At 37.9% G+C, this 63,330-nt stretch overlaps 2 protein-coding genes across 8 annotated transcripts in view; one reads left to right on the top strand and one right to left on the bottom strand.

Moving 5' to 3' along the window:
* The window catches only part of PTPN21 (protein tyrosine phosphatase, non-receptor type 21), a 41,854-nt gene extending 28,965 nt beyond the window's left edge, over positions 1-12,889 (top strand). The window contains 7 exon segments of the mRNA XM_027673194.1: positions 1-982; positions 3,262-3,399; positions 5,796-6,017; positions 7,160-7,288; positions 7,603-7,837; positions 8,367-8,527; positions 9,355-12,889. The exon segment at positions 1-982 is cut by the window's left edge and continues 4 nt beyond it. Coding sequence (XP_027528995.1) covers positions 1-982; positions 3,262-3,399; positions 5,796-6,017; positions 7,160-7,288; positions 7,603-7,837; positions 8,367-8,527; positions 9,355-9,483 — 1,996 coding nt within the window. The 3' untranslated portion in view covers positions 9,484-12,889.
* A 10,996-nt stretch (positions 12,890-23,885) lies between these two features.
* Positions 23,886-58,698, bottom strand: SPATA7 (spermatogenesis associated 7). 7 transcript variants are annotated; one of them, XM_027673162.1, is made up of 14 exons: positions 58,585-58,687; positions 51,001-51,061; positions 50,033-50,198; positions 48,646-48,726; positions 47,890-47,982; positions 46,849-46,896; positions 35,635-35,765; positions 30,172-30,644; positions 29,096-29,162; positions 28,567-28,637; positions 27,607-27,660; positions 26,188-26,265; positions 24,772-24,829; positions 23,886-24,437 (listed from the first exon to the last, which is right to left on the bottom strand). In XM_027673162.1, exons 5-14 carry the CDS (start codon positions 47,924-47,926, stop codon positions 23,946-23,948), a joined length of 1,509 nt encoding a protein of 502 aa, XP_027528963.1. In that variant the 5' UTR covers positions 47,927-47,982; positions 48,646-48,726; positions 50,033-50,198; positions 51,001-51,061; positions 58,585-58,687; the 3' UTR covers positions 23,886-23,945. The 7 variants fall into 7 exon arrangements, with proteins under 7 accessions (XP_027528963.1, XP_027528973.1, XP_027528966.1 ...); XM_027673172.1 differs by lacking the exon at positions 50,033-50,198; XM_027673165.1 differs by lacking the exon at positions 51,001-51,061 and having other exon boundaries at positions 58,585-58,680.
* Positions 58,699-63,330: the final 4,632 nt, after the last annotated feature.

Genomic DNA, 63,330 nt, shown 5'->3' with positions numbered 1-63,330 from the left:
ATCCCCCTACCCATATCCTGCTGAAAAGCGCCCAGTTGTTGGGGCAGTCAGTGTGCCTGAGTTGACAAATGTGCAGCTCCAGGCTCAGGATTATCCAGCACCAAATATAATGAAGACTCAAGTCTATCGACCACCTCCTCCATACCCGTACCCAAGGCCTGCAAACAGTACTCCAGACCTTTCCCGGCATATCTACATCAGCAGCAGCAATCCAGATCTTATCACAAGGCGAGTGCACCATTCTGTCCAGACATTTCAGGAAGACAGCCTGCCTGTGGCACATTCTCTTCAGGAAGTCAGTGAGCCTCTGACATCGGCACGCCATGCGCAGCTGCAGAAAAGGAACAGTATTGAAATAGCAGGCTTGGCTCCCAGCTTTGAAGGAATAAGGATTAAAGAGAGGACCATGTCAGCTTCTGCAGCAGATGTGGCTCTTCCAAGAGTTATCTCAGAAGGGTCACAGCCCAACATTCTGATGGAGAGAGCAAAGCAAAAAGAAGGTGAGCAAGAAGAATGTGTGAACTGTGATCATAAGAAAACCCTTTCAGATGCCACTATGCTGATTCACAGTAGTGAGGAAGAAGAAGAATTTGAAGAAGAAAACAAGGCTAATACAAGTCTTTCTCCTCTGCCCGAAGATCAAACCCAACTTTCATCTGTTATGGGAGGTTATTCTCATGATTCAGTACTGAACTACCCTTATAGCTCTGTTGCTTCATCTGCTGGCCCTTTGCATATTCTTGAGCCTAAATTACATATTACAGAGGCAGAGAAGAGAATGAAAGATATGAGCCCTGTTCATTTACTAGTAGAAAGCCAGGTCCAGAGAAGAGGGGAAGGACTGCTTACTCCATCCATGTCAGAATCTGATCTTACAACATCAGGGAGATACAGAGTAAGGAAAGATTCAGTAAAGAAGAGACCTGTGTCCGATCTTTTGTCTGGGAAGAAGAATATTGTGGAAGGCCTTCCCCCGCTAGGTGTAAGTGGATACCATTCATCTTGTTTTGGGTTGGATGTAGCAGAAGTTGTTTGGGTTTTTTTTGGAGGTTTGGGGTTCTTTTAATCAATCTGAGATGCTTTTAAAACATGTGAATTGACAGCTACCTTAAGCTTGACCTTTATTTTTCTGTTTCCCTGATTAACTTTGCTTAGCTGTCTTTTATCCCCTTCTCTGCCATGTCTGAGTTCTGTTTGTATAGTCCTCCCACACAAATCCAGCTGTGCAACCTCCATCTCTCTGATACACCTAACCTGGCCAGAAACTTTAGAATGAGCTATTCTAAAGTCAGCTCTAGGTCCTAATTCTGTCCTATCTGTCCTTATCTAGAACAGAAGCAACTCTTTCCATTCAACTACCAGCTTTCTAATCTTCCTCTCATGGAAAAGTCATATGTAACTGAATGTTTACTTTTTAAAAAATTAGCTTTCTTCTTCTGACCTAAGAGGGGACCTGACACATTAAACAATAAATTCATTCCTTGCATTCTCTTCTTTACTCCATGCCTTTCCCTTTTCAAATCCTTTCCCTTTTGCCTTCTCTTCAAGATGTTTTATCCCACTAAAGATATTTCTTGCTTGCCATGCCTCTTTCTCCTACTCCAATCTTATGAAGCCATGAATAGTAAAAACCTACAAGTTTCACCTTTCCTGTAATTCCCACATCACAGAAGTGTCAAGGTCTCTGTGGACTGTACAATTTCACTGGTACGCGTTACCACCCATTTTGTTTTCAACTTTTGTCCAGTTTTATGTAGTCTGTGGCAGATTTCAGGTACTAATAGAGGAAGATCATTTTTATTATTATTTTGGCTTTTAAAATTGATTGCTGTTAATTTTGCATGTCTGATTTAGTGTCAGATTGTTTTCTGCACAAATTGGACTGCAGTGGAACTACTAGGTATAACCTACTGCTGTGGTAACTTACAGCTGATGCTGCAAAAACTAATATATGCAAAAGCTATGCATTGAAATAGTTACTGCTGTCACAATGTTTTGTCTGTCAGACATGCTATACATGGAGCTGAACACGATGAAATGAACCTTAATCAGCTTCAATTCATTTTATAATTATGTATGCTTTTCTACACCTCCTTCCTCCTGAGTTTTTATGTGGATATAGGAAAAAGAAGTGATACCTTTCTCCCTGTGTTCACATTTAGATAGTCACTTAGTATGTTCTCCAAAAGATACATTTTCAGACAGTAATGGGTCTATCAAAATCATACCCTGCTTTTCCTTCAGACAGTTATGTAAACGTTCCAGTCAACCTTTGAAATTAAATTGATATTAGAACTTTTTCATTGGAAGTGTTCAGTAACATAGTTTCTAGTGCAGTAACATTTAAGAGTGCCACTGTGTAATACAGAATATTACCTTTTTATATTCATAACTGAGACGAATATCCTAGTTACAAAGCTGGCCCCTACCAATGTTTGCATGTTTTGCTTTTCAATGAACTTTTACTGTTGTGTTTGTTTTCACTTTTAAATGTGGTCTCATCCTCTTAGCTTTGTCTTCCTATTTCTTACCAGCATTTAACTTTTGAAAGCATTGATTATCATTCAAGCAGCATATGCACTCCTGTTTTTAATGTACTTTGCAATTGCAGGAATGATGAAGTTTTCTCTTACACTTTTTAAAAGAAATTTTAATTTATTCTTTCATAGAAATCCCCCTTGGATATTTTTCTCAAATAATGAATGGTTACTTCCATAATTTAGATTCATGGCCTGGCCCAGAACTCAAATCTGTCTGCTGTTCTGTGTTCATGTTTTGTATGTACAGTTTGTTGCAAATGTAATAAAGCATTTAACTATATCCAAATATCTGCTATGTATATGCTCATTTTTATGCCTTCTTGTGGGGAAGAAAAGTGCCTGCAAACTGGATAGTTTAGTAAAGAATAATTTTTATGCATTTTTGGGGTTGGGAAGTGATTTCAGTTCTGTCCAAGAATGTTAATTATCCAGAGTTGTCACCTCACACCCTCAGTTGTGAGCTTTGTAGGAACAATATTTGTCATTCTCATGCAGTTTCATTAGCCTGTCTGGAATGAAGACAGACTTGTGTTGTGTCCTTGGAGTAATGTAGTCCCACCACCCTAATCTCTCACTGCAGTGCTTATCAAAAAAAAAAGGTCAGATATGTTTGCAGAAGGGGTCAAAGATGTATCCTTTGCTTAGTTGAACTCAGCTGTTTTCTGTTTGTAACTTCATCAGGAATTTAAGAATATTTACAAGTTTATATTTTCTTTTGCAGGGTATGAAAAAGAATAAAAATGATGCAAAAAAAATGGGGCCTCTAAAGCTAGCTGCCCTAAATGGACTGGCATTGACTAGAATGCCTCTGCCAGATGAGGGGAAGGAAGAATCAACAAGAGCAACAAATGATGAAAGGGTATGTTGAAGTTTTTTAGTGCTTGATTTACAATAGTAATTTTTCAAAATGAAGTGCATATGAATGGTGCTTTTTGTTGACTTTAAATGCTTCAGAATCAAATCAAATGCTGAGAATAAAACAATGAAAAATGAGATTTCTGATTGACAAATTATTGCTAGAAGTATTGGGTGTAGCTCAGATTTTTAAGACAGTGATTCAGTTATAGTTTACCCTTTGAACATTTAGGAAGAAATTATTAGTACTTACTGATATATTTTTATGCAACCCTTTTTATTTTATTTCTTAATTTTGAGTTTTCCAGACCAAAACTTAAGTGTGAGATTGAACTTAGTTGTAATTTTTAGTAATTCATACAGAGTTTAGAATAAGTTTCACAGCTAAATTGCATCCCCAGAGTACAGTTTGCACAGATTGTATTTATCTGTTTTCCTCAGATGAATCCCATAAAAGATAGATGGAACTTGTTCTATTTGCAGAAATTTTAAATAAGTAAAAGGTCTCAGATCAATGAGAGGACATCACGTTCTAGAATTTGAGGATCTTTGAGAAATACAAGACTCCATCTGCTTGTGTCAGGATAAAAAAACCTCAGTAAATATGCTTCAGCCTGTCTCATGTATCATTAAACAAGTGCAGGAAAGTGAAATACAGTCAATATTCAGCCTTTGATGGGCAATGTGGAACCCAGCTGTCATCACACATCTGACCAGGGAGAAACTAGATACACCAAGGTCTATGGTGATTATTGTCCCTTCTGTGACCAGTGGTCTGTTTAGAATCCAGTTCTGAGCATGGCTGGGGATCCTCAGCTGCAGATTCCCTCTAGCTGAGTTTGTTCTCTGTCACTGGTCAGGGATTAGAGCCTGAAGGAATAGTCATGCTCTCACCAGCTACAGTTTTAAGAAACAGGCCAAGAAAATTCATTGCAAATCATTTAGAGTTTGAAGGCTTGGAGTGAGATCCATAGGAGGGACATCTGACTGTTCCATTTCAACACAGTTTATGTTCTTTTGAACTACATATATTTTGCTTAAAGATGCTAAGGGACAAAAATTAATGTTGTCTTATTGAGATACAGTTCTACATTTACTACCTGTGTTGGTTATTCCCTCTTACTTACAGCCATCATTTCTTTCTAGATTGATCTTTACTAAATTCAGCCATATTATTATTCAGCTAGCTCTGCCCAAAAGTGTTGAGGTAAAGAAGCAGCCATGAAGTCAAGTTATGAAAGAGACATGTCACTACACTTTCTCTTCAGGCAGTCATGTAGAGGCAGAATAGATACCATGAAATGGGACTAGTGCCTAAAACAGTTGAGAAGAGGCAATGCGAAGTAGACACGTGACATGAAGTCCAGAGTGCAGATATTTTGGAAGATGAATTTAGTATTGATTCAGTGCCTGTTTCATTGGTCAGCTTCATGTTATTATCAGTTTAAATAAGGGAATTTAGCCTAAAGGTAATAAAGGAGTTCATACAGTTGATGTATTGGTGTGCAAATTGCATATGATTGAGGTTTTACACCTTCCTCTGCAACATTTGGCATACTTACTTGATACAAGATACTTTTATGACCTGATACCACAGAGCAGTTGCTGTGAGAATCTGGGGGCATGTGACATAGATGAAATTTTCTGGCTGAAATCTCACATATTATTCCTCTAATTATTGTTGGCAAAGAGATGCTGAAATTCCAGAAGTGTCTTATGATTTAGAAAGAACTTGGTTTCAAAAGAATAAAGGGAGGGGTGGGAAGGGGAGCAGCTTATTAAATAAAACAGATTGAATTATACTATTAGAAAAAATTCTGAGTTTATAACTCAGCTGGAGCAAGAGATTCTAAGGCGGGTTTGCTGCTGTATGAAAAGTTTAGTTTTTCTCCATCCAAACAATAAAGTTTGGATGGTTTGTTTATTATTTTTGTTTTTTGTTTGTTTGTTTTATTACAAGGTTAAAGGAGACCTTTCAAATGATGGCATCTAACATGCTAAATTGAGCAGGTGGGTTAATAAGTATTCCTTGTTCAAAGGTATTTGAGGCAGTATGCAGTATAGCATAGCTATCTGGTTGGCCAGTTTTCCCCCCCCCCCAACTGGGCTGTCTTTATAGAAACTATGAAATAATTCTTCCTTCACAAGCAGTACTCACATAGATCTTTGTGACCTAATGAAGTATAACAGGCTTATTAGTTTTCACTTGAACAAAATTCCTGCTGGTTAGGGTTGCTTCTAATTTATTCTGGTATATTTGTGAAAACATTAATAGCTGGAAAAGCATTGAAGAAGTATGTAGGAGACAAAAATACATACATTTTATCCTTCATGAATTCTCTGTTAAAACTGACTCACCTTAGAATGACTTTGTATCATTATCCATGTTCTGTCTTTCAGTGTAAAATTCTGGAACAACGGTTAGAGCAGGGGATGGTGTTCACTGAATATGAGCGCATTCAGAAAAAAAGGCTTATGGATGGTGAGTGCTCAATAGCTCGGCTTCCTGAAAATGCTGAAAGAAACCGGTTCCAGGACGTCCTTCCTTATGATGATACCAGAGTAGAGCTAGTCCCAACCAAAGAAAATAACACGGGTTACATCAATGCATCTCATATCAAGGTGAGAGGAATACTGTTGGAGAAATATTTTGCGGTTCATGTGGTATCTAAAAATGAATTTGGCTATCAATTTTGGTTTGGTAAGATGAGTGAGAATCTCTCCATCTCTCTCTTCCACTTCTTCTCCAGAAGTTTCTTTGGGGAAAAGAGGAACCTGTTTTCCTCATTACTTAGGAGGGTTAATTATTGGAGGGATCTTTTGTATTTCACTTCTGTATTGATCTACTGTCTCCTTTCTATCTCTGTCTCATCTCTCTGGAGATTGGTGCTAACAGAAGGCATGTGTATTCTTCCCAGAGTTAAAAAGGCAAAAAGCTTTAAAACAAACTTGGATCCTCTGGAATGGTTATGGTGTTTTTGAACTGCAGAGATAATAATTTTTTCTTCTTTTTCTGTACTCTCAGGGTGTAAGCTAGCTCCCATCTTAAGCTTCTTTGGGTGATTAGAGGAATTGATGGAGCCAGGGGGAAATATGCTTTTTCAAAATCTTCAGTTGTCCCCTTTCCCATCCTTAATTCTTTAAACTGTTTAAAAAATTGAAGAATTTGCAGGGTGACCTCAAGGACCTTCAAGGCAGCTCATTCATTTTTCAATACATTTACCTGCTTAAAGTGCAACCACACTTGGCTTCATGCTTTCTCTGAAAAGAGATAAGATCATCAAAACAGCAGTTGTACATGTGTTGCTGTCTTTTTTTAATCAATCTGTTTGTACCATTGTTTCTGTGCTTCATTCACAAATGTTGAGTGAATCTTCTGACCCTTCTCAAGCAAGATAATATTTTTTGAGGAAACAGAAATTTTTGAATTTTTATTACTTGTAATAGCATTTACAGCACCAGGGTATGCAAGCTTCTCTAAACCTGAATTTGCTACAATACCTTAAATTCACAAAAGAAAAATACAATTTTATTTTCTCAGTTTTACATTATGCTTATGATGTAAAGTACATTTATTTAGTCATGTGCCTATACAATTCTGTCTCTTCTGCATCTAATGTGACAAGACATAGCTAAAAATTGGGGCAGATATAACTCACAAGGGGCTCCTACTTCTGCAGTGTCGTTGTCTTATTTCATTTTGTGCATCTTCAGAATTGGGGAAAGGGTTTTGCATAATTACTAATACGTGTTTCTTTTTACAGATCTCTGTTGGGGGCATAGAGTGGGATTACATTGCTACGCAGGGCCCTTTGCAGAACACATGTCAGGACTTCTGGCAGATGATCTGGGAACAAGGGATTGCCATCATAGCTATGGTGACGGCAGAGGAGGTGAGTATAAATTGAGTCTGGTTTCTCCCAAATATTCCACAATGTTTTTTTTAATAATCTTTTAAGGTAAGGGGATCTTTGCTCTAACAAGACCAATCAAAGACAAATTTCTAGTGACTCCTTTGCTATTCTGTCTTCCTTTCTTTGGTAGAAAGATGAATTTGCAAACTCCTTCTGCTGGAAGGCTGGTTTACTCAGTAAGAAACAATAACACTAGCAGTATTTAATAGAGGAGAGATACAGTTGTTACTACAGTAGAATTAGTTGTATGAATGTTCTTGTGTTTTTTGTTAAGCAAATGTTTTACTTTTAAGGAAAGTGGGCGAGAAAAAAGCTTCAGATACTGGCCACGTCTTGGTTCACGACACAACACTGTAACCTATGGAAGATTTAAGATTACCACGCGATTCCGTACTGACTCAGGCTGCTATGCAACTACAGGTTTGAAGATTAAACATCTTCTCACAGGACAGGAGAGAACGGTTTGGCATTTGCAGTACACTGACTGGCCAGAGCATGGCTGTCCAGAAGATTTAAAGGGATTTTTATGTGAGTTATATTTAATAGCTTTGTTTTGGTGTGTGGTTTGTGTTGGTTTTTTTAATACCTTCTAAAGTGGCTGCTATATACGAATTAGCTTTTGATAAGTATGTCAAGCATTCTGCTGTAAAAGGTTTCTTCACACAAGCAAGATATACTGAATTATACTTTTTGCAGGAATATACCTGACAGTTTATTAAAGGGACTGTTTATGTCTAAAGCCAATAATTTACTAAAAGTTCATATAGATTAAAACATAATTGCGTCACTGAGTATGTTGCAGCAGTAGCAAGATGGCCGTGAGCCACCTTTAGGGGGGAATAGGGGAAGAAGACGTGGAAATCCTTACAAAAGTTAGATGACCTTTGTAGATCTATATTGCTTTGGTTGGGGTATGACTTGTGATTTATATAATCTATTTTTCTGTGGGATGTCACTTGTTAAATTACTACTTTTCTGATGGTCATACAGCATAATAGCATGGCTTACGGGGCTTCATCTCCTAAATGAATTATTCTCATCTTGTTGAACTTAATAGCATACTTGGAAGAGATACAGTCTGTGCGGCGCCACACGAACAGCACTGCGGATCCTAAAAGCTCTAATCCCCCTGTACTGGTGCACTGCAGTGCAGGTGTGGGGCGAACAGGGGTGGTCATACTGTCAGAGATCATGATCGCTTGCTTGGAACACAATGAGGTGATCTCTTTTTCTTTCTCATGCTCTAAATAATGTTAGGTAGTAGAACAGAAAATAACCTGCCTAAAATATTTTATGGCTGTTCATCTGAGCAGTCTTTGGAAGAGCCCTTACAACTATGCTTGAAAGAGCTCTTGGAAATTCAACAGAAGTTAATAATCTTCTAGAGTTGTCCACATACACACCAGGTACTGGAATGCTCATTTGGATTCTTGACTCTGTAAGATGTCGAGTCACTGAGTGGAACAAGGTATGCCCTAGGCTACTGAGCATATTTCAGGATTTCATCCTGACTTTACCACTTCTTGCCTTAATTAGAATGGATAATATTCAAGAACATGCTTTGTAGGCAACCTCTGTGCTTGCTATTAATTATTTTGTTCTGAAGTGTAGTGTACCTGCAGTATCAGTCTCAGCAGAGGACAAAGTGCTAGTTTAATAGTATAAAATAAAGTCCTATCAACTTTTAGCCAGAAGTGAACAGCTGCAAAGCGTTCCTTAATAATATAATATGCCACCTGAGACTCAACAAACTTACTGTTTCATTGTGCATCCCTGTCTTAACACTGTGACAGACTTTTGCAGCCATTATATTTGTAAAGACCAATATCCCATGAGATAGGTATCTTTACCATTATGCATATTTCACAGATGGTCAATGGTGTAGTGCAATCTATACTGCAGACATGGGCAGCAAATTGTGAGAGATGAAATTAGAACTGCTGTCCTTAGATCACTTAGGTACTGCTCTGAACCTCCAGCTGAGAAAGTGCAACCCAGTTTCCTTGCTCACTAGTCACTTGTAATGGTTTGTTCTCTTCTTTCAGATGCTGGACATCCCACGAGTGCTGGACATGTTGAGGCAGCAGAGAATGATGATGGTGCAGACTCTTTCGCAGTACACTTTTGTCTATGGAGTTCTCATTCAGTTTCTCAAAAGTTCTAGACTTATCTAATCCCTGCCACTTCCTAAGGGGCACTGCAAGAGTTTACAGAAAGGAAATCACAGTTGTCCAGATAGACCTGGTGTTTTCTTTATATGATGAATCACACAGTTACCTTTTAGGGCTGCTGTGTGCCTGTTAAACGTAAGTCAGTGTAACAGTCCCTACAAAGTAGGATCTTCGCTGCAGTAAATTCTTCTTATGTTCAGCTGCAGTCATATTAAGGAAGAATTTCACTTGTACTGGTCTGTAGTACTTACATGTTCTCTAGAGTGGTGTTACTCTGGGCAAAATAAGTATCATGGAATGGAAGTACACAGCACAATTTTACTAACATTATGTTTTGAAACATAATTTTTGACTGTGTGAAAGCTAAAATCTGTAGGTGCACGTGGGGTGAGAAACCCGCTCCTTGGGAATGTCAAGGTCTTATGCAATTTCATTCTGCTTTCAATTTTATATTTAGAACAATACATCTATATTTTTAAAAATGAACTTTTGGTTTCCTCTGGTTTACTTAGAAAAATTAGCAGCTCTTAGATATTTCAAGCTGTTGCTTTAATGACAGTTATTTTTATATTCATAATTTTTAAATTAAAAAACCCAAAACACCACAACACAAAACTTTTTAAACAGAACAATATTTTCAGAGGAGAGGACTGACAATGTTTGAACAAACTTTTCAAAAATCATGCAGAAAGTCCTAGGGGAAGCTATTGGTAATTAGTTGTAATGCCATGTAATAGAATTGACAAATGAAAGATAGTGGCAACTGTTGATAACTTCCATTTGAATGGAGGCAGTTTGACCTGAAACAAGCAGGGGAAAAATATTTTAAGTATCTATGAGGTTATTGGAAACACATGGATGAGAGAAAGTACATATTCAGTATTATTCATATGTTTAGAGGACAGTTTGATTTTACTGGCTGAAATCAAAGTGGATGCAACTGTTTTAAGCACTTTTTTTTTCTCTGTTATTTATGTAGTTAAATATAGATAATATAATCATGCATTGTTTCATATGGTAATATACCATTACTAACCTGATATTTTAGGAAGAGCCTTTTAAGTTGATTAAATGAGAGAACCAAAATGGGAGTAAGAAGGTGCACAGTGGTGAAGCAGAGATGGTCATATGAAGCATAACGGAGGAGGTGTGGCAGCTGTGATTGCTGGTTTACACAGTGCAAAGATGACTATTAAAAATGTTAGTGTTCCCAGCCAAGAAAGCCGTTAAAGCATGGGAAGTTTCTGTAGAATCCTCCGGATTATTTTGTCAGTACTAGAACAGATTTTGCTAATGCTGTGCAGCATTGCAATGAAGAGTATTTGAGAACACTTGTAGAATGCAAGAGCTGTTAAAGGTAACATTGGAGATGTGGGTATTTTAGTAGCTGTGTAGGTGGCTGAGTCAATGGTTGTGGCATGGACCTGAAGATGTCATACCTTTGGTAGTTTCTATTTTGTCCCATGGGGGCTGATCTAATGACAGTATCCCTAAATAATCCTCTGTCTGTGGTTTTCAGATGGGGACAGTGTGGTTTTAGCTGCCTTTCTGTGTTTTGAGATGCTGAGTTGAAAACCTATTCAAAAGTGAGCTATAGCTTTTAGATATCTGGTTTAATTTCAAAAAACCCTATAGTAGATCAGTCTGCTGGAATGTTTGTGTCCATTTCCCTTGATACCTGCTTAGTGAAATGAAATGAAACTAAAAGTAATTTTGATCAGTGCTGAAATTATATTATTTTTCTGAGCTCTAACAAGGGTTTGGAAACTATTAAAACCCTTTCAAAATAATAATTGTGTCCCAAAACATTAATTAAGAATGAAAGATAGATTGCCTTAATTTCCTCTACAATAAGCTACTTCCACAAAGAAAACACACAGTCCAAATGATATTGTGCTAATATATCATTCTGTACAAAATCTTTTACTTTAAGGCACAGTGTATTGATCTGGTGCTTTCAGGTCTGCTTGGAGGCAGTCTGAATTTTTGTACTCTCAGTATAAGTTAGATTGAATATTTCAGACTAGGGAAAATTTCCTAGGAATTATTAATTGCCAAATGTAAAACTGGAAGTCCAGAGGAAACCAGTACTGAAGACTGATTCTTTACATATAAATCTTGCAAACAAATGAATCTGACATTTCTGTGTTGAAAGAAGTATTGAAAGAAACAAACATTCTTAGCTATTTGTATCATGCTGTGTTTTACAAACGTTTAATTTTTGCCACAGTTCACTTCTATCTGCAGAAATCTTTTTGAATGGAAGGGCAGGCTCTAAAATGTAGTTTGTACCTGTTCCATGTCTAAATTTTGGACTGTGATCTTCATAACCTCAAAAATGCAGTTTTAATGACATGATGGACAACTAGAACATCAAGCAACAGCTTTTAGCTGATCAGCAGTTACTGGGGCAGAACATCAGCTGCTAGGCATTAGAAGGAGCAGTTAAACAATTTAATCCAATACTTATGGGATTATCTGACGTGGGTGAGGAAACGTGTGTCTTCTGGCTTATTTTTCTGTTTCTGTTTCGCTGAAAGAATTTGTGTTCACTTTTAGAGGCAGTTGCTTTCCAATCTGATAGTCACAGTTGTAATTTTTATTTTTAAGCATAACACTGCTACCTCCTCCCCTTCAGCTTGCAGTTCTGTCCATCAGCAGTCTGTTTGTGCCTTAATAGACTTGACTTCATGTGAACTTTTCTACTGAAGATTGCAGGATTGTGTTTGTATGTAAGCATATGGCTCTGAGTGAGCATTGAAAACAAGCAGTTTCTCTTCTAAAGATACCAAATGAAATTAAACTTCACAATCCTCTGTAACAACATGATTTTTAAAACCATTGTTTAGATTTTCAGTTAAGTTATAAAAGACAATTCAGTTTTTAGCACTTTGTTCTAAGCCTTGGAAAGGGATGCATTTTTACTTGTAGTTGTGCTGGGTGCTTCATGAAGTCTTGGATGTTAGAAGAACATTCACTGTCCAAATCTAGTCACAGTGAGTCAGAGGTGGATTTATTTGTCAAAAGCTTAAAATTTCACTATAAGCCTGTCCATTTTGCCAAATGTGTTTCTGTTTTTATGGGGATGAAACCAGATTATTATGCAAGATTTGAACGCATTTTGTTTAGTAAGAAAAGTTGTATGAAGACATTCTTGCAGTAAATGGCAAAAATGATGCTGATCTCTAGGGATGTCAGAGCTCTCAGGGACAAATAAAGGTGCTATATACTGTCAAGAGACAAATTTGACTGTCTTTTGTTGGGTAGGTGGAAGATGCTTTTTAGGATCAAATTCTACAAAGAGTCAGAAGAAGAACTCGCAAATTATAGCAAGGACTTCTGCACATTTCATTTCTTTCTTGGTTGCTCTGATTGGAGATTTTTGGCCAGTGAATCTTTGTAGTTTTGAGCTAGAAACTCTTCTCTAAGAAGCTATGTCAGAGCCCTGTCCATTGCAAAGATGTCACTGACTTAGCTGGATTATCTGTAGGCTGCAGCTCCCTCCTGGCCCTGTTGGGTGAGGGAGAAGACTTGTGCCACACAGGGGGGTTTTGCACAGCCTCTGCAGCCTGCACAGCAGTGCTCTCCTCCTCTGCTGTACCCTGGGAAGAGCAGGAAAAGTTTTATGCCTTAGTATTGCACTCAGTGCAATATCTTTTGCGCAAGTGAACAATAAACACTACAAGTGCAGGGTGCTATGGTTTATATGTAGAAATACGTTTAAATCAAAGCAGGTGAGCAAGGCAGGGTCCCTGTATTTCTGTGGATGAAGAGCTGCTCTAAGTTATCATCAACATTTAGGGGAAAAAAGTAAAATAAAGTAATAACAAATAAAAGTAAAATAAATTTGTACTAAAATGGAAAAGATTCTTGACATTTTGAGAAATTTTTTTTCTGGTTTCTCATATAATCCTGTGTGTATCTGTTTGAAGTGGACAACACTTGGAGCAATTTTCTCCAAAATAGCTCCTTTAATTTTAATAAGTAAGACTACCTGAGGCTGCTGCTACATATTTTCTGTTGGAGCAGCTGTTAAAGTTGAGTGGCTCATAGATTTCAATGGCCTCCGGACCAAACTTGGGAGCTGCAGGGTTGTTTATCATACAAGCTAGCTGCGTAAGGAGACCTCAGTTTTAATATCAGTAGCATTACTAAATCCCTGGACTTAAAAATAGTGAACCCATTATTATATTTCAATAGCTAGTTCAAATTATTAATTTAAAATAATCAGTGCTTCAGTTGCTAAGAACTCAGTGCTTTACAATTTAGTTGGTTTTTTTTTTTTTAATACTGCAAAGTCATGCAAAGCCAGAGTCTAGTCCTGCAAGATGCAAAATTCCTGCAGTTCTTCTGTGGGAATTAAAATGGGCTTATTGCCAACAAAAGCTTGAGCCCTTAAGGCATGAATACTCACATGTCTGCTTTAAATTTAAATACAGATTACAAGAATTAACCAAAAGAATGCAGCAGGAATGTGGATACAAGAAGGTACAGCATTCAAAGGAAAAGCAGCTGAGAATTCAGAAGAAATTCTCTTGTTTTGGACAAGAGAATTCAAAGTTTTGGACATAGACAGTGGGGATTTGAGGAGTGGCAGAAGGCATTTGGAGGAGGATTTGGAATGTTTTGTATCCACAGTAGAGCTGCTAGAAGGGTTTGAGTCATATGGTATGTTTTTCATGGCATGGTAGGGTAAGTGAATATGTAGTCATAGGTGTTATTTTTACTGGCTTTTTAAAATGTGATTTTTAAAAATCCAAATATTTTTTCAGAGGCTCTGTTATTTTTATGTATCTTTCTTTCCAATTGTATTGAATAAAATCTGTCAGCTCAATTTCTGTTTAATTATTAAAGGTCAGATTTTTCAAACCACATTCTCTGGTTTTACAGATGCAAAATGCAGGGGGAATAGGCATTTTTTGTAATTTGGCAGTGATGACTTCTAATGGATGCAGGTGAGATGATTTGAAAGTCTGAATATGTTATGAACGAAGCCAGGTGTTTACAGTTGGTGTGAGTTGCACCAAGTTAAGGCTGGGCTGACAGAGAGACTCTTGAAATACGGAATTAACATGTGCTTAGAAGTTCTGTTGCAGTCCAGCATTTGCAGTGCAGGGACATTAAAATAACGTAATACTGTGCTAAGGTAAGGGAAAAAATCTTAATTAACTGCTGTAGCAAACATGTCTGTAAAAACAAGTTAAAGAATAACATTTCTTAATAAGATCTTGCTGGGGACCAGCTAACTTGGTGCATTCTGTTGGAATCATATATGTTACTTTAAGGTCTAACTGGGCTGAAAAAAAAAGGATTTGTTAACTTCAATGAGCAGTTCAAAAACCTTTTGCTAAATAGCCTTTGGTTCTATTCTTTGCTGTTTTCCACATGATGCTGTGTTCAGTGGTGAGGAATAACTTCCAGGGTATTTGCTTTGTAGAAGTCTATTCTTCAGCTCTACTTAGAGGATGAAGATAGAAATCAAATTTAAAGAATCGGATTAATAGAGTTTACAACAGATCCAGCCTGTGGCAAGTCAGAGAGCAAGTCTGTAGATATTGTAACATTCTTTTGGTTCAGATATGCAGCAATCAGAACTACCAAATTATTAGTTTTATGAGTACAGTTTCAGAAGGTGCCTAACTTTTATAAAGGGAATTTAAATGCTGTTTTTCCATTTGGAAATATTTAGGTAAAATTAAGAGACTTCAATACTTTAAAGACATTGCAAATGGTAGGAAACTTGATGGGGATAACCCCTGAAAAATCCTCCAGTATGTCACCTTGCTAATCCTGGATAATTCTGACAGACAAGGTGTGTATGCTCTTTACAAAGATACTTGCTTAAATTGCTTTGAAATACCCAACGTCTGTCCTCTTTATGGCTGATCTGAGAGGACTTGGATGGAAATTTTAGAGGCTTTATTTGGCAAATCGATAAGCATGTATGCTCCTGCACACTGCTGAAATCTCTCCATTCAGTTAAAGCAAATGGGTGTTTGAAGTCCCATCAGCACTTTTGTAGGATTGAATTCTTAATGTCAGAGGAACATGGGATCTGGCTCCATTTTCTTCGATTTTCATTTGAGGCAGTATGCAAGGATTTAAATGGGACGTTGTTTAAACAGTAGCAAACATGAAGTATTATTTTCTAGTACCAAGCTAGTGGTTTATGTCTATTTTTGCTGTCTTGTCACCAATATTGTAAAAATGTATAATCAAACCAGCTTTAATTCTTGTAAAACTGAAATTGGTTTGTAAAACAATGTATAAATTGTGTTGCATAGACAAAAAAGCTTGTATTACTGAATGTAATATATGTGAAATGAATATATTATAGTCTATTTTTGCCATGGAAATAAATATTTGAAACAGCTGTGAGTTTTTATTGTTCCATTATAAAAAGAAAAATCTGAGAACTTAGTGTTCATGTGTAGTCCTAAGCTGGGACTTTGTCTTCAGTACACAAAGGTGTGATCCCTCTTCTAAAGTGCTGCAAGTCCTGGATATAAAATTTAGGCTGTCAAATACTAGAGCTGTCTTCTTTGTGGCAGGAAAGTCTTGTGCCTGCTGCCCTGTCATTATTGTTCACAATGTTCTGCATCTTCTAAAGCCATTTTTGGTACTGAGCTTTCAATTTCCCTGTAACCTTTAAGTGTAGGAGGGATTAAAAAGTTTAATCACATCCAAAAGGATGTGAGAGGAAACAGTTGATGGTATGCTTACTATTATTGGACCTGCTACCAACAACTAGCACTGAAGTTTTTCTTCATTTTATAATTGGCATTTAGTTAAAAAGGTAGGTGGTACAAAGGCTTGCTCTACACACCTGGTGCAGCCTGAGACTTTATAACGCCATGATACATGAATTGAATACTGGACATTACAGTTTTCCATTGGACAGTTGCATTTCTTTGTCTTTGCTAAATGCCTAGTGCATTGTCCACCTAACTATATTTGAAATAATCAGGCTTGCTTTTAACTAAAATTTTGTTTTCTAGGTGCACTAAATTTGATGGCATTAATTAGCTGAAGGTAAGACAGTAACATACCAGCTGTCTCTGTACTTGTCTGATCAGTTCCCAAGTCCTGGGGAATGTGTTGTGTGACAGTGTGAGCAAAGCTCTCTTATTTTACATAGTTTCAAAATGAGAAGAGGGAAATGGGACTTCCTGGGTTCCTAGGCTCCTGATAAAAACACCCAGCAGTTCTGATCACTTATTATTTATATTGGTTTTAGACCTGAGGCAAAGGTCCCTTCAGAAATCTAAATTTCCTCTAAATCCAAATTGTTTTAAACTGTAGCTGTAGACACTGTAAAATCCCCATTAGAGCCTCCTGTTGGCCAGAGCTGGCTGACAGGGAAGCGACTTGATCCCTGGATTTGGCACAGCCAGCCAGCAGCTTTCTTAGGCAAGAGCTCCTGGATATGGTACACAAGAAACTTAGGGGAGCTGATGAGAGAGGTTTCTAGCCTGGGGCCTTGACTAGCCCCTAAAGTAGCTCCTGCTCAGCTGTTAGGGCTGTTTAAATCGTGAATGACCGTGGATACATGAAGGTTACATGAAACTCAGCAATGCCTACCTAGTACCTAGCGGGAAGTTTTGCATGTACACATTGCTCTGTTTAGGATATGATGGGAGATTTCCTTACACCCACTCCTTTTCCCTGAGGGGTCAATGACAGCATATAAATGTCCCTCTCCACCATTTTTATGAGCATCCCCTGGATGCTGGACTCTGTATGAAGACAAGCTGCTCAGTGCCACAGAAACATTGTCAGTTTGCTTCTTGCAGCCTGAGAACTGCTTGTGGAGGATCACAATTTGTGAGTATGATGGGAATGTCACTAACACAGGTACTGATGGGAGAATGGTGGTGCAGGAGAACTGGAGCTGAGTGAGGACTGGGGGACAGGTGGGTGCTCACGAGTTCTGAACTAAGGAGGTTATCTCGTATCACTATATGTCCCATTGGCTCAGTCTGGCTCTTTCAAGTTGAACCTTCTGCCACCAGATCTTGTGTTTGAGGGATGGCAATTCTGTGGCTCCAGTGGAACACAATGCTTAGGGAAGTGGTGGTTCTGATACTTAAATTCTAGTGCTGTTGTTATTACAATTTAAATTAGCCTAATTAATTAAAACCAAGTGTAAGTGGAATACAGATGAGCTTGGGACTATTTTGTCACAAAACTTCTTTACCATTAAGAGTTGCACAGGGTTGAAGACGTTGCAACATTTGACCTCATGGCATTCTTTGGGAGCTTTTCTAAAGCATGGACTTTGGGGCACATGTGTGTTCTTGGGCTCTCCACTTGTAAAACAGCACAACATAGATGTGGGAGCTAGAAGGGGCAGAGCTTACAAAAATGCTGCCCCTTTTCTGATCAGTCACATCTCCCAAACTGATCTGTATGACAGTCTTTCACATGGACACATAAATTTAAACCAAATGTCTGCCATTCCCAACATACCAGATTGTTTTCTGCCCTGCTTATTTTATGGATTTAAAATATCGGCTGTAATAAACAAAACAACCAGAAAATACTTGGAGGGCTTGCAGATGAGTTTCAGGTAGTTATTATTAGCCATTTCTAAAATGACAATCATGTGCCTTACATAAGAAGAACATCAAATCCTTCCAAGAACAGTCTCTGAATTATCATACCCAGAGGTGAATGAATAATTTTCACTGGTGTTAAGTAACAATGAAGAAAGGCTCTGTCAAGCCTGACTAATACTGATAATCAGTGATTGAAGGAACTACATACTTTGTGTGTGTGTATGTAGATCTGATTTCTTCTGTCTGCATGCTGTGCTCTTTGCAACTGATTGATGCTGCAAATGTCTTTCCATTGACAAAATCTTTAGCAAAAGACTTGATGCAATCAGAAGATAGTTTGTTTTTAGTTCAGTAATGTGGAAGACACTATTTTAGCAGGTTTATCAGGGTTGAATTTCCCGTATCATAGCAGTACAGAAATAAATTCAATGGTTCTGAAGTGACTGTCTCTGAGCCTCCAGAGTGAGCAAGTGCTCACTCTGTATTTGAAAAATTTGTCTCCTGAAGACCAGAAGGTGTAGATCTCCATCACTTTAAATTCCATTGTTTGCCAAATGTTTACTTCTTTCCCAAAATTAGGAAAAGCAATTTAAGTTGAAACTATAATCTTAGAAATTGTTCTGCCTCAATTTTTAAACCTATGCTATCTGTGTCATCTCTGGTCTCACTTGTGTCAAACGCTGGGAAAAAGCAGGGTGCCAAATGCCTCTGAGCTGAATTTCTGGTTGGAAAGGCTACACCTCTTAGTTCTTACAAGGAATTCTCAGGCTGACAGGAGAGCTGATGGCCTTTGATATGTTGCTTCACTTTTTTGGCATGTGAGCATGCTTATGAGTGAGAGAAACAGATACTGGCAAGAGCTGGGGTCATCTCATAGTTCTGTTACTCATCTGGACTCTGGCTCTGGCTGCTAAGAGATGTAAGGTATGCTGCAGTCCTCATGCAGATACTGTAAGGGGAGTCCTACGGGCTTGCTGAATTCTTGGGATAACTGCAGAGAGCTCTGCACCTCGTGCTACAGATCACGCTGTCTGTCCTCTGAGAATGGGACAGCATAGCTTTGTGGCCTGCCAGGCTGAGGCTGTGTTCGAGTTTCTCGAGTTTCATAGGCCTCCCTACTCCATTTATGTAGCCTTTCCTTGCCCTTCTCAAGGTATAATTTCATTCTCCCGATGTGGTAGGGATGGAAGGATTGCAGGGGAGACTGTGTGTGCTGAAGCCTGGGAACAAGAGCAGCAAGGGCACAGCAGCAGCAGCCTGTGCCTGTGCCCTGTGGGGATGGGTTTTTGGCATCTCGGGCATTCCTCCAGCCCAAAACGTGGTGCTGGGTTGAGAGTCATCTTTTACAGGCCAGTGTCACGTTTTAAAAGAATGAAAGTGATGTTTTGTGTGTTGTCACCTGGGTGTCAGGCACAGCTCCTGCCCTTTGCTGTCTGCTGGAATTAGCTAGGTGGTGAGCTAAATGATTGGTCCCATTAGGAGCCCAACTGCTCTGGAGGCTTTCGACAGAGATGGTCCCATGCACAGCAGACACTTCATCTTAATTTTGGTTCTCTTCACTTGAATTAACACTTCTTGTTGCTATTCATCAACTGACTGACATCCTGGAGTCCTCCTGGGCTTTCTTTAACATGGCTGAAATGGAGATGATGTATGGGTGCTCTATGGCTCAGCTGATGACTTGTCATGCCAGTGATAACTGCTGATTCTTTTCCCTTCCCAGTGATGCTTTACCCCTGTGACACGCTCAGCTTCCGCTGGCCCACAACCTGCTACAGGTGTTGAAACTGGATCTCTTTACTGGCTGTGACCCATGCTGGGGCAATGGCTGGTGCAGCAGATCAATTTTCTGCTCACCTGTTTGTATATCACTCACTTGGCTATCTGGAATAGAAACTGAAGGTGGTTGTTCCTGAATGAAGCAGATTTCACTATTAATAAAGAAAACAGGAAGATTGGACTGCTCGTGAGTATCTGGTCTGGTGGCTTTGGAGAGTGAGAAATGATTTTTTTTAAAATCACTGGTTGCTGTTCTGTTCATTGTAATCTGTGCCTGGAAAGTGCCAGAAAGAAAAGGTTGATTTCTCTAGAGACATCATGCACCTGCAGTGCCCTGCACTTGCTTAGCAGTGTATGCTCCTGCCTTGAGTGGTCAAAAACTAAAGTGGGATGCTGGAGTTTTCCATAGTTCTCTGAAGTACAGCCTAAGTTCCAATATTGTAGGTTTTTCCTTTTCACAGATTTTTAAGTCTCAAATACTCAAACACAAATGCTATGATACACAGGTAGAAAAACTAAGGGAGCTCTAAAACATGTTTGCAGACCAATGTTAACCAGTCTCTACTCTGCACTTGTGTTCTACCCAATAATAGGTCTCACCATTTTTTAAAAGATGGAATAAGTAACAATTTCCCTTTTCCCAGTCCCTTTTCCCTATAATCTCTTTAACACTCATTTTCCATGAGGCTATGGAAAATAGCCTTCCCTCAGGCTATGGCCTAGGGCTGCTGCCTTTCCCTAGTGCTTGGGCACACAGGAACAGTAGCTGTGCACTGAAGGGCATTACTGGGATATCTTGGTTAGAAGCTGTGCCTTTGCTGCAGTGGAACAGCCTGCATTAGGAGCTATAAATGAACTCCTGGGCTTAATTTTTATTTATGCTGATGTTCCATTTGTCTTGCTCATAATCCTTGCACGAATCATTGCTGAGAAAAAAAGTAGCCCTTTTTTCCCCACTGTCTGATGGAGCCATTTGTACTTGAATTATGAAACATTGTCAATTGAGCTGCATCATTCTTACAACTACTGATGCATAGCTATAATGATGTAAAAGTGTACAGAAATGCAGAGAAACAGGACTCCGAAGTCATTCTGCAGCTAAGCCTAAATGAAAACTGTGTAGGAGCCTTACACATGGGCTGCATCAGGGATTAAATGATAGCTTGGGGTTTGCTTGAAGGTTTTTGTTTTCTGGTCAGCCCTAAGACATCTAAGCATCTTTTTCTTTGATCCCATTAATCTTTACTTCAAATAACCAAAAGCCCCACTTTGCTTTGTATATAAACAGAATCATACCTTTTAAAAAGAACAGTGATGACAAAACCGTACCTTTAAAGATAAGAGGCTGTTTTGCTACAGAGCAAAGTAATATTAGCAGCTTTTGTCCATTTGAAGAAAACATTGATGTTATGATACATATGCTCATTGCCCACATGAATATGGGCAGAAACAGGTCTTTATGTTGCAGATCACAGCTGCCAACTGCTCCTGAGTTTGTTACTTCTGAAGGATTCAGATTGGTAGTGGTGTCGTGACTGCCTTGTTCTGCTACTGCTTGTGCCAAGAACTGAGTATATCACCAAGTAAAAAGTGATGAAATAAAAAACCTCACAACCAACAAACCAAAAACCCTCAGAAAAAAATCCAAAGCTTGCACTGTTGATTGATCTTATGTGATGAGAGTCAGGCTTGCACATCAAGCTCCTTAAACAACTTATAGTTTAAGCACCACCTTAAACGTGAACAGAAGGGAGAAAGTCTTAAGTGCAGGGCAGCCTGGATTTACTTTTGATTTGTAGATAAACTGATCTTCTACAGATAACATTTATCTAGAATGTTTTTTCCCCACTATCTGATGAGAATGGCTGTACAATGAGAAACCAATTCTGCAGACTGTGCTGACTGCTCCAGCTACTGCATACTGGGGTATGCGATTTTCTGGTTCTTTACCAGAAACTTCACTATGGATCCAATAAATGTTCATAGTTACAGTTCAGGCAGACAGATACTTCCTTTGTGAAAGGTCTGCTTTAATGAATTTATTTCCTCTTTTAAGTTTCATCTACCCAGAAAAAAATGTAATTGATGTTCATACAGCTCATCAACAGGAAATATGGTCAAGGAAGTGTTTTTATTTGGCTTTGTGTTACTCATACAACAGGAAATGAGTATGTCAATGAGTTCACTGTGGTGTTTTGTTTGTTTTTTCATTTATAGAATTTAAATGTGAAATTCTTATTAATCTTTAATCAGACTCCTGTTGACAACAAGCCAAAGTTTGCTGAGCGATGTTTTTTTATGATGTGCAAGTCACAGTGTATTAATAGGTAGGAAAGAAACCCCCTTAATTTCATTACTGACCAAGAACGGAGAACTCGGAATGGAGGGCCCCAAGAGTGGGGAGGAGGAGCAAGGAGGCTTTATACTTGCATACATCTAACCAAAGTCTTTAGTTTTCTAGCCAGTCCTTTGTATCAGAATTCTTCATACAACAGAAACAATAGTTTCCTAGGGGCATCCTGCCCTTCAGCTCTCTGGGGTAAGAAATAGGGAGTTTCCTTGTGAATGGGAGAAGGGCTGTGATCACTTGTGATTGAGGAAAAACCCATCCCTGCACTGTACTGACTCAGCCCTGTGGCCACATCTTTTCAACAAGACAGGCTCTGATACTGGGATGCAAAAATCCTCACTTTATCTTACCTGCCTTTCAGTGAGCCAGAGCACTCATGCTGCAGGCCAGATTAAGACGACAGCCAGCTGAGAGCCCATCTGCCCAGCCATGTGTACAAGGCTAAAATAGACCCTGGTCTGCTGTCATTGTCAACAAGTGCAATTTATTACTGTGGACAAGGCACCCAGGAAAGTGGCTTTTGCATTTTTGGGGAATTATGTTCTGCACTGCAGTGCTGATGATTGTGCCAGAAATGTTTGGCTTTTCCTAGACTTTTTTTGAGATTGCTTTTTTTTGCCCAAAGTTTATGCTTCACAAGTAAAGCAGTGGTCTGTGTTTTCAGAGTTACTTCCAGCTGTAATTGGTCATCCCGCTTACAGAATCAAGTCTGTGGTAGATGCTCACGAGGCACAGGGGAGGCAGGTGGTGCCTGTTGTGTACGAACTGGTACAACTTGGGCTTGTCCCTGGAGGAAGAAGGTTAAAACCAATCCTAAAAGATACTAGCGAACAAGCTTTATCCAGTTCCTAAGGCTTCTTATAGTTCCTCACCTAGAGCGAGACAATATAACTTGCCAGCTTCTCCTCAGAACCTGTTAAGCTCATTCTGCAGTAACATGAATGCCAGGAAATGGCTGTACTCTCTTTAATCAAACAATGAAATTTGGGCTGATTTTGTGCAATGCATGTTATAACTTCAAGTTTAACCATAAAATACACCACCTTTTCTCCACTTGCTGTACAAAGTGCCTGACGTATCTTCTACTAGACTAATAGTCATCAAACAGTACCCAACTCAATCTTTTTCCAAAACCAAAGCTTGATGCAGAATGCTATGCTGTGGCTGTCATCAATGCAAGAAATCAAACTGTCTTAGTGGTCCCCTTCAGCTAAGAAATAAAATAAAAAACTATGGTCAGTTATTTATGTAGCTCTGTTAAAGTTGGTTTTCTTCCTGTGAAATAATTTGATTTTTCATTTGTAGTGTTCTGTGAGTGCCAACATAGTGTACTACATAATGGAATTGTCTGTCCATTCTGGAAGAGGACATTGTTTGATGTTAAATTGATGTTAAGTTGCTGAATTCTTGCAGACTACAAAATCCTGGATCTTTATAGCAGGAGTACAACTGCACTAGCAATTAATTTATTTAAAACAATAAATATTTCATAACTTATTATTACAGCTTTTAAAAATATAAATCTAATTTTAGTATTCTCAAAAGTTTGTTCTGAGTTATACAATTATAGCCAAAATATACAAAATTCTTCTGGTAACTGACCCTTTAGAGTCTACATTGACACAGAGATTAATTAATGCCCAATTAATAGTATCCTGCTAGAGAGATCTTAGCAATATTTAAACAGAAATAAATTGAAAATAAATAATTTACTATTATTTGACAAATGGCAGTTTACCACAGAAGTAGCTTTATTCCTGTTTAAGTTTTGGCTACTATTACGAATAATCATGTGAGATCTGAAGGGCCTCTGCAAAGCTTTCCTCAAGATCATCAAGTTCCTTACTGACTTCCAAATCACTGTCACAAGCAATCAAGTTTAAAGTTGCCTCACATGTGGGTGAAGTGTCTGTGTGTTCTTCAGATTTCACACAAGAATCAGACTCTGTCCCAGCATCCATAATTCCTGCCATGTCTTCTGAAAAGTCCTCCATGCTCTCTGTCTCCTTTGACATTTCCCTGCATAATGGTGATTCACATTTGTTTGGTTCCTTTAATGATAAATCCATGGTCTCAAAGAACTCTTCACTTTTTGTTGCTTCTCTTACCCTGTGACCTTTACTGGTAAACTCGAGCTCTTCCACACTATCAAACTCTTGCAGATCCAGGGAGTCAAAGCCTTCACAGCCTTCACGGATTTGCTCTGCCTCGCTGTCTGGGCCGTATCCGAGGTCTGCTTTCAGCACATCCAACATGTGGCGCATTTTGGCCTGGGGGTAAGGAAAGAACAGAGTGACATTTCTCCAGCCCCACAGCACCTGAGCACTGCTCAAACTCATGGCTTAATTCTGACAGAAGGAAACAGAGGCTGCTCGCAATCAAGTGACTAAATTACAGAGTGGGTGTCAGCAAACTGAGTTTTTTGTCACTGTGCCTGTGACTCCTGATCTGCCATGATCCATGAATCTGAAAATCTCATTTATGGAGAGAGAGGCTTCCCACTGAGAATTCTGGTTACCTTTATCCTCAAAACTACCACTACACTTTGGAAATGTCACCTAAGTCATATGCAGAGAGAGAGACTATTACAGGGTCAACACCTACCTCATCCAAACGGTGCTTATTTTCTTCTATATGGCACTCAAACAGTTGTTCCAGAACCCTACAAATGAAAAATCAAATTATTGCACAGCAATAAAACCAACTTTCAACAGATCTACATAAATTAATGACTATAGTTTTTTTTATTTTCATTTCTTAGCTGAATGGGACCACTAAGGCTGTTTCAACTGTGCTCTGTCACAAATCTGTGGCTGGTAACCCACTGGACACGTGCTTAGCAGGCAGACCCAGTTTTGTGCAGCAGGTGGCAACCACAGGGTGATTTGTAGCACAATTCTGTTCGTGTTTGGTCTAGTGGGTCGATATGGTGGGAGATGCTAACAATCCAGTGGTGGTTCTACTGGCATGCTAAAGAATCCAAAATCTCTAAATTCCACCACAGTGGCTTACATACACAAGAGTAAATAGAAGGAAAGAGTAAAATCCAGCTTCAGTAAAAAAAATCCAGAGAAAAGTCCTCAGTCCTGAGAGTTCTCTTCCATTGCTTAAGTAGAATGAGAAAAAAAATTCTGCAGACAAAGTGTTCTGTGACAACTGAAGTACACAGTCACTGAAACACATTTCCAGGAAGTCAAGTGAATTTAATCTAGTTTGTCTACATGACAAACTATTTTTTAAAAAATAGTGCAAGAAGGGTATTAAGGGAAGACAACAAAAAAGGGCCACCCGAAGACTGCTCTCCAAATTTGCTAATTTTTTAACTTACTATACTTAACATTCTCATTGATAGCCTTGACATGAGAAGAAAAAAACAATAGAGTGCATAGACTAGAGAAACAGCTGGGGAAATTATCAACCCAGAGGAAGATCAGAATATTATGAAATTAGACTGCTTTGAATGTACAATTACAAAAGTGGGTTAAAATTCTGTACCAGAAATACTGCAGGGTTTTTCACATAAACTGAGAGTTCTTTATCAGAAAGAACTGGTATGGAAAAGAATTTAGGAGAGTACTACTCAAATACATTTACTGTTTAATTATTGAAAAAAATCTGACTTAGCAACTGGTGAACTTTTATCTAAAACAGAATGTAATCCTGGCAACCCATGTTGAAGACTGAATTTGTACTGGAACAGGAATTTTGCAAAAGAGATGCCGCAGAGTGAAATGATTTCTTCTTAGCGTTATTCCACCTATGGTTCCAGGTCAGTTTCGCACAGAAGCTTTGATCTCATGGTACATAGCAGCAGATCAAATTAGATGACCCAAAGGTATTTCACAGTTCCCCTTTCTTACACTGAGCAAAACAGAAAAGGAAACAAAACAAAAGCAAGTGGCAACTGTGTATATATATTCTTAAAGGCAAAGAAATTATTACTAATCAACACTTCCCTTTCTTACTGAGTCCATGTGTTTCTAACACAGCATTACAAAAGTGAAAACAGCGGTAACCTACCTGTTAGAAAATAGGCCAAGGCTAAGAATTTCATTTGTTACATCTTCAATGAAAGTTAAATACAAAAGCTCCTCTTCTCTGCAGGGAGAATAGAAAACCAAATGTCAAATTTTTTTAAAAAGAGACACATATGACACAATGTAGTAGGTCTAATCATCTTCATGAGAAAGGCCATTAAAAAGATTGTAGCAGCTGCTATTTTTCATAAAAGATAAGTCTATCAGGACAAACTAAACCTTTCATTCAATCTGCAAAATATGAGACTGTTAGAAAGGTTGCTATGGTGCTTTGTGTTTATGCTAACTTTCTGTTGTGGTATAATTTAGCACAGAGATCCTGAGTATGGGAATCAGCAAATCCTGGAAAGCATTCAGAACCTGTTTTGCACTCAAGAAGAAAGGGGGGCTAACTGGGAAGAAAGTGTACAACTGCAGTTTGATGCTCTGGGTAAAGGCTTCCAAAGGAGCTTCTAGAGAATCTGACTGTGGTTGAAAATTGGTAGTCCTAAATGGAAGCACAGAAAAATTTAAGTGCTTATTTGACAGCCTCCACTCCTTTCAAACACATCTCTTTGATGTACAAAATCTTTTTAGTGTGAGATATGGCTTTCACCTCTTGGAACAAATTTATCTCTATTTGATACCTCTTAAAGCCTTGTTGATGCCAATTGCTCTAAATGGGAGACGCTCTAAGTTTAGAGTTCTGCTTGAAAAACAAAAAAAAAGAAAACCTCAAAAGGAAATATTTTAGTGCTGTTTCTCTTTCATAGCATCTTTTGAAATCTCCCAAAGTATCCATCCAAACTCTACTGAATTATCCTTCAGCCTTAACAAAGAGAAAAAATGGAATACATCTTGGATGACTTTCATTACATAAAATTTGTCATCCAGACTAAAGATTATAATTTTACTTCCCTCGAGAAAGATATCTACAGCTGATCTTTGATATTGTATGCTCAAAGTTAGGCAGGAACAAGCCTGTCCTAATTACAAAGAATTAACTGACTTTCCCAAGGCCACTTGATAAAGCATTGGCCGTGTTTCTGAATATAACTCAAACCTCTTCTAATTCTCATCAAATTTCAGTGCAGAAATGTGGTAAGAATGCCCTTCAATTTAATATTTTATTTGCCAATATTTGCTTCAGAGATTACAGACCAAAACAGAAATGGAAAGTTAAACCATAGTCACTGTACAAGAAGAGAAGTCTATCCTTCTTCTGAAAATATAATGGATTGTCTTAATTTTTAGATTCACATAAAAATTTTTAAGTATTTAATAAAAATTCATAGTCATATCAATTCTGCAAATTGCGAAGTTTATTCGGAGTCCTTATTTACTGTTTCAATTCATCAGTTTTGAGGAAAGCTTTCTAGTTTGATGTTGTAAATGAGCAGAAAAATGGTTTAAGCATACTTACTGAGCCTCGACAGTCTTCCTTGGTGAAGACTTCTGAGAATTCAACGATGTCTCTCTAATCAGAAGATCAGAGGGCAAGAAAGAGAACAACATTCTAAACTCCCTTTGTACAACCTTGTATTTCATTTCCTTCTAGAGCCTTATTGTGCCACTTCCCCTTGGAAAAAAACCCACCAGAATACCCCCAAACCCTGCTCCAGGAGCAAAATCCATTGCTTACACTGAAGCCTGAAAGACTATGGTTCAAAAGTATAACAACACCTCACTAGATGCAGTGCTCAAAAGACCTCAGTGCTGCTTCAGATGCTATTTGACCTCCACTATTCATAAGAGTGCTTTTTTAACTCAGAGTACATTTTTTTCTTCAGACAAAAATGCCTTTGTATGACAAGGGCAGAGACCAAATCAGAGAGTCAGGCCAACACTTAGGTCAGCAACGAGGAGAATCAGCTCAGAGCCCTTGGGTTCTGGACTGATTTCCAACACTGCTTTTGCATTGTAGCAATATTCTAAATCTCAGTATTATGTTTTCAGAAAAAGATGTGGGAAATACTTCTGGTCTACAATTCTCACATATTGTAGATTCAAAAGGCTGGATGCCTGGAGACACTTTTTCCTAAAGGGAAATACTAATTGGAATACCAATCCAGTATTTAGTTACAGTGCGAGCTCAGATGTACAGAACTAACAGCTGTATTAACGTGACATCACTCTCACTTCTGACAAAAGTACTCATGTATTTTAGAGCTCTCTTTCTTAATTGGCTTCCCAGTGGAACTTTGTCATAAGAAAATAATGAATTTTGAAGTTGGGCCATTTATGTAAAAAACAACCAAACAGAAGTCCAGTGAGAAGAAACTTATACAGAGAAATGGTAGGGAAGGATTATGGACTAAGGACCAGCTGTATAGAAAGCAAGGAGGAACACTTCAAATATTCCTTCCTGCTGTAAATCAGGCACCTTAGGATGGCACATGGACAAGCATCTATTCCTCTGTCAGGCTCATCCACAGTATATCTTCTATCTTCACCCTACAACACAGAGGTAAAAATCTTTATTATGAGTGCAAATACATGGAAAATTTTACCGTTAAAACGAATCTAATAACTCTCTATGATTAAGCAGCCCTACGGATTTTATGTGTTTTCTGAGAAAGTCTGGGTAAACAGACAAAAAGCACACATTCTTCTGCTGAAAAGTCATGTACCAGTTATCTATGACCTTAACAGATATTTGATAGTGCACTTATAGAAACAACTGAAAAACAAATAAAGATATCTCTTCATGTGCCTCTATATTTTTCCTTATCGTTTCCACTCATTCTTCTGAAACTCTCCCTCCTCTACAGAACTAATTCATCTCATGGCAATACAGAAAACAAAACCTAAATCAGTTGCATACTGCTGAGGCAGCAATGAAGTACATACCCCATAATGATGGTGAGGGGTGTGGTTAAGAGTACCCAGATGACTGATAGATGTATTATTACCTTCAATGTTATCTTCTGCTGTTCAGTCATAACTTTTCTCCCAGACACTTTTTCTGCACAAGAAAACCTACAAAATTTAGAAAGGTATTAGATTTCCAAGTAGGCTACTTTCAAAATATGCAGGATTAGAATATCAGTGCCACTGTGGAAATTTCCTATCTGTCTGAACGGAACCTAGTACCAGACAGTTTAGAAAATTTCTGCCAGACTCGTTCACATAATAAAGCTAAGTTATAGTTCATTTTGAAGGATAACAATAGTCATTCACAGGTGATCCAAATCCATAATTTTGCTGCATATTGACAGGGGATAGCTAAATTATCCAAAATAATTGTTCAGAATTAAGAATGGAGATGATCCTAAAATTAAAAGTGCACCAGGAATATAGATGACCCCCAGCCAGAAAATCAACACTTGCAACATGGAGCCAAAGCTATCATAATTCCAGTCGTAGGAAATTCCTACTATGAGGTAGTATCAGTAAAAGTAGAACTTAATCAAAACTGTTAAATTTGCTAAGTTCAATGCAAGGGAAGGACACTAATTTTGTTTAAAATATTTCATATAAGGTATATATGAAGGTATTTAAATTCAAGTCATAAAAAGACAATGAAGAGCTGCATTCAAGAATTTAAAAAAAGGATCTTTGCATGATGTATTAATTAACAAACTGGAAAGTATGAGACTACAGGGGCAACAGTGGGGAACTACTTGCATGCTTATACTGGTTAATTCTTAACAAGACAGAAAGCACAACTATACACCAGAGAGAACCTAGGGAACAGAGAGGGAATGACTATGTGGCAGTTTGAGCCACATTAGAAATCCAAACTATTAGAAATCAAGACTATCACCAGCAAGATCCCACAGTTTGAATTTAGCAGCACTTTATATCCAATTTGTATAGATGAAACCAGTTCCTCCTTAGCTTTTGCTAAGGCATATCTAGAATAACTTCAGAACAATTATTCTGGTTTAATACAAATGTAAATGAAAGCAAAACATGCTGCTATGAAGATACTGTTATGATAACATCTAAATTCTAGAGTTTCAAAATAAAGTTTCAACCTCTGTACCTGATCACATCGGTCTGTGTCTGAACTTCCACACGCCGCTTGCGGGGCTTCTTCTTTTTCCTTCGAGCAGGAGTGTAATATCTGTACTGTGACAGGAAAGATTTAGCATCTGATATTAAGGTGCGTGGAGTAAAAGGTTTTTGGCTCTTAGTGAAGTATTCAGAGTGCCTCTCTAGAAGATCCCCGCTGCATACTTTGGGGCTGCTTCTTTGACATCTCTGGGAATGACTAGTGCTCACATCAGTGGAGTGACTACACGAAAGTCCAGAGCAGTTTCTTGGTGGCCTTGATGTACTGATACTTGAGGTTGAGTAAGATGCCCTAGGTGTATTCCGAGAGCATTTTGTGGCATATTTTACTGTACTATTGTGAACCAAGCCATGCTCGCCATAAGGAGACAGTGCTCTAGATAGGTCCTCTGCCTGGCCAGCACAGGGGAAGAGACCATCTTTGTCTTCCTCTTCCAAGAAACTCTAGAAAAAAAGAAAACAACATTTGATTGCTTTGCAAGTTACCAACTTTGCTCATGATGGTTCTCTCACCTATTATTGTTACCAACTTGGAGGTATTTTCTGTGTAAGAACTTCCAATTTTTGTAATATCAAACTGGTTTCAGAGCAGCCCCAGTACTAACAGATTTAAAAACTTAATCACAGGAAATAAGAGAGTAATAAGCAAATAGTTTATTCAGTAGCAAAACATTGGTGCTCTGTTACAGAATATTGATGCCTACATCAAACCAAGAGTTTAAGAATTTTGTATTGAGTCCAAAGGCTCAATACATTTTTAGAAGTCAAGGATTCATTGCACTGTAGCAAATTATTTTATCTGGGTATGCTCTGTTCATACCACCCAGGGAAGGTAAGGTAGACATTACTCATAATTATCCCATGCTTAAAAATTCAACATTATTCCTGAATTGTATTATGACACTGTGGTAAAGACAAGTAAGACAGAAACAGAACTAAGTGGCATCTTAAGATTTTTTTTTTTTGTTAAATGAGAAAGAACAATTAAATAGAAATTTTATTTCTGTCATAGAGAAAATTTTGAAAAATTTGCAACTTCAAAGCATAAATACCTGGACAGGGTATGCACACTCATAAATGTGCTTTACAATGTTTCTGAAAAGTCAGAAAGCACCGTACCAAAACAGCTGTTGTATATTCCTTTCCTACCTAGGATAGAGCCACGCACTGAATATTCTGTCAGTCAGGGAAAATTATGTATGATATTTTACAATCTCCAAGGGCAGGCATTCTGCAGCACTAGAAGATTAAGCCAGAGGCCTATCAGCACACAAAATTTTCTATAAACTAATTTATTTCAACCACATGTATAACTATGAAATTCTGTTACACACAACTGTGTGATGAAGAAGAGATGACTCACACTGTGTGCACTCAAACTACCTGGCACCATAACTCCCAGAGACAGTGCTTACAGTGCAGCAGTGAGGGACATAAGTTGAGGATAGTGTTATTCTGGAAAATCTCATTGCCGTACCATGCAATCAGTAAAATGCAAGGCAAAATAACTAAAATAAAAGAAGAACTGAGAAAATCCAATTCAAAACCAACAGCTAACTTTTTGAAATTATTATCATACTTTCCTTACACTTAGGCAGTTAATGTAGGTCCACATCAGCAGCAACAAAGTGCTGTAAGATTTACAAGCATGTATACAAGTAGAGGTGTTTCCTAAGAAGAAAATTCAATTTCTAAGGCCAACTGAAGTTTTTAACAAACACTTAGTATTTTAAATTGAAGCTCAAATATGATGAATATACATCTTGGGACATATAGTAAATATTATTTAGAGGAATATAAAAAATGCAGGTATTTTATCATTAAAATTAGGTCACAGATCACACTGCTGTCATACCATATATTTCCTTCACAACTATTTTCTCTCACATCAGTAAGACCTATCTACAGTATTCCAGTACCCCAATGTCCACAGTTGCTGATGCCTAATGCAAAGAGCTATTTTTTTAGTTAGCTGAAGCAAAATGAGCTCTTCTTGATGGTGTGAGCCAACTTTATTTTACTACTACAGCATAATTAAATGCTGAACTGGTAACATGCAGTTACAACGCCAAACAAATGCCTTAGCAAGCAGTATAATGAGGCTTACCAGTGTGATTGTTTGCATACAAAGTACTTGCAATGGTAGCTCAGCACTATAGAAAACAGATAAGACTGGAAAGTTTCAGAATCCACCTATATAGATGTTTTGAAAAGCTAATTCCATATCCTTCACTGTATATTATAAGTACCTTATTTCTTCTTGTAAATTTTTTACTCTGAGTGGCTAAATTAGTTCATGGAGCTGCACTATAAATCAGATTGTAGAAGCATTTGTGAGCATATGATGATTGGTTCCCTGCCCTATGCAAAAGAGTAACTAAGAAAAGGTATGAACTGATATTGGCCAATTACTCAACTACACCTCATGAAAGTGACATATTCTATTCCTCAGAAGCAGTTGAGCTGATCCTAAAACAAGACAAAGTTACAGAATTGGACCCTCTATGAATACAATCAGTTTGCATACTGGCATCAATAATAACTATTCTTCTCTTTCAAAACTATGTTCCTGTTACACTCTTTCCTTTTATGCATGTATGTGTATATACTGTGGTAGGTTCCTACTTTCATCAAATACTGTGCTATTATTAATAAGGGGTATTACTGAATGTGCATATGGAAATGTATTAATTCGAGCAACCAGCACGAGAGGTGATTGTCACTACGAAGCCTGAAAGGAAATCTGTACTGAACGTTCCTGATGAAAACAACTTTCTTTGATGTTCAGAAAGTGTTTCTGCTTTGTTTAGCCACATCTCTCACTCTGACAACTATTTCAAACACAATACATCTTCAGAGCGTTAAAAACAGTATAATAAATCTTCAAATATAAGGCATTTGAGTAGGCATTTAACATAGCCACACATGTACATTGCATACAAAATTAACAAGAGAAACCAGAAACAGTTAATGGTGTTTTGCAATCTGTATTTCATATGCACAAGCAGATGGTCCTAACTAATTCTTCAGAAAATAAAAAAGTCTCAAAAAACAGACTGAAAGGGATCTTGAAATGTCAAAGCAATGGCAACCATACTTCAAACAGTTAAAAGAGAAAATATAACCTCCTGTGAAGTAGCCTTCCTTCAACTGACTTTTGGCATGGATTAACTTCTTTTAAAACATCATTAGCAGCCAGAAATGCCTATTAATAGGATTACTTGAACATGGGATATAAAATGCCAAGTTGTTCAAATCATAGATTTTGCTCGTGGCCAGCTCAATTCAGGTTTTCTTGCTTCAGAGATAAGTCACATTGAGCTTCATCCAACTAGACCTGCTGAATAACTCAGATGAATGTTTAAAAACCCACATCAGTTTGTATAGAAAAATAAAATTCAAAATCTAAGGATTTCAGTATGCATAGGTGTCACAATATTTTCTGTCTAATTAAGTCTCTAAATACGTGCTTTAAAATTACATATTCACAAAGATACACAACCACAAAATTAGCAGCCCTTTCAGCATCTGTATCTGTAATTTAACATCCTATTTTGATTAATTTTCACACATGGTGTCACCATCATTATTACACTACATGGATGCAATTTTCTTATCTCTGATCAAAATATTCTTTGATGACAATCATTAATTATTTCAAAAAGTCAGTAATGAAGTCTAGTAAGCACTACAGAAATAACTTTCTCTGTTCACTACACATCATAGTAGATTCTCACATCACAGTAACATTACATTTACAACTACATATAAAGGTAAAGAATTCACTGTTCTGAATTCACTGAGCACTTAAACCCTTGTACAAAACTAAGAGCAGGCCAGTCATGTTCAAGACACATTACAACTATTCCGTTTCATAGTTAGCTCAGTGTATAACAAAATCCACTAACTAAATCACACAGATTTTAAGATATGTATAACATTTATTATATAATTTAGAGAAATTATTTCTTTTTGGTTTTACCAGGCACAAAGTAGAGTCTCAACTGAAAACTGATCCTGTGCTCTGCTGTAGCATTAAATAGTAATAAATGCAGGTACATGAATAATGAAAATGATGAAATAAATGCACCAAACTTGACAGAATATGTAAAAAGTGAATGCTAATGAATGAAGCCATTTGTAAAGAAGAAGTCAGGTGCATACATCAAAGCTGGTTAGCACATATTTAGCCTACAATCTAGTCAGCCATTAACACTGTCAGAATGACAAGGGTTATTATATCTTTATATACATATATATGTATGTTATTCTTAAATCGATATACATTTTACAAGAGCCACATTTTATTAGGCAAGAAGTTATACATTATGAAAGGAATTTCTAACTATTGTGTTCTTACATTTAAATGTAACAGTGGCAAATCGAGGAGAATTCTGCTTGTCTCTTTTTCTTACATGCTTCTGTTATCTTGTAAGATGTTTATTAAGCACAGGACCACATTCTTCTCTTGCCATTACCTTCTTGGAAACCCAGAGTATTCCAAGGTTGACTGCTTCAAATTTGTGCTGACTCTTACCCCAACCCAGAAATGTCCTAATTCAACAAAACAATTTTTGGAACAGTTCTACAAGCAGAGGATGTATATTCAGCTTTTTCCTAATGGCACCAGCAATAATATGATTACTGAAAAAATCCTCTACATCATATGCTTTATCAGGCATTAGGAATTTGTTTTCCAGCTGTCACTTATCAATAATATATGCTGATGGCTACAGAAATACAATTAACATGTCTAATTCATCCTCACAATGCATTAAAGGACATCTAACGATTGAAACAGAGGAACTGTCCCTTGGTGTATGAACAAGGAAATCAATGTATACTTTGGCAAATGAAATAAAGTTTAAATAGGGCTTCATTTCTAGCATGAACGTATGACAGCCCAATTACTTCCACTGCCTACCCTTCTACAAGAAGGCTCAGTTACAGTTTGCACTTAGTGACTCACTGGTGTCAGTGACACAAAATGGTGTGCCAGAACTTGAGAAAAGGAGCACTTTAGGGATCCCTCAATCTACTTCACAAGGTATTGGCTACAATGTACCACACCTGAAATGTTTCTACACCAATGCCCATAGCAAAAGGAACAAACAAGAGGAGCTCGAAGCTTTGGCGCAGTACCAGAGACTTGACATCACTGGCATAAGTGAAAGCTGGTGGGATGAGACCTGTAACTGGAGTGCCCTGTTGGACAGTTACAGGCTCTTCAGGAGAGACAAACAGGGCAGAAGAGGCAGGGGGGTGGCACTGTATGTAACAGAAGTGTTAGAATGTATGGAGCTCACAGCTGTCTATTTTCTGCTGCGTGAAATATTCCAGCCCTCACTCTGGAGCTGCTGCAGAGCAGTGATCAGCTGTTGTTATGGAAGGCAAGTATATGATATTATCTATTTAGCAAACCTAAAATACCTACCTTTCCAAAAGAGGATGGCAGCCTTCCGCTGCCTCTTGAGCTGGATCGGGAGACAGTTTCACACAAACTCATTTTCTCTTCACACCTGGCTATCTTCTTTTTCAGTTTCTCTCTTCTTTGCTGGTCAGCAACTTAGGGAAGAGACAAAAATTGTTAAATCCAAACTGAAATATTCTTTTTCTTCCTAAGTGATTTGAAAACATCATAGTGGTTTCCAATTGCTCAGTAAAGTCAGACTATTGAGATACATTCCACTTCCAACACAAAGCAATTATAAAATTTACGTCTATTCTTAGAATAAAAATAATGAAGAGTATGCTGGTAGCAGATGCTGTGCCTTAGCTTTCCTGAAGTATTCTTATCTCACAATGAACACCAGCATGTAGGAATTCCAAGATCAGAATTGCTAGCAGAGCACTCTGCTCAAAAACTTACAAGCTTGCTATCAGTTTTTTACAGCTAAAACTCTTGACTGTACTCTCATCCAGGATTTCAGAATAAAACCTATTTATTGTTAGCAAATTTGACATGCAAAAAATCCATGCTAACAGCATGGAGTAGTCTCCCAAAATGAGAAACCCACAGCCAAACAAGCAAGTTCATGTCAAGAACATAAAAAATGAAGGAAAAGTCTCAAAGGGCCACTGTTAGATCAGGACGGGGAAACTTTTATCAGTCTACACCAGTCTGCAGTCCAAGACCCCATCTGCAGCATCAGAAGATAAGTCAGATGCCATCACATAAAGTAGCCCAAAAAACAAATAAATTTTCTGTGTACAAGTCAGCTAAACCGGTCACCTACATCTGCTATCTTGCAGTCCAAAGTTTTTTATATTATGAGCACCCAGGTGTCACATATATATCATAGAATCGTTTAGGTTGGAAAAAAACCAAGATCATCAAGTCCAACCTTTGACCAACCATCAGTTTGTCAACTAAACCACAGCATTAAAGTGCCACATCCAATCACTTCTTGAACACTTCCAGGGACGGTGACTCCACCACCTCCCTGGGCAGCTCATTCCAATGCTTGACAAGCCTTTCCGTGAAGAAATTCTTCCTTATGTCCATCCTGGACCTCCCCGGCCCTGTTTAAGACTATTTCCTCTCTTCATGTCACCAGTTCCTGGCAGAAGAGACTGACCCCCACCTGGCTACACCCTCCTTTCAGGTAGTTGAAGAGAGTAATAAGGTCCCCTCTCAAGCTCCTTTTCACCAGGCTAAACAACCCCAGCTCCCTCAGCTGCTCCTCATAGGACTTGTGCTCCAAACCCTTCACCAGCTCCGTTGCCCTTCCATGGACATGCGCCAGCACCTCAATGTCTTTCTTGACGTGAGGGGCCCAGAACTGTACACAGCATTCAAAGTTCACAAAGTTGAAAAATCCAAATGAGGCTGATAAAAACCATTAATAATTTCATTTCCAAACAGGAAAAAAGGAGGGTTTATATAACAAGCACACTTTTAAAGTCTGTCTGCTCAATGAAACCTGTTTTAACTCCTGACCACATTTCTCAGTCACTTAACACAGCTCCACAGTGATCAGACACATAGAAAGGCCTTTCAGAATTTCTTCTTTGGTTTCATAATGTAATTATATCACAGTCTGCTAGACCCCAATCTTCACATGCACTACTCTACTTAATGCATGGAAATGTAAATAACTTCATGGATTGCTGTGGTACATTCTTCTAGACAGCTGAGACCTACAGCAATCTGAGGACATTTAAACAACCTTTAAAATGCATTCATCTGTGTACATGTACCCTACACACATGTTAATCTCCAGGAAATATCTAAGTACATGTATTCATTTTATTAAAGATTTTAGTCCCCTTTTAAGCTAGAAATGAATCTTTCAGATGCAAAATCCTTGCTCTCATTGTTCAGGGAAATACCTCTTTCTCTTTCAATTCTTACAATGGATATGGAAAATACAAAGTAATTTCTTTTATGGTGGCTGATTAATCCAGCATATGCTATTAGAGTATGTACAATAAGAAGTTGCTTTTATTACTGGAAAAATATTAGCTGAAGTTAAAAATGCTACATACTAAAAATACACCTTGTAAAAGAAGGACAAAATATACTGTACTATTAAATAATTAAAATAGAATATTTTTCTTCCTACACCGAATTATTATTATGTGCCTATTCTAAATTACTACTATTTCTAATTGCATTTGTCTTAAAAGTTACAGACAAGCCCTCAAATATTAGCTACAGATTAGAAGTTTTATATGCTTGAGTGGCTTAGAACATGGCCACCTCTTCTCCAACAACTCCAACTACTTTCTTTTCCGGTCTACTTGTGGTATGTTTATATTTTGCAGGAGCGCAGATTGGTTCAAATCTCAAGTGTCACCACCCCCTGGGGGTTACCACTTTCTTAGCTCCAGGGGGAAAACCTGGTTCAAACCACTACACTTGTCCTGGGCCAATACATTGTGTCTGTGTATGCACATGCATGGAAGCTGTAAAAACTCACGTTTTGCCTACTCCCCAGGTAAAGTGGTGATGGCTGATGTGTACTGAATGTGTATCTAGGGGAAAAATGCATGAATGAGAGCTCTACAAAGCAAAAATGCAAATCACACAGAAGTATGGTAAGTGCAAGCAGGTGCCTGAAACAGCAAGCTCCTTACACTCAAGTGCTCAGGTGAAAAGTAGGTTTGCCTAAGACAAGACTAGCTTTATCACTTTACTGCATGTTCCACCTGCATACACCTGCTTAATAGGAGTGTCTAGGTAAAGTGCAAAGCAGTGTGAATATTATTGCAAAACAGAATCTTGTGTTGTCCTTATTCCGCTCTTTACAGGATGAAGATTGAAATTTGACATACATGCACAGATTCTGCCTTTACTACTGGCATTCAAAGCTACAAAAAACCCTCTTCCAGGACTGTATGTTGGGACTCTTTATACCCAAAGCATGGCTTATGCCTAAGACTAAAGAATGAAAGAATAGTAAGTATGCCAGCTAAGGCCATCTTTGGATGTCAGAATGACCCACTGGGACTACTGTCACCTGCATGGGAAATGTAATGTCTTTTCCTCACACCCGCAATTTAGTGAGCTTAGCTCAGCTAATGCATTAAGTTTGTTCCAAAAGCCATAAAGTCACTCATGCATACTGAAAGGCAGCACACACATATGCAAAACAGAATATCTGAAAATCCCAGAAGTATACCCATCTTACTGCCAAATTATGAATTTTCAGGCTAGATCAGACGTAAAAGCTAGGAATTGTGAATCCAGCAAAGCAAGATAGAGAAATACTTCTTGAAAAGAGCTAATGTAGATGTAAACAGGCAGCTGGAGGTAAGTTAGGACAGCCTTAGGGCAGTCAGCAAGTGACACAGACAAGTGTGAAAACATGCACATGGCCTACCTCCCCTTATTTCACATGTCCTTTACCCAAGCAGGGACTAGATAATCCAGTCTTCACATTTGATTTTAGCCAGAGAGAAAATTTGCTTGAACCTCTGAGGCACTAATTAGAATATTAAAATTGACTGGCACTGAAGATACTTAAGGCTGTCATACATAACCACTTGTTCTGCAATGTGACTGTATTAAACCCAGAAAGAATGAGACCAGCATTCAAGAAGAAATATGTAGTTTTAAAAGGGAGATTTATCTGCTAATTGGAAATGTTGCTCACTGTTAAGGTATCTTTGCTTCAAATCAATTACAGATACAGCTTCTTTAGCAGCTTTCAGAGAGGTTAATAAACTAAATTTGACAAGTGTGTCCTTGGTATCCTGTCAAAGACTAGTGGGAATTAAACATCAACTGCACTTGTTAACTTAATAATTTCACTGCAAGTAGCTTTTACTGAACATTGGCTCCAGAAACATATAACACATGTAGAGTTAAATACAGGAAAGGTACATCATAATAAGCACCTTGTGACAAATAAATGAAAAAAAGAAAACCACTGGGTTATTTTTCAGCTCTTTAAAAACAGAAAACTAAATGTTGAGGAATAAAGAAATACAGTCTATAGATCCAAATAATGAGTCCCTTTAAAAACCTTATTAGAGACTTTCAGATTAATTATATCTCATTAACTACTGTGCTCAAAACCACCACAAAGATGTATAGTAAGAGAAAATGTATTAAAATATAAAAAGTATTGATTTTTGTGTATCAGATAAATTCAGTCTATGAAACTAGATTCTGTAATTTACTGCATCCACCCCATGAATCTGTTCTCTTAATTTTGTTGCCAGTGAGAGGAAGCACAAGGAAGACCATGAATTTTAGATGCTAAACTGTAGCATTTCCCATAAAGAGATACTTATAAAATACTGATCACTCTGTCATAGAAGGAACACTTCAGCCTAGGCAAATACTCTTTTTGCAGAGTACACCGCACCTCAAAGCGGTGATCCCAAAGCTTTATTTCCCTATTAGAACACTCCCCCTAAAGGCTTGATTCTTTTTTTCTCAAGCCTAGGCTGCAGCATTATTTCTGGACATGCACAGGGTTATAAAACAAATGCCATAAACATGGAAGAAACAAACTAATCGTGCATATTGCAGTCCTAGTCAGCTTGAAAGCTCTGCCCTTAGAAGAACAGTACAATTTGGAATGCCAGTGGTTGTCCTTTGCTCCGAATTTCCAATCTCTATATTTATCATATGTCATATCACAGTACAATTGGCAGTTAACCTTCAAGTTATTTCCTTTTTGATGTAAATAACCCAGGGCAGACCATGAAATATTAAGTTAGATTTAAACTGAGTTCAGCTTGCAGAACAATGTATCTCAAAAGAATTATTCAACACTGAGCATTTCTCCACTGCGTTTTTATATAAGCTATTTTTGCAGTAACACACTTCTGGTTATTTTTACCTTTTGAATTCTTTTCAGATAAACCACACAAACATTATTTCTTGAGCTTGAAGTGTCTGCAGCAACCATAATTGCAGTGTTCAGCATATCAAGTTCTTAAGAATTTTTACTATCAGTTTCCTAGCTCTACCCAAACCCCCAATACACCATGATTTAAGCATACAGTGTGAGATCTCATCAAATGCAAACTGAATTTTGTCATTGGCTATGAAGTTCGGGTTTCTCATAAATCTCATTCGAAATTTCTTAACATCGAAGTTTTAATTTTCATAACTCTAAGAGATAACTCTGCAGTCCTTCTTCATATCCATTATCAGTAGCACCGTTTCATCAAATAAGGGAGGAATCACCACAAAAAAGGGTGACAAAGTATTTATTAAAGGCTTGATACTATAGACTTGCTTGTATCAAACAGAAAGTAATGTCTGCATGAGGGTATGTACTTCAGAAATGTGACGCTGCTTGGCAAAGATACTAATGGCAAAATCTGGTCATTGCGAATGCTTGGATATAAAGCCTAACAGTGAGCCATAAATCCCTCACAGGCATTTCAGAAGAGGCTAGAACCACAGGATTATCTCAAACCCATTCACCTCTGACCTCATATGGGGTCCTCATCCACCAGACATCCCCTATATACATCTGTCAGCTGCATGAAGAACACAGCAGTCTGTCAACAGTCTCCTACACAGAAACTGCGGAACCCTGCACCAACCCTGTAGAAAACTTCTAGGCCTGCCCCGGTAAACCTCTATTTGTGCACCCTAGAGAGAGGTCCATCTGGCTCAGGTGGGTTTGGACAGTGATTTTTGTCTCAAGGTACTCCTAGGGCACCCTCCAAGGACAATTTACACATACTGTACTGAAATAAAGCTGATAATAAATGGAATGCATAATTTTATTCTTGTTCTCTGGTATGCTATAGCTATTTTGTGATCCTCAGTAATGGAAAATTGTATAAAAGCAACAACTCTTCCCATCTGCAGACAGATGGTAAAGCTGGGAAAATTCAATTAAAAATCAGGGACACGTTTTCAATGATGATGATGATGAACTGCTGAAACATCTAGAAAAGGAAATTATGTTTTCTCTATTTCTTGACCTTTATGAGTCAAGACTTCAGGCCCTTATTGTTTATGTGTTTTATTTACCACATTCAGTATGCCTGTTGAGCACAACTGGACGGAATTTTTGGTCTGCTCAACTCATGATGTCAGACTAGATGATCTGATGTCTTTTTACAACTGCAAACTCTTTGAAAAATGTATTTTTGATCAACATATCTAAAATTACCTCTCATAAAAAAAAAAACTTTTCTATAGAAGAAACTTTAAAGTAAACAACCTCTGAAAGAAAGAAAAAGTACAATCACTCCAGATAAAAGTACAGTTTCATAAAGATTTTTTTGCCCAATGGGTTTTCCTGCTCTCCAAAAATTCGAACTTGATAAATATATTAGAACATTTTGCCAAAGACAAACTTGAACTCTGAAAACAAAAACATCAGAATTATCTGAGTGTTTGACTTGAAAGAGCTTATATTAATTGCTCATAACTTTTATTTTAAGAAATACATATGCAAGGACAAGACTCAACAGAAAAAAAGATAGGGAGATTTTATGAAAGCGTCCTGTAAAACAGCAGCAACAACAAAACATGTAAGACAGCTTTTCACAGATCTCCGCTTTTCATAGTGTAAAGTGTAGACAGCTACATATTGTGTTCACATGAAAAATTAAGATTTAAATACAGAATTACATAAGATTATGCACTTCCTGATATTTCCACTTGAATCTAACCCCTCAAAGAGCAGAAAAACAACATTATTGGTCAGTTTGAACCGTTGTCTCTCCCTATCTCTCACCACCCTCCCTCCAAGTATTCAAGTTCCATCAGGCTAAAATAGATTTATGGTGGGTAACTTCTCAGAATACTTTTTTCCCTTCTTCTTCTCCCCTCACCCCAGTATCAAAGAGACCTGCATTCCCAAGCTCACTAATCACTGGGTTCAGTCTGTACTATCAATACGCCCTGTGGAAAAATCTCTAAACACATGGGTTGAAAAGTTAGTACTGTTAGAAACCAGGCATGTGTAGCAGCAGCTGTCTTACTTGGCATAGCTTTTGTCAAGTTTTCTGGCTCAAATTCCACAACCACAGACTTCTAATGGCCACTGGTATCAATCAACATGCTTGGACTAATTCTGAACATAGAAGTTTCACATTTCAAGAAGTTTCACATTCTAACAACTATTTTAAGTCAATAAGGCTGATCTAATACACAGGAACACGCTCACTGCTAGCCCAGGGGCATGGCACCTTGCCTACTTTGCTGCCAGCTATGATACCAGGAAAAGAACAGTGGAAACTAAATCCACTTTCAGGACAGAACACATTCAGATGGCCAGGAAGAATGCCAACTACAGTATCATGTTTAATTCTTAAACACTAATGACTGATTCATGGCAACAATCCCAAAGGGAAATACTCACCTGCTATTTTAGCAGTACATAAAGCCCATTTTCAGGGGATGTTTTTTAACACTATCGGTAGTAATTCTGTTTTGTAACTCTGTGCTATTAATAAATCTCACAATTTCAAATTGAAAATTTACCTCCCTGCCCAAATCTCTTTTGAAATAGAGGGGGAACAGCAAACTTATTTGGGATGCAATAAGTAATAAGACAAGGAATACAAAAAGAAAAGAAAAAAGTTAATACTATGCTTCAGTTGAAGCAATGACAGGTACAGAACTACTGGGGGAATGGAGCTGTAAACCCCTCATTCTCAGTGACACTACAGAGATACCGCTGATATTCAATCACACTGAAGTTGCAGCTGAGCCTGAATAAATTATGTGTCCCATCTCCAGCAAGAAAACAGCAATTGTTTTAACAATATTCTAAAAATCCTTTTCCATTACTTTTCTTCCTCAGTACATTTTTAAAACTTGTACTGTCTGAGCTATTGGCCATCATCCCCACATTAATCTGTTTCACAAAAGGCAGAGGAAGAAAAATTATTCTCCAGTGGATTTCCCGAGACTCTACAAATGATATGTTGCACTGAGCTTAACACCTGAACATGTAACACTTGGTTGCACTATTATTACAGTACAGAAATCTGTAGTTCTTGATGAACAATGCACAGAACAGTAGGAAAAAATGCAACTACTCTAATTTTAGGTATGAAATAAAATCGAAATGATTTTCAATTTCATTCTAAACATCTAGAGTTTATAAGAATACTGCAAATACTGAACAAGGTATGCTTGTGTAGTCTTAACCTTAAATACCTTGAAGACAGTGAGACCAATAATGATGAATTTGAAAATAGATGTGTCCCGTGGAATTATCCCTTTGATAACTCTGCACAAATTTCAGCCTACATGGTGTAGTTCCTTATCTGTAAAGTCATCTCAGTCAGATGGAACAACATGTGAAGGAAGCAGGTCAGAAAAAAAATACCAGTTACATGCACACATTGAGTAGCAATAGAAATCCTCAAAGGCTCTTATCAAGAAAGGATAATCTTCAGTATCTGGTACAAACGCACACATGAAAACCCTGGACCTGTCTGTTGCAGTTGAGACACTTTTGCCACTGACCATCATGGAATAACAATTTTAGCTATGGCATCTATAACACTTACAATCTACCATCCAAAATATGCCCTTCAAAAGTGGAATTGCCAAGATAAATGCTTTCAAGTAAGTTTAGTTGTAGTCCCGACAGTGTTTGAATTGGACACATGGAAAAAACCTTTTAGACCCACAAATATTGCGACAGTGGAAGAGGTTTCTCAGGGTGCAGAATCTCCATCCCTGGAAGTTTCCAAGACTTTTCTGACTGATCTAGTGTTGGCAGAAATCCTATCTTGATTAGGAAGCTCAAGGAGGACAAATAAACTCTGATGGTGCCCGCACTGCAAAGTAAAAACACTACACTGAGGAATATTCTAATAAAAATGCTATTGTTTACATAAGTTTGCTTTATTATTTAGATTTTTATCTTTAACTTGGCACTCTAATTTTTATTAGGGAACATAAAGCACCTAAAAAAATGAAACCTGAAAAGTGAGGCAGAGACATAATACTGTCTTGAGAAGCCACTTTTAAGGGAAAAAAAATACAACATTATTTACTGCTTTGTTAAACAGATTTTAAAAACTAGTAAATTCATTTTCACTTGATAATTGTGCAATTTTGCTCAGTGCAGAACATCAAGGAAACAAACTGTATGTTAGAACTTAGCCAAATCTAAGGATAAAAAGAATATCCATTCAACCATGATGTATACTCAGTTCTGTGAGACCAAGAAGTAAATCCAACATTACTTCCAAATGAATCCTATGCTACTGACTAGGATCCAAATCCTTAACTTTGATGTTCAGTTTCACTTTAGGAGCCAGCTTTATTTTGGGAATATAATAAATTCCAACTGAGTAAGAATTAGCACTCCCAAGTCTTAAGCTAGAATAACTGTAGGTAAATCAAGGATTTTTTTTGTAATAAAAGGCTTTATTTCCCCCCCCCATCTTTCAGGTTTTTTTCTTTCATGAATAAGAAATATCTTCTAGGGCTGTGCTGATTGTATGCATGTTCTAATAAGATAAAATACAGCAGCAGTAGCTTGTTCTTTAGCGAGAATTCAGTGTACCAGTTTTACCAAATAGATGGGTAAAAACAAAAGCAGCAACAACAGTGAAATGTTTCCATCACACTCTGTACAGCAGATAAATGTTCTGCCTGTGACTAGGACAGAGGTAACTAGTCAGACAGCAGTCTGAGTAGGATGAACTGGAAGAGAAATGTATTGCACAAAGCCTTGCCATCTGAAATGGAAATTTCCTCACTCAGAGCACACCTGCGAATGTCAGGACAATTATCTATTAAGGTTAAGGCACTGTCACTGTCTCCCAAAATGAACTCATTATTTGTGGAAGCTCATTCCAGTGTGAATCACACAAGCTATCAGCTCAGAAGCATTTTATCTGTAAAGACAGCAGACTCTAAAATAAACAGGCATTTGCTGATGTTGAGAAAAACCCAAGACATGAAAAGGTATGGAAGACCAATTGTTAATCAGGGAACCTAGGAAAGATTCTAGCAGATGCAGAAAGAAAAGCTACATGACTTTTTCATTATAGAAACACATAGCTGTAAATATTCTTCTTACACGAACCCTCTATTTTCATGCTTGTTTCAAAGCAAAGCTCAGTAGAGGTGGAGCATGAGAAGTAAGACATTTTTCAGGTGACTCTGCAGAACAGGTGATCTGAAATTCCTACTGCAATCAGAGGCTTTAAATATCCCTGCAATACTGTTACTACTTGTGCTGTACCATTTGAAAGCAAAAGGCAAGCCCACATAGCATCTTTGATCCTGGTGCAGCTCATTGCTTAATTCAGTCTCAACTCTTTATGCCGAAGTACTGAAAAAAATGCTAATGAAATTGAGTCTGCCAAAAGGATGATTCTTATCTTAGTTACTCTTGGTACTTTTAAAAGGTAGTATCACTTTGGCTTGACTGAATTGGATACTTAGCACAAAGTATTCAGTCATTAGAAGATTTAAGTTTCCATCCTTAAAAAAGACTTCAGTTTTCTCCAGTACCTCAGCACTCGTAACTGAATATGAAATTGGAGAATGAAGAACTTTTTCTAACTGCATTAAAGACAGATAGATAACAGAAATACATCTCTGATATTTTAACAAACAGCTGCTATTTATCCACTTTGACTTTATATTCATTTAGTTATTCATAAATCAATTATTCGAAAGTACTGCACTTTGGCTAAATGCTATGAAGTAAGGCTACAATAATGGTATCTTTAAACAGTGTTAAGAAATTAGACAACTTGCAGAAGAATTATGTGCAGTTTAATCCAGGCTGTGGGGCTGTGTGGTTGTGATTGACTCTGTTTTCTGCACAACAGAACAAGAAGTTTCAGCCTCAGTTCCCAGGTGCCTGCATTCCCAAAATTTCTCTTTACCTGGCACTACTAAGCTCTTGAGTGTTTAAGCTTACATCATATCACACAACAGGAGAAAATGTTGAAATTCTCCTTATGTGTTCCATTTTCATCTGCCTGTGTGGATGACAAGGATACCAAGCAACATTAACTGTTATGCTAAGCACAAGTCATCACTGATAGATGAGGTCCATCTCACTGGTCTTACATTTGCTGCAGATTCTTACAACTAGCTGGAAAATGATGCGAAAAGCTGAATAAACAAGCAGATACATGAATGCTTTATTATATTCTGTTGTCATTCTTCTATTTCTCTGGCTCTTGTTGTGTTAAGTAAGTTTTACAGAAGCTTTTGCAGAATATGTATATCACAAGTACTTACATTTGATGCTGGTCAGCCTACTTTTGGGCACTGAGCAGTCTACAGCTGCTAAAAATAAGAAAAACACCAAATGTGAATGATTCAGTATTTACTTCATACATGTGAGAGGTAGGAAAAAATAGCAATAAACCAATACAGAACAAAGACTAATTTAATTCTTCTCTATTTTAAAACATGATAGTTACTATGTACTTAAAGTATTAGGTTGATATTAATCCATTCAGAGAATTTGCAAGATAAAGCTGTTTGGGTAAAACACATATTTAAAGTAAGAATCACCACTTAAATGAAGATTCTTTACACAAGGTTTCTGTACATTTTGTGCTGATGGCATTTACCTGCATACCCAAGGATACTGAGTATGTTACATAAGAGATAACAGTATATTTGTGAGCATGGACTCTACCAGTAACTTGATTTTCTCATTTGCAAACACATGGTCCTTAAAACTCACTACTATATTTACTGCAGTAAAAACAAAAGATAATGAAATTTTTGAAATTAAAAAATTATAAAATATATAATTATTAAATTATAAAATATAAATTATAAAAAAGACATAGTGGTCTGAGTTTTACTAAAAATGTTCTGCCTTCATTCCTAAAATAAATTCTGTACCTTTGCTATTGTGACTGTCACCATGATTTTCAGTTCAGCACATTATTTCATTATTTATTAATTATTAGGGTTAATTGAATTAATTATGAATTCATTATTTCCTCATTTCATCATATATCAGAATCACAGAATAACTTCATCAAAAGTCGAAGGAGACCATTAAAGCACTAAATATTGTAAAATTAAGGTAATATATTTGGTAACACTTAAGGAAAAGGTTTTCATACAAAAATTCCAATCTCAATAATATAAAAGTATTATTAAGTAGCAGTTATATCTCCTTGCTGACGCCGGTTTTAGTAATAAACAGGAATAACTATACACTTACTACAATCCAGTTCATTCCTTCTTGATATGAGCCTCTTCTGAAGGAATGAGCTAAATCTGGGGGCAGAAAGTTCATTCATACATGCAGGTTTTTACCTTTGGCTGAAAGCATCCTGTTATAATGAAACATCATGTGATCTCTGATGAGGTATTGGTTAGTCAGACTTCGAGATGAGTCTATGCAGAAAGCTGTAAGATTAAAATACATTTGAACACTACAAAGGCAAGAACAAGAATACTAAAATTTTAAATTGTTATTAACTGCAATTCAAAGTAATAAATCTTAAATTACAGTGTGCTTAACTTCTTTGCTCAATGGTAGCCATTTTTCTTTGCCAGTTACTATCACATGAAACCATTGTGTCTCCTTTGTCTTTTCCCACTGAGCCCACTAACTCAATAAACAGCTACAAAAGTGGCTGAAATTGGACTACGAAAATGTCAGCATGGAAACTTCCTGTTTCTTTGCTCTATGCTCGTTTGAAAAAAAAGTGTCTGAGGTGCAAGGACAGCACAGAAACATATACCAGCCCATGTAAACTACTGACTGTAAAGGAATATTTTTAACCTCAAGGACTCTTTAAGTGGTAACCATATATATATTCCAGTTAACAAAGATGTGACATCTTTATATATGTGGTTGTCTTGCTACCTATTTATAGCCAGCAGTACAGTCAAGGCAAAACTTACTCCTTGAGAGCATTTTCAGTAACGCATACTAAATCTAAGTGCTATTAAACTTCACCAAATAGCTTGATGTAAAAGTTTTTAATTATAATAACATTTTAATCATAAATTAATTGACATAAGAGGAACCATGTCAATCTTCTGATGAAAGTACATGTTACTTACCATTACTCTTAGTACTTAAGTGCCCTTTAAATGGACTTGCTGGACCGCATCTGGGAATGACAGCAGGTGGGTGTTCACTCACTTTAACAAAATGTCAAACAAAAACTGAAAGTCAGAAAAAAAAAATCCCAAAGTGTATTTTTACAAAGACAAAGTTAGACTCTTTCTCCAAGGAATTCATGAATGGTTCTAGTGAACCTTTTTAACTGAGGGAAAAAATCTTATTTAATTGTTCTATTATTACTGAAATACAAGAGTGTAGTTAAGTAACTTAATCTAAACACCAAGATACAGGGAGAATGTGATTTAAAAACTGGCACATGAATTAGGAATCTGTAACACCTTTAAAACACTGTTGTGAAATGACACTAAATCTGTATCAATAGATTCAATCTCCTCTCCTACAAAGCACAACAAGTACCAGGGCAATCTTGAATTCCTATAAGGATTTCATACTTTCAAAAGTCAGCCTTCACAGAGTGCAGTGGCTTTCCAGTATTAGAGGTGGTGTTTGCAATAATAGTACTCCCACTCCCTTTGATGGGAAGTTGCCAGACCAGCAGTAAAAAAGGGACAAGAGGAAAAAAAAAGAAAATGTTAACTGTCCTGCAAATGTTTTATCTTTATACCGTTTTCTCTAAAGTCAAAGGACAACAATCCTGCTCACCCATATCAATTTCAAATGGCTCATTTTAAATTCCCCTTGTGGTACGATTCTTCCTAATTTGTGATTCAAGCATACATAGGGACAAACAATGCTAAATTATTTTTAAAATATTAAAATTCCAAACATACAGCAAAAATTCATTAGATTTAGAATTACTGTCTCCATAATGACTGTAAACCTCTGTCAATAAAGGCTTTCTTTCCTGTTTATGTATTATATTTCTCTACCATACACTATTACATATGTGTGATATTCACAGTATAGCTGGATCCACCCTGAAACCCGTCACTTCCTGAAGTTACAGTGTTCACATTTAAAGAATGCAAGTCTTCTAGAGGACTTGAATGTTAGATGATAACATTTCAGTTGATAAAATTTTCATTTAATGATAAAAACCCCCACCCATATATCAGAAATCTAGATTATAGCAGACGCCTGAGAATAAGAAGTGTTCTAGTCACAATTCCCCAAAATAACCTAAATATTCCATTATTTTCTGTAGTTTACAGCTAGGTTATCATTCTAGAGGGAGGCAGACATGGTATTGTTAGATCAATGCTTACAACAGCACCTCTAACTCATTCTTATGTGACAGAATCATACAAAAGTAAGTATGATCATCTTAAAAAAGCAGAGACATTGTTATAACTACAGGAGATTCTCTTCAAGTAAATAAACGACTTTGTCCTGAGTTAAAGACGATAAGAGACACTAAGAAACCTGTTGCTTTTACTGTCTTCAGCTGAGATGCAACTGTTCAGCACTACAGAGAATCCAGACGATTTTGAAATGTTCACTTGCTTCACATCACCAGCAGATGGCACAGAATAAATTCTACAGAAAAAACTACTGGCTGTTGGTTTTGTCCTTTACAACTAATCTGTATCTGGGGGAAGAGGGTAGGAGGAAAAAAAAGTCAGGACCAATATTTCATTGGCAATAAAAACTGTCAGAAAATATCAGGAAGAAGAACTTAAAAATATTTCTCTTGTCCTTTATTTTGGCTGTGGACATGTGGACAGCACAGGAGTCACTCCCAATCCACACAGCAACCCCTGATTTACAGAAGTCCCAAATGAACTGCAAACACAACACCTCTTGTTAAGAGGTCACAGCCTTTGTTCAGGCACTATGTTCCCAAATCTCAGTTCCCCCTGCATGTTCTAACTTCTGTGCCACGAAAGAAATTTTTCAAGTCCCTGATACAACCAGATGGATTTGCAACCCTGCTCCTGCTAACTGCAGGATAACATGTGTACTCAGCACTTTTACAGGTATCCCTGAACTTCCTTAGAAAATACCTAGGCCATTACAATTTTGATGCCTGCTTCAGGAAGTGAAAAAACCTTAAATAAAAGCATTCACAACAGTTCATATTTTAGGATACCCATGAAATGCCAGCATTGCAGCCCCTCTAGTACTGGACTCATTGAAAACTTGCACGCCATTAACAAACAACATCTTCTTGCTGTTTAGAATATTTCCTTGCTGGGTAAAAGTTTATGCTGAAGAGTGTTTTGGGTTTTTTTTAATATATGGTTGGATTCTAGGGGCCCTCTATCCTGGCAAACTACATTTTCTTGTATCCACAAACAGTAGAACTTGTGATGAAGGCTTCCTATGGTCCACCCATGGTACCCCACGGTGCTTGCTCCTATATTCTCTGACTCCCAGGCCAAATAACGTACCTCAGCTGTTCCTGTAAGCTGTGTGTCAGTGAGGGCGTTTGAGGCTCTCTCTGTGAACCACCTGTTTTCACAAAACACGTAGAAAATTTATCACAGAAAAAGGGTCAAAGAAACTAATTTGGCAAAAATAATGTTTAGTTCTACTGAAACAGAAAAGGCAAACAAGCAAATTTTTGGTTCCTTAGGATTCCAGGCTGTTTCACATACATGTTCCTTCAAACGTACATTTTCTACACTGAAGTCAACTTATAATACTCTCCCAATATCGCCAGTCTGAAACCCAAAACTGCCTTTTAAAGTGTCAAATATTTACAATGAAGGTGCATGTTACTAATGTAAGAGAAGAAACTGAAGGATTCGATATGTGGAAGATATTTCTACCTGACTGAAGTAAGGTAGAAAGTGTTAATGGTCAAATGTTTCACAACTATAATTTCACGTTGTCTTCTGACTTGCACAGGTATTTGGTTAGGTTCAGGCTGTGTTTTCAAAGTTATGTGCACAACAGCAGAAGCAACTTAAGTTGAAGGCTTAGATATGTGAAGATCCTTTAGAGGTGTAGGTCGGATTTTCAGTAAATTACACAGTTAATCAAATATAAACCAAACAAAGGGAAGATAACTACAAAACTATCTTTGATACATGATATATGTGATCTAAACATAAATTTCCTCACAGATGTAAGTGGACTGTCCGCACTGAATATAAAATCAGGATTCCCATAATGAGCGTTCTCCTAAAGTACAGAGAGAAAACATATTAAATACTTCTAGAAATTTATTTCCTTGTGTGACACTATGCAACAAAGAAGAGAAAAAAATAAAAAAACCCTTTCCATATAATTTTTTCCAGCTGGTATCTAAGTTAAGTAATAATTATATTTTTCCAAAGAGATTTTTAAGACATTTTGTTTAAATTATATTTTCATTTTAAATGCATCCTATCTTTATTTCTATTTTTACAGTCTTAAAAATGATGGAAATTGGTGGTTTCTATTTGTTACTTTGCTTCCTGGTTGTTAGTGGATATGGAGAATTTATGGAAATAATTTTTCTACAAAGCCATTTCAGATTTGGAACGTGAATATGTACTGGAGAGAAGCCCAGTCTTTCATTACAATGTTCTCCCAGGAAAGATTTTAAACAGAAGTATTAGACTTGCTATTTTTATAACAAGTGTGTACTTCAGCCACAGCAAATAAAATATACTGAAAAAAATCAATCAGGCTATCCTTACCCACCAAGACTTGCTACTTAAAAGATAATCCATAAAAAATACAGAGACTGGAGGTGGGATATTGGATATAGGCATCTAAATCCAGCACTACAAGACATAAAACCTGTACTTAACTGTGCAGAGATGTGTGAACACTGTAATTTCCAAAGGGCAGCTCCTAGACCTTAGCTTGGGTTCAAACAACCTTCAGACTAAGATGGATTTAGACCTCAGGTCTCCCCAGCTGAGGGTTCCAGAGGAGTATTTTTATCACTCTGCCAGGATATTTTAACCCTTTTGTGCATTGGGGTTTTTTTTGTGGATCCAAGACTCTTGCTTCCTCTCAGCTGGCAATGTAGAAAGCATCCCTATCTCTAACAGACTAGAACTGCATCATTTGCATGATATTTGGGGATTTGATCCCTCTCAGGCTGATAAGGGCCCAAGTTGACAAATGCTCTGCACAAACACTCTAGCCACTACACTAAGGGTTTGGTATTCTCGCTTCTTCCGCTGACAGCTCTTTTTCCTCTTCTCTTTTTCCTCAAAATCTCAACGCTCTAAACCTGAAATAGTTAAAGAGACACCTTTGTTCAAGTGGGTAATTCAGGCAACTACATGCAGAAGGTCTGTGCTGTGAATATCAAGCGAGTCAAGGATGCTCTATCACTACCACCTTTGTTCCGCCAACTAGTTTAGTGATCTTTTCAGTGGGCTTCCTGCTATGAATTCACTCTTCTAACTCCATACAACTAACAGTACACTACAGCACTAACGCTGTACACATGCTGAGGAAGGAACAAAAGTGGTTTAAATAATCTCTGTGAAATCCAAAACGAGTTCAAGCAGTGATAGAAACTCCTTTAAGCATTTAATCAGTAATATATCTGATAAGGTCATATTAAAAGGAATGAAACTATGCCCCGAAATACACATTCCTCTCCTTTTGGTACTATGCAAATTTTTAAACCAAAGTATCCATTACCTCTTTATGCTACAAAAATTTTTGTGCATATGAATGCAACACAGAAATATACAGAGTAAAGACTGCTATCTGAAAGTACATTAAAAGATTAACCTGATTAAGAAGATCCACACTGGATTTAAACTTAATTTATTTAAATAAGAAACTAATTTTTCTATTTCTAACTATTTGTCTTTTATATTAGCATGATGATATACCTAAAAAAAAAAGCATACTCTTCTAATATTACTACTAATGAGGCCTGCTCTCCTATCCATGTAGCTCATATCTTTCATACCATATCCCCTAAACTCCTTCTATGTCCCCAGTTTGCCACCTTTTCCTTACCTGTGTTCATTCCTCCCCTCAACCATCCCCTACTTGCTCAGCTGTGGCTGACGAGGTGCTATGAATACTACAATTGGTCATCTAGTTTAAGCTTCTCTGGTTGCTTATCCCTGGCTGACTAATACTTACCCTTTAGTTACATATCTGGGAAAGAACACAGAATAGAATTACTTTCTCTAAAAAATATGTATTAATTTGTTGGGTTTTCTCCTACCCAGTCACCGACAATACTCCTAGTTCTTACTCTAATGGGTGAAGTTAGCTAGCAGATGCAGAACTAGACAGAGGGAAGGGCCAGCAGAGAGCGGTGACCCACCCACAGACTCCTCCTTTAGGAGAAGGGGTTAAAACACTAGTTTTTCACAACACCAATGCAATCACCAAAGACCTTCAAATGTGGCTTTAGATTTAGCCACTTACTGAATGCAGATAGTATTCAATTTTATTTGAAAGTTACAGTGAGCACTTAATAATCACATCTCTATTTTTTCCCCATTCCTGCAAGCAAAACAGAAGCCTATTGGACTCTTTCCTGATTTCAGTGATAACAAAACTCCTACCAATTCTGAGAGTATAAAGTTGTAGATGTGAAGCCAGTTTTAACAGAATCACATTTAAGATTTGTTAAGAAATGGCAGAATTCAGAGTTAAAAATAGTCATTATTACCTAAATTTTCTGTTGCAGAACTTGATAAAGCCCCAAGAAATCACAATGTCCTGATTTCATAAAAGTCCCAAATATTCCATCTGAATTTTACATGGGATCATTTGGGTCAGAGACAAAATATGATGAAAGTGATATGCGCCTCGATAAGCACTACACATAACCTTCTAAGCCATTAATTAGATGGGTGCTATTTATACACTTAACATGCCGGATTACACAAAAGCTCTTCCTTACATGTACTCCCAGTGCCTGCGTTAGGTCCCTCAGTCCTTTACAACTAATAATCTAATAATAGTCTGCATAAATTAAAACCACGCAACCAAAATTATGTTTCAGTTTCAAGAGTCAAACCCTTCCCTGAAAAATTTAAGAAATCTAATGAAATAACACAGTAGCCTTAAAAGATACTGAGTCATATTTGATGAAATAATTCTCGAAAATTATTGGTTAAAATTTTTCTAGCTACAGGTGTGGCCTCTAAGGGAAGGTTTGGATGCAGGTTATTGCTCTCTTCATACTCCAAAAGCAGAAACAAAGAGCTGTGTGTGTCAGTAGCACACTTGGCAATACAAGTTGCAGTCAGAAGCAAATGAACTTTAGTCAGTTCTCTACAACTACCTGAAAGGAGTTCAAGATGAAATGGCCCCAACTTGTGCCAGGTGAGGCTTAGATTAGATATTAGGAATTTTTTTTTCATGGACAGGGTTTTAAAGCATTGGCTTAGAAAGCATTGACTGCCTAGGGAAACGGTGGAGTCGCAATGCCTGGAAGTGTTCTAAAATGTGGATATGGCACTTGAGAACATGGTTGAACGGTGAACGTGGGGGTGGTCCTGGCTGATGGTTGGACTTGATAATCTTAAAGGTCTTTTCCCACCTTAACAATTTACGATTCTGTGATCATTTACTTGGGCAGCATCTCTGGAATTAGCAGTGGCACCTGCAGTTTCTGATTTTTTGGAAGGTGTGTAAGGGATGGTGTTCCAGCAGTGACTATATGGTGCTACTAAGTGAAAGGTGAACAACTATCAATACTTGTACCACAGTTCAGACACTGCCGTCTTAAGGGTTACTAACCTGAGTTCCCCGGATAGTTGTGCCTGTGCAAGAAGGCACATGGTAATCCAGGAGCATATGCTACCATGTGCCATAACAACTCCCCTGGGGGAATGGTGCTACTATTCAAGGGTGCTAGATTACAACCTCATGAGCACATCCTACACAACCAATGTGTGCTCTGACTTCTACTGCTATGTGGAACTCAACATTTCATCCTACGAACATGCAGTTTGAAAGTGTTTCAATATCTACTGTCACACAGACCAAGAGATAAAATTTATGTATATATATGTATAATATATGTCTAAACATATAGATACACGACACGTAGATTCTTCTACATGTATGGAAAAAATCTCCCTTGTTAGTATAATCTGTACCTACAAGAATGCCCCCTCCCTCGTCCCCTTAGTGCTATTAACTTCCACCCTCTCCTATTTCTACCTGGAAATAGATTAGCAGAATAATGCACAGACAGCCCTGCTTGTGCAGAGCAGAGAAACCTTGATCCACTGTGCTACAGAGAAAGTTGCAGGGTATAATCTGAAGAAGCTAGTAGGGTTAATGGTTTGAATACTGTTTATTTTAACAGGTATTTCACTTGAAGCATGCAAGAAATCTTCAATGAAATGGGACCAATTTAGCACTTAAGTCCTTATACAAACTTATTTGCTGAATGGCGTTGGGATTAATCACATTAAGTGATTAAAACTCACTTAATAGACGATTTGACTAATGGTTAAACTCAACTTCTGAAAAACTGAACTGATGCTACCAAATAATGCTTGAGTTTAACAAGCTGTTTGTTCAAGTGGCAAATGAAGAAAAAAAAGCAGTTCAGAAGTCACAGATCTGTGTTAACACCCTTTCAGTTCCAGTCAAATTAATGCAAGGATTTACAGCAATGCAGAAAAAAATCTAAGTAAAATGGCATTGTCTGAAAATGTGTGAAGTATTTTAATCTAATTTTGGAATCTTTGAAGCCTGTGCAAACTGCCTAAACCTAACAGCAGCCTCCATGCAGAAGTAATGATGGCTGCCCCACTATTATAAAAGTGGCATAAATGTGTGTCATTGACTAACAGTAAGTGTACGATTTCATTGCTGTTCAGGTATGTGCAAATCACTGGCTGTGGGAATTAAACAGCCCAAGACAGAAGACTGGATTTAAGCAACAAAGCTGGTTTAAAATTACAGTATTCAGATTATTTGAGGTCATGCTACAAATCTGTGAGTATATTAACTGACTCCTGAAATCACTACAGTAAATAACTTCGAGGTTTATAACCTGGAATTAGGGAAAAACATAACGGATTAATTCTTCAATATTTCTATGGGGGAAAAAACCTCAGCCTTATTTGAACTTTGAAAAGACCTACACGCAAATCCTATATAGTTCAATATATTAAAAAAAAAGAATTCTATTTGCTCAGTATTCTCACTAGACAAACCAAACCCTGATACAAAACAAATAAAATATTTTGGTTCTTTCTTTACAATAATGAGGCCAAGTCGGAACAATAAACTTTGCACAGAACACACAAGGGCATGGAATAGGGTATCCCACCTCTTCTGCATTAATGTTTTGGATGGACAGTTTGTAGATACAACTGTCTTACAGAAAAACCATAAATATGATGTGTTATTCTCTCTCTTTCATAAACTGTCTGCAAGTAATCCAATGGCTGTTCTGCCAAGTTTGCTCAGGCACACAAATTTTTAGGGCAGTTCAGTGCAAGGAATTATTATCTCTGCCTTGTTCTCTGTAAGAATCCTTCCTGTGTGCCTGTGAACCTAGACATTGGGCTGTCCAGTCACACACTATGGACTCCATCATAACTTTCTATGCAGACAAGCAACAGTTTCCCATGTTAACACACACACGGTAGGTTCTTTCCTACTTTTGAACCTTTTTTTTTTGTTAAACGGAAGTCATTCAGACAAAGCTTGCTGCAACCTGAATGAAATTTAGATCCTACATCCTACATATTCCCATTTGTCAACAGACAATCAACATGCTTTCTGATTGTCTATAAAAGTATTCTGACAATCAAAAACAAGAAGAGTCAGAAAAAGAATAAATCTGTAATAAAATTGCCTTCTCACTATATAAGAGAGCATAAAAATTGGATGCACAAGATACTAGTTTTTGCCCTGAATTTCATATTCCCATGTAGTATTAGAATTCATGTTCAAGCTCTACTTTGCTATCAGACTTCTGAAGTGACATTTGTCACTGTCTCCAAGACTGGAACTGACACTGAGATGCGACACGAAAGCATAACGTTATCTCAAAGGCTCTGACCTTATGCAGCTATGTATAATTTTGACATTACAGTGCAGGACAGAGTAATTCCTACCATAGTTTTATATTATGCATGTAATATATATGCATAATAATATTATGCATGATATATATGCATGCATTCATATCTAAAAATATCTTATTACAGAGTTGGCTCATGCAAACATTTTTGCGTGCTTATGCCTGTTTTTATCACGAATGACCAACACCCATAAGACTATAGGAACAGAGCACCACAGCAGCCCAGAGATGGTTAAATGTGCGTAAGGAATCATTTTATAAGACCTTCAAAGCTTTTGAGTCTTCTATTTTTCAACTACACTTGCACTAAAATCCCAAGCCAAAATACCTGGATCTGCAGCCAAATGCCATGTGATGTTGAACACACAGGCTACCATCCACTATAACAAACCGTGAATATCAGCTTTGAAGAAGACAAAAGTTGACTCAGAAAAAAGTTGGCACAGAAATTTGGGCCTCGCAAACGCAGCGGCGGATCCCGGCCGCTTGACAAGCTGCCCACAGCGGCTCTCGATGCCGGTACAACACAGGGCCACAGCGCGATGACGGCTGCGGGACGGCCAGGGCCCGTCCCTCGGAGAATTACAACCCTCAAGGAGCTTCTAGACACTAGGCTGTCAATCTCTTTCGCAGCCCCGGCACCTGGCTCTTCTCCCCGCCGCCCAGCAGCCCCGCCCGGGCCCCGCTGCCCACAGTTCGTGGGGCCGGGTGCGAGAGGGGCGAGTCTCGAGCCCCCTCAGTGCCCGCCGCAGCACCCCGAGCGGCCCTCGCTGCCCCGCACGCTCCGTGCCCGGCCCCCCGCCGCGCCCGCCCCCAGACCGCAGCAGGGAAGGGGGAGGCGCCGCCTGCACCCAGCCCCAGGCGAGACGGGCTGCGCCCCGCATTCCCACGGCCGGCACAGCCGGGTCAGGTCGGGCGGGAGCGCGTCCCGCCGGCAGGCAGCCCGTCCCGCCGGCAGGCAGCCCCCGCCGGCAGGCAGCCCCCGCGCGCCACCGAGCCCCCGCACCTTGGCTCCGCCTGCCGCCGCTCTTCATCCTCAGCCCATGCTCCGGGCCGGGCCCGAAGGGGCGGCGCCGGCCGGCGCTCGGCCCGGCGGCAGCGGCGGTTCGTCCCTCGCTGCGGGTGGGGCGGGGCGGGACACGGGCCGGGCCCAGCGGGTCCCGCCTCAGCCGCCTCGCCGTTGCCATGGCGGCGGGAGCGCGGTGAGGCCTTGCCCTCGCAGCCCCAGGCCGGGCGGGGAGATCCGAGGGGGCACAGGGCTCTGCGGGTGCCCCCCCAGCGGGCGGGCTAGGCCTGGAAACGTCCCTTCCAGCGGTGCATTGCAGCCAGGAGAAAGTTTTTGCCCCGTTTTGTCCCTCATTATCTAAACCTGTTTCTTGTAACTTGACAGGAAGTCGAAGAATAATGAATGCCAGGGAGAAACTTATGGCAAATCGCTCATATTTCAGAGAAGCAAGTTACAAATCAAGGGCTTAGAGCGTTCCCAGTGCATTACACTGAAGAATTTAAGCAGCACCTTAGAAATGAACTACAAAATAAACTTTTGATAAGCAGCATTTATCTCATTGATTAATGTGTGTATGCTGATGTGCTAGATTTGAACTTTCTGAAGAAGTGATAAGCTTGTGTTTACATTTTGTTGGGCAAGTTGCTGTTTTCCTTAATGTGAAATCTCTGAGATTTTTTTGTATATTTTGTGTGAAGATTTTTCTCACTGACCTGCCAGGGGCACTGCAGCCCGCTCCAGAGCCAGACACCTCACAAAAGGGTACATGTAGCCCCACCTGGAAAGGCATTCACTTACACTACCTAGAAATTAGTATTAATTACAGGCTAAATACATGGTTTTTAATGTGGTTTGCTGCATCTTCTTACATGCTAGGAAAAATAATTTGAATGTAGTTCAAATCATAACAAAATCAAGGGGATGGTATTTGAAAACAACTTTTCTTCCTTATTTCTGCCACATTTAAAGCTCCCATTTAAAGTTTGTGTAGACTCTACCGAAAGCTTTTCAGTAGTTCACTATTGAATGTTGTGATATCCCTTATAATTTTAGATATTCCCATTAGCTATATTAAGTACTCCTTTGATATGGCCTTAGTTCTTATGCTTCATGTTGTACTGGTCATTTTGGCAGTCTAAATCTGTTTTCTGTAAAATAATATCAAAATGTAGTTGGTGTTAAATTTGTCTGGGATGGGTGAGGAGAGGAAATATATGCCTTGGAAACTCATCTGTCCTCCATCCTTTGGTGGTCCTCTGTCTTTCTGACTGCTTTTTTCGTAAAAACATCTATTGCTGTGGCATTTCAACTACCGTCAACCATGATGTCACAAATACCTTACTTTTTTCTCAAAACAAAGTAATTTGATAGCATTTTGTAATTTTCTCATATTTCTCTTGGATGTGAGATCAATGTCAGAGAGAGTATCTGCCAGGCAAGACCTACAAATCCAGAAAAAAACTAATCCAACTGTTTTGAGATTTTCTGGTTTGCGTTTTGGTTGGTTTTGGTTTTTTTTTTCTCTGAAGCAGATTTTTGATTGTGTGTGAAACTGGATATTTGGGGAAAGGGCTTCAGGAAATGAGTTACCATAGTTCTTGTGTTTCAGGGTCTCTGGTTTATACTTTGATATAATTAAAATAATTCAATCTGTAGATTTTAGAGTTAGAGATAGTCTTTAAACAGTTTCCATTTCAGATACCTGAAGATACTGGAGAGAATATAAGTGTACGAGATTTTCAACTCTACATGGTTGAGATACTCTCTATTGCCGGCAGAGATCATGCTACAGAAAACACTTGTCTCTTTTTGCCTTTTTGTTTGTTTTGTTTTAAATTAGCTTATAGTAATGTTTTTATACTTTTTAAATACTTTTTTGGGGTTTTTATCTGAATTCTGAATTTCAGGTTCCCAAATTCTGTTTGTGGTACTCAACATGTGGTAAGTAGGCTGTTCTGCCCAACCTGAATGACTGATTTCTCATAATCTTCTCCCTAATGTTCCTATAATTTTTTCCACCATGTAGATAATTAAAACAGACAAATTTAAGTGAGCATTTTTAGAAACATATCACAACTATTCCCCTGGTTTCTAGGCAACGCTGAGGGTGTGTAGAGATTTCCACTAATTCTTTCTCAGTCAGCTGTCACAGCATCTTAGAGATATCCTGGCTCTGAAATTTTTGACCTCAAATGGCAATACATACCAAAGCTCTATGTATTTCTACTTAGTCTCACTTATGAGCCTTAGGCCTTTGGCCCCCTTTGGTCTGTGAGAGTATATCTATTTTAAGTGTAATTAAAAAGTAACCCAGATGTATAAAAATGTGCTAACACATTAAGTCCTATAACATGCACTAAACAAAAAAACCCCAAAAACAAAAAACCAACACAAAACCTTAGCAAAAATTGAATCAGTCCTGGACTTTGATCAACTCAAACAAGTACAGAAACAAGTACCAGAGATTGCTGCAGTGAGCCTACCATTGTTGAAGAAGCAATAACATGGCAAAACCGGAAATATTTGTCCTTTCCTAATTTGAAAAGAGGAAACACAGAAATCAATGTTGCTGTCTGTCCTTTTCAGCAGGCATTTTCATTTTCCCCTTTTCCTTGGAATGCATTACAACAGAACATGGTTGTAAAATGCACCTAGACTGGGAGGGAATGAAAGCAGCAGGAATATGAGAGTCACATTTCCAAGTGTAGGTGGGCATCTGTTCCTACCCTGACACAAACTTGGGGAACTATCACCTTCTTGTCTACTACATCTGCCCTGCATATCCTCCAATGTAGACACCTAACTGATGTGAAAATGTTCATGGTATTCAGCAATAAACGAACACAGAGAAAAATACTTCAAAAAAAAGGAAATACCTCATAAGATGTCCACTTTCTTCTGCATGCTTAGCCCAGACAGGACAAGTTTCCTCTGAAAAAGACTGTGTGTCTTGCTAGGACCTCAAACAGTTTATCTGCTCACTTGGGACAGAGATCTGTTCATAATGTCAGAACTCTGCATTTGTAGGATTTGACTTTCTTGGAAAAATAGTTTGCATGTACACTGAAAAATTAAAATCCGCAGGTTTTTTTGGGGAGTCTTTGCTTTTTCAAGCCATTGGTTTTTTTTCATGCTTGCTTTTCCTTACAGCTATCTATCAAAGTGAGCCTACATATTCAGGCAGAAAACAGCCCAACAACCAGATCTGCACACCATATTCACAGAGTATCCTGGAAAAGCCCTAAATTCATCACAGCATTTACTTGATAATGGAAATAAATCTCCTGGGTCTATTTGAGTTTTTATTTGGCATAAGTGCAGGTTTGTCACCTGCAGGTCTGGTTGTGTGAGTGTTCCAAATCCCTTGTTGCAGCTCACAGAGGGCTGTCACTGAGTTGCAGCAATCCCCAGCCGGCGTATCAGACAATTAACCTTACAGTCTGTTCCCCTACAACTACCTGGAAATAAAAACATTTCCCTGTAAGATCAGTGTAGGCAGTGCTTTCTAAATGCATTTAAACAGGCTGCCTGAGCAGGTTTCTTTGCTACCTACTTAGGAAATTCTTGTGTTGAACAATTGAAGTAGCTCACACACAGATGGTGTGAGCGGAAAAAAAAAAGAAAAGACTTAATAGCTACTGAAGTATGTTGTTTGATTGCTTTGTTTTTTGTTTTGTTTTGGTTTTTTAAAGGATTCCTTTTCCAGGAGGAATGGTAGGTTTATTTCCGCCTTGTGTTTGCTGCATGTTCTTTGGTCATGTGATTCTTGAAGTTATTTAAAATCATGTGCAGTCTTGAAATATCATTGCAGCTTTCTAAATGATGGAAAGTTATGTGTTCTGGCAGGGCTGGAGACTCTGTCCCTTTCTTCATGGCAATGCATTTAGTTGTTTTGTATTGTCTGCATGGCAGCAGTAGTAATAGATTTTTGTGAAGCTAGGGCTCCAGTGGGAAAGATAATGCAGAAACAATTCAGAGGAGATGATCCATGTCTTAAAAACTGCAGTTTTTAATACCCTGTAATTTAGAATGCAATAAGGGAGCTAACTTAAAATAAGGAGTGTGATAAGGAAGATGAGGGCAACTGTAGGAATATATAATGATACAAAGTTTCTTTGAACATAGTGTTAAACTTCCATACTATTTATCAGCGTAGAAGAAGTCTCCCCAGCAGTATGAAAACCTCTTCAGGAAGCTGCTGTGCAGTTGCACTCTGTATTCTTTCTTTTCAGATCTACACAGAGTTTTATAATACACCAATCCTGTGTTACAAGACTATTTTTAAATATGGCAAGGAAGAAACCTCTATAAATTGTAGAAGAGGTTATTCTCAGCTGTAATGTAAAACTTACTAGCTGGGCTGACCCAAGATCTGCTTATATTTATTCTTACATTGTGTCATTTTATGTTTATCTACTATTCTTGTAAAAGTTTGCAAACAGAAGGTGTGTAAGTGAAAAACTGTCCTTTAATAGGGCTGACTGCTGAGGGCTGTTCTTTTCTCGTTACTTTAATTGAATTATTAGGTATTAAAGAATGTAGACTTCAATAACTAATGGAATAATTGGAATGTTAAAGGGAAAAAAACATGTAAATGTCATAAGTCTGTTATCTAGACCATAAGAAATACTTTACTTTCTATTTTATTTACCTATTGTGTCAGATAGAAATGCTTTGTCATAGTAATAAATGAGAAGCAGGATGAAAACTTTTTTTTAATATTTCAGTCAAGATGAGAAAAGGACT

This window comes from Neopelma chrysocephalum, unplaced genomic scaffold (genome assembly GCF_003984885.1).
Source record: "Neopelma chrysocephalum unplaced genomic scaffold, ASM398488v2 Primary Assembly neopelma1_24, whole genome shotgun sequence".
Classification (NCBI taxonomy): domain Eukaryota; kingdom Metazoa; phylum Chordata; class Aves; order Passeriformes; family Pipridae; genus Neopelma; species Neopelma chrysocephalum.
Note: the sequence above shows the minus strand (reverse complement) of the source record. Positions and strands in the feature narration are given on the sequence as shown.

Coding starts and splice junctions, on each gene's coding strand:
- SPATA7 (XM_027673148.1), bottom strand. CDS start 58,612: ATGAAGAGCGGCGGCAGGCGGAGCCAAG. Junction 35,766..46,848: donor TAGGCTGACCAGCATCAAAT/GTAAGTACTTGT, acceptor CTCTTCCCTAAG/TTGCTGACCAGCAAAGAAGA. Junction 30,645..35,634: donor TGCCATCCTCTTTTGGAAAG/GTAGGTATTTTA, acceptor CTTTTTTTCTAG/AGTTTCTTGGAAGAGGAAGA.